Source organism: Rhipicephalus sanguineus, chromosome 2 (genome assembly GCF_013339695.2).
Source record: "Rhipicephalus sanguineus isolate Rsan-2018 chromosome 2, BIME_Rsan_1.4, whole genome shotgun sequence".
Taxonomy (NCBI): domain Eukaryota; kingdom Metazoa; phylum Arthropoda; class Arachnida; order Ixodida; family Ixodidae; genus Rhipicephalus; species Rhipicephalus sanguineus.
This window is the reverse complement of record NC_051177.1, coordinates 107,365,847-107,437,935: the sequence shown is the minus strand read 5'-3', so window position 1 is coordinate 107,437,935 and position 72,089 is coordinate 107,365,847. Positions and strand designations below refer to the sequence as shown.

Sequence of the window (72,089 nt, the reverse complement as noted above, 5' to 3'; positions counted from 1 at the left end):
AGCGCGTCTGACAGGCCGGCTAAGTTTTGGAAGTATGTGCGCAAACCGTCGAGCAAAAGTGGCGAGTCCTTCAGGATACTGGACCCAAATGGAGTAGCAGTTCAAGCCGTTGCTGACTGTTTTGCCATGGATTTCTCATGTGTTTATAAGTCTCCAGCCTCTGTAGCTAGTAACGGTCGACAGGTTAAGGCAGTTGGCACAGCTGATGCTGTGTCACTAGATGAAGATTCCATTTCAGAATGCATTAAGCGCCTGAAACCACCTTTTTCAGCTGCCCCAGCAGGCATCCCCTCTGCCATACTAAAAGCCTAAGGCAGTATACCTGTACCAGTATTGACTACCATATTTAATAAGCGTCTGCATGCTTCAACTTTCCCTAGCAGGTGGAAAACTGCTCCTGTTTTCCCAGTGTTTAAGTCTGGCTGTAAAAGTGACGTCTCGAACTACCGCCCTATTTCCCTTCTTTGCGCCGCATCCAAAATCTTTGAGCTTGCTCTTAACAAAATATTGTCTTTTGATGTAAAAAATTCATTGATTGTGAATCAGCATGGGTTTTTCGCTGGCCGCTCAACTGTCACTAATCTTGCCAGTTTCATGATGCAAGTCTCCACGCCTATTTCGCAGAGAGGACAGGTTGACGCTATTTACCTTAGCAAAGCTTTTGATGTTGTCAGCCATTCGCTGCTTGTGGATAAACTTGCACACTTTGATGTTGATTCTTCAATTGTGAATCTCCTCCATAGCTATTTTCTTGATAGATCATGTTATGTTGCCGTTAATGGCCAAACGTCCTCTTTGTAAAAAGCTACTAGTGGGGTTCCTCAAGGGTCGGTACTGGGCCCACTCCTCTTTTCAATTTATGTTAATGATGTTTCTTCTGTCATTCGGAATTCTTCTTTCCTTTTGTATGCCGATGACTTAAAGACATTTAAGGAAATTAATTCAGTTATCGATTGTCGCTTACTGCAATCAGATTTGTGTACTTTTTCTGAATGGTGCAGGAGCAATAACCTCTCCCTAACTATTTCAAAAAAAACAAGGTAATGAGTTTCACTTGTGTGCCATTTTTGTATTCTGTCAATTCTGTGTCATTGTGTAAGGTATGTGAGATCAATGATCTAGGTGTTCTTTTTGATAGCACCTTACACTTTTCTGCTCACGCTAAGCGTGTTGCTTTGCGGGGTCTTCGCACCCTAGGCTGCGTTTGCAGAATGTCTAGAGAATTCCGTTCTCCTGTGCCCTTCCGAAAATTGTACACCGCGCTGTCTTCCTCAACTTGAGTATGCATCTGTGATCTGGAATGGCATTCCTAATTCCAGCAGCAACGCCATTGAGCGAGTCCAGAAAAGATTCTTAAGCATTTACAACCATCGTTTCGCTAGAAATGACTTTGGATCTCGTTCTAACGCTGCTGGATTATTATCATTGCCATCACTTTGCTGCCGACGAAATCGCGCTGATCTGTTATTTCTTTACAGGCTTGTGCATGGTATCATATCCTGCCCTGTACTGCTCAACTGTCTTACTTTCCGAATTCCACGTAAGCTGACCAGAGAGAATAGACCTTTTCATATAACCGCCTGCCTCTGTGAACATTCGACCATTGGCAGGATACAACGTCTTTACAATGCTTACTTTTTGGAGCTCGATGTTTTTCACAGCTCCCAGTCGATGTTCTGCTCCGAGCTTTGCACTGTACTTACATAGCCTCGTACACTGTTGACATTTTTTTATTATTTTTTTCTTTCGACCATTGGCAGGATACAACGTCTTTACAATGCCCACTTTATGGAGCTCGATGTTTTTCACAGCTCCCAGTCGTTGTTCTGCTCCGACCTTTGCACTGTACTTACATAGCCTCGTACACTGTTGACTTTTTTTTCCTGCGCATAGTTGTATATGTGCAATTTTCTAACGTTTTTTATCTCTGATATTTTATTATGAATGTTGGCCTTTGTTTGTTTTTTGTTGTTTATTTTTTGTTTTTTTTCGTGCGCCAGTACAAAGACCTTACGGTTGCTCCTGGGCACGTTAAATAAACGTGTGATTTGATTTGATTTGATTTGATTATTATTATATGTTTCCAGATATACCCAGCTTATCATTCGCGCTGATTCGACGCAAGCTACCCACGATATAGGTAGAGTATATTGGTCTACATGACTCGGATAGCATTCACCATGCTGCTGCATCCACAACTGTACAGATACGCATACGGTGGGTGCCTCGGGCCGCCTTGCCGAACCTTGTCGAAGCTGATTTGGCAACCCATAGACAAGTTTTACCTGCGCCCCCTTCCACAAGTTCCTGAATATGAGCACGGACAGATTATCCGGGAAAAAGAAAGCCTCCGACGTACCACACGAGTTCTTATGCCTCCGTGCGGGTCAGACTGCCCGGTTGTTTAATCCATCGAGAGGAGGTTACCTTGCGGAGGCTTCGTGTCATTGTTACGCTTACCCCATCTGTGACCACCCAGCGGGCGCCATGTTACCGCGGCCCATATGGTGCATTGTGCCCTCTTTCTGACACCCCAATCCGCACGGTGTCTGCGGCGTACTTGTAGTGCCCTTGCACAGGCCCGCGTTTAAGTTGTCGTTGCCACATCCGTGTAACAGGCCTGGCGCTTGCCCGACCACACAAACTTCATCGCTAGATTCAGGGACCGTTTCACCATTCACTGTTATGCTTCATACACGAAGGAAATTAGTATGAGTATTTTGGACACCCGTATTTTTGTGCCTTGGGGCCTACTTTCGAAATAAAAAAAAAAGTGTCAGCTCGACCTCACGTTTTCATCAGAAGATAGCTACAGAATTCTTGTCTCTAAAGTCACCTCTTATCACCGACTAGTATCGTCATGATTTGAATCTGCGATCGCATTTCTTTAAATAACATCATTATGTGGTCGCTTTAGACGCTACAATACTGTCTGTAAGAAATAGACGCCTTGAATGTCCGTGAGTTTTGTCGTAAAATTCATTTTCATGGGCATAAACTCAATTATAATGTTGTACCAGTGTAACAAAGCCTGGTAGTTCACCGCGTTGCAGCCGCACTCGGGGTTTTCCGCAATATTCGTGACATTCAAGTTGGGACCATGGATGTCTTTTGTTTACTCCCTCCCTCCCACTCCTGTAAAAACCCTGCAAAGGGTTAACAGTATGTGAAAATAAAATAAAAAATAAATAAAAAAATAATAGTCGTTACAAATGAGAAACGAAGCTAACCCTGCGCTTTGGCTTGTACACTGCCAATGACTCATGCTAATTAAAATTTCCTGGGCGTTCTTTTCTTTCTTTTTCAATTTGTTATTATACTAAGTGCCTATTGCAATATTGATTCCCTTAACCTGTACAGTCGCCCAAATCTTTAACTAGAGTGCGCGAGCGGCAATTTTTTCTGTGTGTCATTGCCCTATGACTGAATTAGTTTCCAAAAAGGGTGAGTGCAAGTGCATGTCGACATAGCACATGCCCTCAAAACGCAACTCCGTTCCATCATGTGGCGCTGATACAAAGAAAAGTCGCTGCTGCGCACGCTAGTTAAAAACTTGGCCGGCTGCAAGTAGCCTTTATTGTGTCCAGTCCGCGTTAATGCCTGTAATTTTATACCCCTGTCGAACTATATCCCGCTAACGAGCTTGACATGCGGCGGAATTTTTTCCTTTAGGCATCTGTTCAATGTAGAGTAAAATAAAGATACACATTAATTGATTTATAGTAATCTAACAAGAATACACGACAACACGACTTGAAGAACTTGTACCTCAAAGTAAATGGTTTGATGCTTGGCAAATACATGAATATTGTGCACGCTCGTTCTGATTTATCATGAACTTAATGATCGCTTTTTATACAGAAGGTATCAAAAAAGAGTGGCCCAACGCTATTTATAACATACAGCTTTTCAAAAACGTATAAAAAATAAAAAAAAATTTTGCGCATCAGATATTCATGCTCTGTTTGTTATTTTACTGTTTAACTACGCAAGAAAAGTATTGTCAATCAGCTCATCAGTATAGAAAACTCAGATGTGAACGCACATAATCCTCGCGTATACTGCTACTTAACGTGACTTTTAGTCCTCCGTTGAGTTGTCGGCTAGCACACAGCCAGGCTACAATCTAGAAACTAGCGAATAAGGCGAAGAACACTACCGTATTCAAATATTCGTACCTCAATGAACGCCATGTAAAAGCCGGCAGTCATACGACTCTAAAATTTTACATGGTATGCATTTTGTGGGTACCTGTCCCTCCTTGTCGCATCAAGCCTAGCCAGGCTTAATGATGGTCGTACGGATGTTTTAACGTCAAAAGAAGTGATTCTCTTTCTCTTCTGCGTTTGGGGGCGTCATTTCCATGTCATCGCAGACTCAAGCCAGGGCGCTGACCTTTGAGGCTATTTCAATAGCCCAATCAAACGCTTTTGTTTTTTGCACAGAAGGACCATTGTAGGCAGGTTTAGTAACACTGCCTGTCATGAGACGGTGTGTTCACTTTTCAGGCTCATGTATGTCTAAGAGTATGCTGAAGGGAACAAGCTATGTTGAAGAGTATGCTCAAGGGAACAAGACCGAACGTGTGGTTTAAACACGGAACACCTGTGAGTTTTGCCCCTGCATCTCTGACTGGTCGGCAACTTTTTTTTTTCTTATACTGCGGTGGCTTGTGAGTATTGCAGTTGCTTGAAATAGAGCGTCAAATGTAAGGCATCCTCAGCGAAAAACATTTCGCAGACCGATATCGCATTTTCTGTAGAGGCGACATACACTACACTCTAAGCCAAAAGAGAGCAACGGGGGTATATGGGTTCCTCCTTTGAGGGAGCAAGTGCTTTGCCACTCCCATTACTCTCCTAAAAGGAGCAACGGCAAGGGGAGGAACCGTTGCTCTCCTTGAGGACCAACTGTTACTCCTTCCTGATGCTCCTCAAGGGAGCAACGGATGCTCCTTCCCGTTACTCCTTAGTTTCTGCTTGGGTCGAAAAAAAAATTCGTTTTTGATTGACTTCTAGAGCACATTGAGGTTTATACACATATTTGTTTGGATGTACAAATGATACACAGACATCTCGTTCAGAAAGAAATTTCAGAAAATTTGCAACAAACACACAGGTTTCGAACTCGCGACCACTTAATCACCATGCACGCACGCTAACCACTGCGCCACCAAACGCTGCGGCGCCGTCTGAAAGGAAACGGGGTTATGTAGGTACCGACGGGTCGTTGCGCGTTCTGACATGTTAGTGAAATGAGTATAGGCGTGCAGAACCAGTGGTGATGTTCGAAAGAGAATAGAAGGTAACAATGTATACATCTGAAAACGTCAAGACAATGAGTCTCTCGCGAAAACACAGGCTTTGCCGTGCTCCCTTTGCGCTAGCTAAAAGGCCAGTTTTTTTCTTTTTTTTCTTTTTTGCCCGGAGGTGTGTTTTCTTCTTCTTTATTATCATTGTTATTATTAATATCAATATTAATAATATTATTTTTTGCGGAAGAGTCGCCTCCCCTTTGAAAAGACAACACCGCCCGAGCTGATAACGTCCGTTTGCTCTGAGATTAAATACAAATTCAAACTACCGGACGCGATTGCGATAACTGTCCTCCCGCCAAAATCAGCCAGTGACAAGGTAGAGATGAGGGGGTAGGGGAGGCAGCGGCGTTAGCTCGCTGTCAGTCTCGTTGTCAGCATAAAACCGCAAATGTAAAGTCTATCAATTGTGTACTTCTCTCAACCGCTTGTTTGTCGCGAAGTATACATGGAGTCTCGCGAAGCTTCGCATTTTATTGCCACACTCTCAGGCTATATATTAATGCCAAATGTTATACGCAAACACGCCATTTGACTTGCGACGACAACAGCTTCAGGTGCTGGCGTTCTAGTGCAACCATGCCTTTTATTGGGCGATTTTACCTTGTATTGAGGGCTTTTAGCTTTACGTTACCGTGTTACGAGTTGCCGGAACGAATTTGCGCATACGCGGGCCTTTACGGAACGTGAACTACTCTCCGGATTGGCTTTACGTTTACGGCCCTATCTCGAAAATCCACATTCGTTCGCGGCTACTCGCGATACCCGCTTTGCCGAGGCTCCAGCCGCCGAGTGAAAAAAAGCCGAAGTGCGAGCGGTAATTGCGATCACTTTGTTTCAGCGGCTAGAGTCACTAGAGTGACCTAGAATTAGAATACCGAAGCGGTAAAAACGTGAGAAGCCTTGACATAAATACCCCGACAGGCTGGATAGGTGACGCCATCTAGCGGGAACAAGATGAAGCAGGCAAGCAAAAAATTGGTATTTCAGAAACATCGTACGTTCCACTTCTGGTGTAAATGCCTTGCCGCGGCATTATTACGAATGAGTTACCTTTTCAATAATTTTTTTTCCTCTAAAACACTAGGCGAAAACAAACGTGTCCACGACTATGGTTGCACGAAGCGTCACAAGATGGCGACACCATCGTCGGATAACCCGGTATTCTACGCTAAAAACCCCTCGAGATATTTCTGCAGCGGCTATACAATCTTATATAAATCAAATATAATTTAAATGCCGTTATCATCAACATTTCATGGTTTATTCAAACGTAAAGGTATCCGTTTACGTACGGGGAGGTAAAACCTTTCTCAAACATGTGTTCCGGTAACACGGGAGCATTAAAAAGTTTACGTACAAGCCAAATGTCCTGATTAGCGTGTGTATCTCTCTGTTCAGTTTACAAAAACTAGTTTCCTTATGCCAGCCCGCAAGAAAATGTGGCCCATGCATCGACCGATACAGGGTGCGTCCTGCAGGAGAGCAGCGGTTGCGCGCCGAGAGAAACTGTTACCGTTCGTCCTTCTGTTGCTCCCTTCCAACCTAACCCTAAACGCTTACTCCCCCAACTTGAGCCATGTCAGCCATCTTGTTCCAGTTGGTCTTTTGGGGGAGTAACAGTTGGTCTTTAGGACTAAAACCGGCAGTTACTCTCGTTTTTTCCATTTTTGGCTTAGAGTGTACCACATAAAATATTTGTTCTATGCAAATAAATTAGTTCTGACCGGCACCTACAAGTTGGTATCTTGAGAATAATTGGTCGACAGCTATATGCAGTTCCTCTGGGAATGGCGCACTTTCCAGATACACTAGAAAAAACTGAGTTAACGCGCTCTTCAGTGCGTTGAGCCAACCACGTCAGGCAAAGCGTATACATGCTTTGCCTGACGTGGTGGGTTTTCACGGTTGCCTGACAGCTGGTGACGCAGAAGTGATGTTGGTATGGCACTAGAATTATTGACCAATAAATAGCGTTGCATCGGGCTGCAGCAGCGTAGCTCATGGCTTGCGGCTGAGGCAGTGGTGGTTCATGCTTGCCCAGTGACTGCTGGATTTCTGATCGAACGACATCTGCGATCGAGTCCAGTTGCGGCTGTTGTGAGGGTAACAGCTTGCGCAGTTCCTCCCGCACGATCGCTAGGATCGTTTCGCGCAGGTCGTTGGAGCCGAGGGCACGTTCCGTTCCAGGTACGTTCATGTTCCGGACGCCCCCGTCAAGCCGTGAACCCAGCCCCGTTCATGAAGAAGACACCGACACCATCAGGGACAGTCGAGCAAGCCGTAGATTGAAAGGACTACACCAACTACACCGCACCTACACCAGATGTCACGGGGTCGTGACGTCGACGATGGCAGCAGCCGGCGTGTCGAAGATGAAAGTCTTTATTTGGCCGAACTTGTGGCCGGGAAACGGAAAGTCAAATTACAGCAATACACACTGTACACTGATAGCGGCGAACAGAGCGTCGGCCGTCGATAAAATTATCATGGCTGGGACGCGCCGTCTTTTATAGATCACGCATCGTACTTTCCAGCCTTATCACTGGTGGTTGCGCAAGAATGATCTACTACAGTCTCGAATGTTCCCAGACATTCTGGCGCGGCCCGGGCAAGACAGCGATCACACGTGCAACGGACCAGGTACAAAAACATAGCAAACGAAGCGCGCGTGGCAATATTTTGGGAGAACTTAACAATGAATTTCGAGTCGACAGGCGGCTAGACGATAACCTGTTTGTTTGATAACCAGACGATAACAGAAATATCTAAAATTGAAAATAGGCCCTTTGGTACGTGGCTTTTCTAGACATAGCTCGGGCGGACGACAATGCTAATCAGGAAACTCTTTTCTAGTCTCGTCCTCGTTTTTGTCGCGCTAGTATTCGTTCAAGATGGAAATACACCTACTCGCCCAATTGTCAGTTCTGATGAAACTTTGTGGAATATATTGAAGGGAATGGGCATATGCGACGACTGTATACAGCCTTTAGGGCGATATATCGAGAAAATAGAGTTTGGATAGAATGGGAAGGCATATGTAGCAAAGAGAACGTTGATATTAGCAAGGGGTGGAGACAGCGATGTCCTTTTCCTCTCTGTTATTCATGCTGTACATGGTGAGTATGGAAAAGCGCTAGGAGGTAGCGACATTGGTTTTATTCTGTCGCAAAAACAGGGCGGCGGGATGATTGAGCAGAAGCTTCCAGGTTTTTTTTTTTTAGGCGGACGATATTATCTTGTTTGCGGACAGTCTAGGTGATATACAGTGGCTGGCGGATATATGCGGAAGGGAAGTCAAAGCTCTTGGACTAGGATTTAGAGCAACGAATTGGAGATTGATGGTATTCAATGACCTCTGCGATCAGACGGTGTCAATACAAGGCCAAGAAATGCCGAGGGTAATCAAATACAAGTTTCTCGGGGTATGGGTAAATGAGAGTGATAGTTGCATGGAGGTACAGGAAAAAGCTTTGGCTGCAAAAGGAAAGAGGAATGCTGATAATGAAGCACAGAGCGTTGTGGGGATACAATAGATACGAGGTGCTTCGAGGTCTGGGGAAAGGTGTAATGGTTCCGGGGCTTACTTTTGTGAACTGAGTGGTGTGCATGAGGGTAGAGGGGCAATCAGGAATGGACGTAAATCAAAGGGCTGTGAGACACCTCGCGTTGGGTGCTCACGGGAAGACGACAAATGAGGCTGTAAATGGCAACATAGTATGCGCAGGTGTTGAGGCGAGGAAAGCTCAGAGCCAAATAAGGTTCGAAGAGAGGCTAAGGAATATGAAAGAGAGTAGATGGGCAGAGAAGGTGTTCCATTATTTGTATGTATAGAAAGAGCGTCGACACACAGTGGAGAAAAAGAAATAGGAGGCTCACCAGTAAATATATGGCTGGTAGTGTAAGCAATATGCCAACAGAGAGCGGTAAGCGAAACGTCAGAGAGGCAGAGAGGATTTACTGGACGGCAGCTATGGAGAAAACATGGCTGATCCCTCTGTCATAGGAATCGGTATAACACGAAAGTGAAACGTGTCTTCACAGACGTAGTTGAGCGTTTGTTGCGCATTCTTTTGCCCTTCGGGCGAAGGAATGAATGCTACAGCAACAAATTGTAATGTCGTGCGAAGAACGGCAAGCAGCTGGAAACTTGCAACGCGCTGCTCAAGCAGAAAGGACGCACGGAACGAACATACACAGGATGTGAGCGAACTGTCACATTTGTAACCTATTGTACCCCTTTGCAGGTGCAGTGTCCTCCTTCTCTCTCTCTATTCCTCTTTCTATTCCCCGTTCCTTATCCCCAGTGCAGGGTAGCGTCTAGTTAACCTCCCTGCCTTTCCTCTTCACTTTCTCTCTCTCTCTATTTCTGCGTGAGCACCGCGCTCCTTTCCCAAAAGCGGCCACTGCAATGAGCCATGTGGCCTTCGTGCTCTCAACGCGCGACGCACAAACCACCGCGATCACGAGATAAGCGCACGCACGACCGACGACGCCCTGTAGACGCGGGCGCTCGTCGGAACGGCGACGCCCTTTCAAGCGCGCTCTTCTACGCTCTTCGAGCCCTTCTCGCCATCTCGCCAGTGATAACGAAAACAAGCTGTAACACCGATCTCTGAGTACCGCCACCGGCAAATGGTGTATATAAATAGCTCACCGTTAACATTGTGACGAACATTTCGAATCAAGTTAACATTTCCGAATCATTTCGCGCTGCGAGCTGCGGAGCTAGGGGTCGTAAGTTCAATTCCCGGTGACGGAACTTTTTCTTCTGGTTTTTTCTTTGCCCACTGTTAGTCTTTATATTTTACAACGTCATTTCCGTGACGGAAATACGTCAGTGGAGCCGTGGTGGGCCCCGGCATAAAACACTTTCGTGGTAAAAAACCGGCTCTGAGTAACTACCGAAAGCGCAAAAATGAAATAAGGAGGGAGGCGTTTTATGATAATTCAAGGGGAAGCGCTTTAGTGTTCGAAGAGAGATCGGGTAGCCTTAGCGCACGCATTTATAAAGCAGATTCAGTAAAGAAGAAGAACAATGCACATGCTGTGGGGAAGCTAAGGAAACAGCGGAGTATGTTCTGATTGAATGTCGAGATATCCACTCAGGTGTACGTGTGGGCACGAGCCTACGGGTTTTAGGGACAGCCATGGAAAGATGAACACGCCCGCGATAGAAATAGGTAAGAGACGGTTAGAGTATCGGTGGCATTTAGTTAGAGAGAAAAGACAAAAATAGGTACTGGGAAAAATAAGGATATTCTGCTGCAAAGGGCAGAGAACTGGGCTGTGAATTTAGGTGTTTTTTTCTGTAGTAAGATGGATTTGATGGAAGTACACTCCAAGAAGAAATCGAGTATTTGGGGCGGATTTCTGCTACACAACAATAATCGTCATCTGGCTTGCTTTCTTGAAAACGCGGCTCTCGTCACTTTTCCTTTAAAATTGCAATGTCACGCTGATAACGCGCGCGCTGTTCATGACCGGGAAGTGCCGGGACCGCGGAGACAACGCGAGGAAAGTACGCGAGATGGATGACGATTTTGTTGTGTAGCAGAAATGCTCCCCAAATACTCGATTTTTTCTTATAGTGTAGAGGCATCAGGTCAACATAAAAAAAAGAAAAACGTGTTTTTATTTGTCGAGCCTGGTGGTACACTTATCTCCGCCCCGTTATAAAGGGGACGCTCAAAGCATCCATCCATCCATGTGTGTTATGTCCATATATGTGTCATGTTAAAGGGCAGAGAACGGGGCTTTTAATTTAGTTTCTTTTTTTCTGTAGTAAGATAGATTTATTCGAAGTAGAGGCGTTAGGCCAACATTCAAAAAAAGGAATTTTTTTTTGTTTGTCGAGCGTGGTGGCACACTTTTCACCACCTCGTTATAAAGTGGACGCTCATAGCATCCATTCATACATCCATAAAAGCTCCATATGAGATCAAAAGGTGCCAAGGCCAGCAACCCCTACGTCAGATATTGGTGTCAAAGAGCATTGACACCATTGTCACAAAAGCTGAGTATACGTTAACAGACTCACTCAGACCCACTCAAAATTAGATCGAGCCCGAGTCTTAGTCCGGGTGAGTAATATTTTAGTGAGTTTGAGTCCCAGTGAGCCCGGCCGAGAAAAATTTCAGCGAGTCTGAGTCCGAGTGAATCTGGTTCAGGAAAATTTTGGTGAGCCGGAGTCTGAATGAGGCCTAAGTGCAAAATACAATTCTTGAGGGAGTATGAGTAAGCTCGCCATTTTTTTTCTGCCAACCTATGCTGGAGACACATGTCACGGAGCAACTTGACAAAAATGAACGAGGTCGAAGTTAGGGTGAATTATTCCTATGCAATTCATTGCGTGAACAGTTTCAGCCTATCGTGCTTAACCACACAGGAACGAACAAATATAAGCGTACTGCAATATTAACCACTCAAAATTTAGGAATAAGCTCTATTCATGGGGTGTGTATGCGTCCTGTGCATACATGAGGCACCATGGCTCATTTCCTGCATGCCATCTGTCTTGCACCTGGCACGTTGTTACAAAGAGTTAAAAATTATTAGTACGAGGACACGTGTTTCACAGAAACTGAAGACTTTGCTCGAAACTTTATAGATTCATTTGTATCACGTACCTTATGTTCATGAAGATAACAGTTCATAAAAGTATAGCTTTCATAAACTATACTTTTTCCTACAGATCACTGCACCTATATTTCCAAGAATACCGGCACCTATTTACGGGCAACAAGGACACCGGCATATGTTGGCAAGGATACCAATCCATGTGGCAAGTTAAGTAACCACATGGGTCTGCCTCTAAGCAAGCCTATTGTACGCAAGCAATGATTACAAGTATGATGCCGCCAGATTCAAGTAGAAAGGCGAATAAAAAATCCTGAAAAAAATCAGCTATATGACTGTCGATGTAAACGATTAGTCAAACGCTTCTTGAAAGCAAAACAATTTATTGGATAAATGGTATGTGATTGAAGGCATTGCTTCTTGCACAGATTTTTTGTTTTTAATTTGTTCAGTAACTTGGTAACGAATGAAAAGATTAGCCAGTGACTCTGCAATTGTTGCATACGCGGCCGTACATGTAAGTCAATTTGCCATTTTAATTTCCATTGCAGGTGCTCGGGTTAGGCGCTTCGTATTAGACTGCCACCTTCGTCTGTCACAGCTGAGGAAAGGAGGACTGGAGAGAGAGAAACGTTTTAAAGAAAACATGGAGGTGTTTGAATAGCTATTCGCCTGACATGCTACTCCTTGTGCTGGGTGACGATTACGATATATACACTGATGAACACATAACACATACAGCCACACACACATAGACTACACTGTTTACAAAATTCAGTTCAGGCTCATGGCCCGCAAGAAAGTAAACAGCGCTTTCGTGGCGCGTAGCGCACAGGTGCTGCTGTGCCATGGGCGCCGAATATGTGGCAGCTCTAAGTAAAAGCCTGTTGAAAATGTAAGGCACTCTATCACCGCTAATGTGAACTTTTGGGCTATGTCAAAATCCTCAAAGGTCAACACGTGCATCTGAAGACGCTAGTACAATGAATATGCAAATATCACGTACTTTCCATCGGCGTATTTACATGAGTGCAGAAAGACGTGGCAAGCAGGGGAAACATAAAATAAACTCACTTTAAAAAACCAGAAAATGGAACGTCCGTTTAATGGCACCTTCAGAGCATGTGAAACGATTCATTGTGCTACAACAAGGTTGTAGTCGGCACAGGATTACTGGGGCGCGCACATTTATCTACATTATTTACGCGTGCGATGTTATATCTCTTCTGATACCATATATTTAAGGAGTGATGACACTGAATTTTTGAACCTCAGTTTTTTAATGGGTGTGCGACTATTAGCATGATAATAAGGCTCAAGGCTAATAAGGCTGAAGATGAAAATTAAAATAAAGTCTATTGACAACTTCAGATATTCCAGTCGAATAGTTCGGCATTTAATTCTATTCTCAAGACACTTTTTCTCTCCTATTAAAAATATTCGAAGACCACAGAAATTGTTAAGAAGTACTCAAATCTGCGCGAAAAATTGCATATCTGTGCTAACTTTCACCAAATTTGGGGCAAAAATCGACAACTTTGTTTCATTTGCCACACCACCGCCATGGCCTCCCCCGTCAAAACACACATACACCCCACCCTCTATTGCGCTTTTGTGCGTAGTGCCAGCACTGAAGTGTAGTGGCCAGAGCATGGTATTGTGTACGAGTCCAAGCACGTTGTTGCAATATAGTACCGAAATTATACTAAACAATACCAATGAAACAATCGAAAGCCTTTGCAATATTAAGAAATCTTTAAAAAAAAGGAACCCCCGCAATATTCTGGCTTATCTAAAGATAAAGCACCTGCAGTGCCGACCATGCCGATCAGATGTTATTGCTTTTCCCAATTGAGAAAGCATGCTTAGAGGAATAAACTATGATGACCGGATTAACAGATCAACTCTTGTGTGTCTAGTGAACTGCAGTTATTGCTTTCTTGAGGATGAGCGACACGCACAAATGTTTTGTTGAATCCCGAACGTAATAAGCAACTAGCCATCCTTCACGAAAACATTAACTGCATATGTGGTACTGTCAAGCAAAAGTGTTGTAGAAGGCATAACGTTGCTCTATATTGTTAGCTATACAAGAAGCTAGCATTTCTTGTCTCTGGTGAAAAAAAAATTTACAGTAGTGAGTAGTGGTACTATATTTCTCCAAAAATATTCGAAAAATATTCCACTCAATTCAAACTACGTTTTCATGATTACAGTTCGCTTCTCTGTTAAAAATTGTTTATTCGCACACCCTTAGCTTTTACTCCTAGTCAGTGGCTACTGACCCGTTAATCGCGGCAAAAAAACTGATTTGCTCCGTTGCGAGACGAATGTTTAGTTATATGGTTGTACGTTACGAAAGGTAGCAGTTTCAATTTCGAAGACCACTTGGCGTCATCACGCACTCATCATGTACGTATACAAATACTACGATGGCACCGCGAATACCATTGACGTCACTAGCCACCTTCTGCCATGTCGTCTGCGCTGCCCTTTCGTCTTCTGCTGCGTTGAGCGCTGCGAGCGCTTGTTTCTTCAATCTCTAAACCATGGTGCCTATCTAGTGCGGCGATAGCCGAAGGACCGGGGAAGAGTATAAATACCAGAAAAGCTTGATTCACTGCGCGAATCTTGCTGGAGGCTGCCAGTTCTTGTCGTCGTCGTCCAACAGAAAAGACTTCCAGGACCCTTTGAGCAGCCGCAGTAGTAGATGTCATGTACCATCTTCGCCTCGGTCATTTGTAAATCAGCATGCCGAGAAGTGGTGACTGAAGTAGTGACTCAAGTAGCTTCAGCCTCTGCGACTTTCTTATCAGAATTTGGAGGAAAGAGACTGTATAAATTATCACATTAAGATTCGTCAATTTCATCGGAGTTAGTGGCTATTTTAGGCAACTCAATTTATTTGCAATAATTCTGGAACAAGGCATTTGGTAGTATGAACGGATAGCAAATCTGCGCTTGAGGTAATCATGCATGCGAAATCACCTTTCGAAACTGGCGAAAGAGCCTAATGCATGGCATAATCTGTCGGATATGCGTCGGCGAAGCTTCATAAGATTGGCTTTCAGTGGATACCCAGCTATATTGTAATAAAACTCACAGGGTGTCTTATGCATTCACATAAAGCGACTCGAAGGTGAAAGGCATGTTCTTTTTCTTCTGAGTCGGTGTATTGATCCTGACCCTCACAGTTCAAAACCACGTTATGTGCAGAAAGCTGCAGAAACCACCTAACGGTGCAGTTAGGTGCAGAAACCACCAAACGTGGTTTTGAACTGTCTGCAAGATCTGAAGCACCTCCCCTAGTTTTGCATTGCCTCCATGATCAAACCACCTTTGACGAAGTTACGATGTCATGAAATGACGTCATCATGTGACGTTACGTCATGTGACGGCACAGTTACATCACGATGATGTCATCATGACATCACAAATGTTGGCGATTTGTGACGTCATTGCGACGCCATATGGTGAGGTCATCACGGGATGATGACTTTTTGCATCACTCGTCCCAGACGCCGACGGTGAAATTTTGCGTTTGGTGAGGCGTCTAAAGCTTTATACTTAATAAAGGGCAAATAAGAGGCATTCAGGTCAAGCGTTTCTTTATAATCATGACAGACTAATGAACAGTAAGAAGTAACGTAAGTGCTATTATTTACCTAAAGTTTTGTTTGTACTGCGGAGCTTATACCACAGATAGACGAGCTGTACAAAAACACTAAAATTAGTCAGCCGACGTTTGGAATAAGGGGCAATGAGAAGGGCGCTTACTCGTCATAAATCGTCTCAGAATGTGTGGCTTGGCCACAGTGTATTGTCACACTTCTTTGGAGAATTGCCACTGCTAAGAGCCACAACAACTAGTGGTCAAGGCGGCTGAGTGTCCTTCTGAATGATTTGACGTCGAGGGTCTGACCGCAAATTATGTCAGCGGTGTTGCTGTGGAGGTGCAATAATAACACTCACGTGCATAATTAATGATTGGATGGGCGTTGAAGATAGGATTGAAAAACTTAACACAGCTTTCCCGATAATGTGTGCTTTATTAGTGTTCGTGTGCGTTTAGCGATTTAATCACAACATGATATATCAGGCAGCAACTTCGGTAACTCTACCTGCGCCAAAACATCACGGTAAGGATGATAAAGCGTGTATTGTACCCTCTATAAACTAGGGAGGGTATTGCAGGAGTAAAAAAGCCGTGTTATTCTTCAGGGCGTTCTTTTACTCTCGCAAATAATAGGACGGAATGCAATGCATTGTTCACCCTGTATCAAAGGAGAGAGTGGAATGCCCATGCACCCGTCTGTCATGAGATAGTAAAACGTAGTTGTAGTCCTGTTCGTGATCTATATCGATGTGCCGGCATACCGCAAGTGATGACCACTCATTACTTAAGCACACCTAGATACAATAAAGATCACTTCATTTGTTTGTTGTGGCTCTGGAGACGATCGCTCAGAACGAAAAAAACAAAAAAACAAACGGTGTCTCCAGCGCCTCCCAGTGCTTTTCAATGTACTAGAAGGCACTGAGATAATGCCTAACATCCGCGTTTTAGCTTGGGATTTGTGAAGTTAAATGAGAAAATATGACCTCATTGAGTTGATCATGATCGAAGCTACATTCGAACAGTTAATATATTCTTCCTGTTTCAAAATTCACGTTTTTCGCTACGAAGGTCGCGCACAGAGTTTGCTGCCCTAAGCCTAGTGGTCGGTACGGCTAGAGTGAGCTATTACGGCTGTAGTCGCGGAGCGTGAACAAGAATGACCGATTCCAGATTGCGTTTTGCTCAGTTCTTCTAAGAATGACCGAAAATATGTCCAAGAGGGTCGCGAAACCTGAAGTGTTCAGTGTGCAGTTCTGATGCGCGATGTTTTCTACATAGATATTACTAACCGCTTATTGAGTCAATGCGAATACCGCACATAGTGTTACGATAATCTTGTTTACTGCAATACGTGAGGAGGTCGTGGGTTCGAATCTCGTTTCATCATTATTTTGGCATTTTTATATTGTAGTGCTCCTTATTTAGTCATCATTACGATCTGCGCATGATGAAAATTATCAAAAGCATTTTTTTCAGCCGAACTTCGGTCCGTGTTCTGATATTTTTTCTTGAAGTGTACTACTACTCCCTACGGAGGGGTCCTGCTACCCTGTTTCGGTAAGGGCTCTGTTACTCTGTTGCGGTGGAGTATTATAACCACGCCTGGGAGCATTACTATACTCTGCCCCAAAGAGGGGTGATTTACTCTGGAAAGCGGAGTTAAATATGGCACAAGAAAGTATACTCTCCCAAAGAGAGTTACCGGTACTATCTTAGTTTTAAGCGTTTGGAGTATTCATTCTAAAAAGACAGGGCGTGCAAACACGGACACAAGAAAGAAGTCAGGACACCAAAAACGGCGTTTGTGGTGTCCTGACTTCTTTCTTGTGTCCGTGTTTGCACGCCCTGTCTTTTTAGAATGAATACTTACCAACTAGCTCAGCTCTCTGTTATTCTAAGCGTTTGGAGTTGATGTTTCTAAGCTTCCACCTTGCACTTTCAAGCGCATTGCCTCGATTCATTTGGTTTTACTTGCAGTGTGTGATACATCGAAGTTTTATATAACCTCTTGTTCTTTGGCACACAAAAAGGCCGAATATGGCTATGTTCTTTACGTATGTGGGCTTTCTAGTAAGGCACGCGACTGGGATGTGTTAACGGCTAACATCGAGCATGACGCTATCTCAACATCACTCGCGCCCGACCGCGTCGTTCTCCATGACTGATGCAAGAAAAGTTTCCTATGACACGTATTTCTTAGTGGAAACAAGTTATGAATATCTCTTTTGCTAAGATACTTCTGTGGTAAGTGTGGTCTAGCATGGAGCAGAAAGACGTTGATTCCGCAGTAAATGTAGTGTAGTGTCAGCTGATAGGCATTTTTTTTTCATGTCTTCATCTCTAGTTGTTTCATTGAAGGCATTTGCAAGAAGCCACTTTTTTAGTACTACGATCCACAAAACATCAAAAATTTAGAGGAAATTTTCTTTATTATGGTACTCATGCGAGCACGAAGCACTGGACGAGAGAACAAAGACACACTACTGCGGCCTTGCTCTCTCGCGAGTTGTCTCGTGTTGGCACTCACTACCTTCATGAATGAGTATTTCCAACTTGCATAATTCGCAACTTGGTTTATAGAAGTCAGCACTTTCGACCAGTGCCAACTCGTTCAAGTATCGATTCTTCTGAGGTAACACTAGCATCCATTTGGCCAAAGCTAACAAACACCACGACGATAATTACCATAATTTAGCAAGCAATAGCCAGATTTTATAAGGTGCTGACCATTCGTGGAGTGCATGCGGTGGCCCAGGGAACCACCGCTCGCCTTTCTCAAACTGCGAGAACCGAGAGAGGGTACGCTGAAATATGCTTTCATAATTGAAACAAATTTTCTTTAAATGCGGCAGGAGTCGAACCGTTCACAGGAGTCGAACCCATGACCTCTCGGTCCGCGAAGACGACTGGCGGGCGTTTAGCCCACTGATCTACCGCCGAACAGATAATGGAGGCCACATGAACGTGCCTTTTATCTTTCACACTTTCCATTCACAGTGCTCTTGGATGGATGGATGGATTCTATGAGCGTCCCCTTTGTAACGGGGCGGTGATCTGTGTGTCACCAGGCTCGAAAAAAAGAAAAGGACGCGCCGTTGCTGCAACCGTCCCATTCGGCGTGTTTCCAATAGAAGTGTAATTTCGTCAACGCTTGAACACACCACAAGGTGGTTGCTTTAGCCCAAGCCTCGCTCATAGCATCCATCCATATCGAAAGATGGCTCTCCGACGCTCGCCTGGCTGTCGCACCTCGTCCCCCGCTCACCCTGTGAGAATTAAAGGCCAGGTTAGAGGGAAGACATGACGCACGTAGCGTTTTTCTTCGCGTTTCACAACGCTCTGAAGGAGTGCATACCGAGTATCGGTGTTTATTATGCCATTTTTGATGCCATCTTTGCGCGGGATTCACGATATGCTGTGTCTGTCCAGGTATATGTTAAGAACTTCAGCTGTCATGATCATGGGCGTTAGAGGTCGCGACGATGTGCGCGACGATGTGCCACTGGGCGTCAACGTGGGTGCATCCACGTCAAACGGTGCTATAACTGTCAAACATCAATCAACATTGTACAAGCTCTCACATATCAGTACACAATAAACAATAATACTTCTGTCAAGACAGGTTTCAATTTTGTGTTAAACCGATTCCTATGATGGAGGGATAAGGCATGTTTGTTTTTTTGTTTTAACGCTACAAAAGTAGAGAGCTCGTTTCGCAGAAATAATGGTGCCAGCGTCGGTATCGTTGGTTGTGAGCGAAAAATCATCATCTTGTCCGTGACAAAAAAAAATCGTGAAAGATGCAAATAAAATAAGTAAAAAAAAATATTCGGTTCCAGTGAGAATCGAAACCAGGACTTCTGTGCGGGAAGCACATGTTCTACCACAGAGCCGCGCTATTGCTTGAATCTGCTTCAGAAAAAAAAAATGCCAGGCCTGCGCGGAAAGCGCGGCGCAGTCACAGCGAAAGCTGGAAAAGCGGCATTTCTAGAGCCCGTTGTAATCTCTCTTGGGGCTACTAATAAAAGTACACTAGCAAGGTACCCACTAGACCATAAATCACAATATTTTTGAAATTGGGAAGCACCTACAACGCCATTATTCGTCATTGTGCGCAGAAGCGAGGTTCCAGCTAGACACATGTAAGGCATTATGTGCACTTTGTTTACGTGACGACTGATGACGATGAAGAATTGTGGCTCAGCCCTTTGAAATAGGTTGGAAGCTTTAAACGGCTCACCAGTTCGGTGATTCGCATTGTGTGACGCCCGGTCGCCATTTAACTCTCCCACCATGCAATATAACATTTGACGTGAGAAAGAGACAGAGAGAGGGGGAAGAACTTTATTGAGACCCTTAGGTAATGGATGATGGGCTCATGGGCTTCCTTGGCAACCAATGCAAGTGCACTTGCGAGGAACATACTACGCTGTAAATCATAATTTCTGTGAAGTAGGGAAGCAGCCATTATGCCATTTTTCGTCATTCAACGGAGAGCCGTGGTACCCGCTAAAAACATGTAAGGCATTATGCGCACTTTGTTGGTGTTGTGCCTGATGACGATGAAGAATTATTGCAGAGCCCCTTGTAGTGGGTTGGAAGCATCCAACAGCCCACTCGTTGCGCAATTCGCATTGTGTGACGCCTGGTTACAGAATTCTCGTTGTGTGGTGCGTGGTTGTTATTTCACTCTTCTACCACACTAAATTACATATGTTAATGGTGTTCCTTCTGGACATGAAGCCTGTATAGCGTCGTTTTGCAATGCAGTTCCAAGCACCGGCATGGCTTCGAGGTACAACGCTGGGCTCCCACGCAGAGGGCCCAGGTTCGAACCCCGTTCCATCCTGGAAATTTTTTCTTATTTAGTTTTTTTAACGCGATAGCGTTAAAGAGCTCGTATCGCAGAAATTGCGCCGTCGGCGTCGGGGCCGTTGGTTGTTGAGCGAAAAATCATCATCATGTCCGTGACCGAAAAATCGAAAAAGCTGCAAATAAAATAAATAATAAAAATGTTGGGTCCGAGCGAGAATCGAACCCAGTCCATCTGCGTGGCAAGCAGGTGTTCTACCACACAGCCACGCCTCTGCTTGGCGCTGCACTGAAAGTAACTTTCATGCTTCCCAAAAATACGCGTCCTGCATACAGGTGTCACAGTACGAGATGTAATATCGCAGTAATATTGCGTGGTACAAGTGTACATTGCCATAGGGCGTCACACCATGCCAATATCATAACGACTTCGTGGTTTAAAGACAGCCACCCATTACAAAAGGCGCACACATTAGTGCGCGTATTCCCTTAAGACCACGTAGTGGGTGCATCGCAACTTCGAAGAAGTTTCTCGCGCATAATTGCTCTTGGTTTAAAGCATGCTACCCATTACATAAGGCACACGCCTTAGTGGGCGCATTCTGTTAAACCCTCGTAGTGTTCGAACTGTGCACTAGGAACAGAATATCGCTATCGCGTTCAGCTCTTAAAGGCGAAGCTTAAGCGTCCCCCAATTTTTTCTTATTTCGAGCGATAGTGGTTACGGACACCGGCGGCGGCGGCGGCGGCGGACAACTACGCCACCAAAAAAAAACGCCAGGCCTGCGCGGAAAGCGCAGCACAGTCACAGCGAAAGCTGGAAGAGCGGCATTTCTGGAGCCCGTTATAAACTCTCGTGTGGCTACTAATACAGGTACATTAGCAACGTACCCACTACGCAACAAAGCGTAATTTTTGGGAAGTTGGGAAGCACCCAGCACGACATTATTCGTTGTTCTGCGGAGAAGCGAGGTACCATATGTAAGCGATTATGTGCAGTTTGTTGATGCGGCGGTTGATGACGATGAATAATTATGGTTGCGCCCTTTGTAATGGGTTGGAAGCTTTAAACGACCCACTAGTTACGTAATGCATATTGTGTGACGCCCGGTCGTTATTTAACTGTCCCACCACGCTTTATAACACACTTTAACCAGAGAAACGTAGAGCGAGAGAGAGAGAGAATTGACTTTATTGAGACCCTGAGGAAATGGATCATGGGAGCCTTATGGGCTTCCTTGGCAACCAACAGAAGTGCACTTGCGAGGAACCCACTACGCTATAAGTCATTGTAATTTTTGAGAAGTAGGGCAGTAGGCACTGTGCCATTTTCGTCATTCTACAGACAGCCGTGGTACCTGCTAAACGCATGTAAGGCATTATGCGCACTTTGTTGATGCTGTGCGTGATGACGATGAGGAATTATGGCAGAGCTCTTTGTAATGGGTTGGAAGCATTCAACAACCTACTCGTTGCGTAATTCGCATTGTGTGACGCCTGGTTACAGAATTCGCGTTGTGCGACGCTTGGTGCTTATTCTACTCTTTTACCACGCTATATTGCATATGCTAATGTGGTTCCTTCCCGACATGAAGCCTGTATAGGACCTTTTTGCAAAGCAGTTTCAAGCACCGGCATGGCTCAGAGGTTGAATACTGGGCTCCCACGCAGAGGGCCCAGGTTCGAACCTCGTTCCATCCTGGAATTTTTTTCTTATTTAGTTTTTTTCTTATTTCGAGCGATACTGGTTACGGACACCGGCGGCGGCGGCGGCGGCGGCGGCGGCGGACAACTACGGCACCAAAAACGGCCGGTGAAATGATCTCATAACAGCTTTCGCTGTAAAACGGCCGTTGAAATGATCTCATAACAGCTTTCGCTGTGAAACTCTATATGAATGACATGTAGGGAAAGAAGTCTCTTTAACGTATATAATACTATGTGGCAGAAGCGCAAGATCGCGCCAGGCGTCAAAATATGTGAATTGGGCAACGAGTTGGTGTTTTAAAGGATCACCCATTACACACCACTCAGACATATTTTATCATCATCAGCTGCAAAAGCGTCAACAAAGTGAGCAGCTGCGTAGGTTCGCGTGTTGCCTTGCGGACGTGTGGTGGGACCTTGGCTGATTCGCAAAAGGAAGAATTATGCCGTAGTGGGCACTTAAAAACTGTGCTTGTAGTATGCATTCTTGGATAGTTTGAGACGGCCAATATTACGTGCGCAGTCATTCATTTCCTTACGGCACGGTTGAGGCATGCACCGAGAACCGAAGAAAGGCCTGATTGCGCTAACGCGTTTTACTCTTGAAGGCGAAGCTCAAGTGTCCTACACATTTTTTACTTTGAGCCAAGCGTTACGAGGTGAAACGACGTCTTTGTGTAAACCTAGTAGTTGTTTGCAGATGGTCCGCTTACCAAGGAAGTCGACTACACTAGCGCGTAAAAGCTTAGCTTATGGTCCGACGTCACGTGAGCAGTCACCTTCGAGCACAGCCGTCAGTTTTATCGAAAAGATGTGCTCGCTACTTCGCTATGATGCGGATATCTTAAAAAGTGATCCTTGACTTATTACTCCAGGATCGATCAAATCTTTAGAGGTTGCTGACGCATAGCTGTACAAATGTAACGTTTGTTACATTGTCATAAATGCGGAATGTCAACACTGCAACCGCAGTTGACGTTGCCGCGACATGACGCCTGCATAGTGCTTTCTCCTAAGCAGTTTCAAGCACTGGCGTGACTCAGTAGTAGAATACTTGACTGCCACGCGGAATGCCTGGGTTCGATTGCGGCACTAAATTGACTGTTAATATTTATTTTTACAGCGAAAGCTGTTATGAGATCATTTCACCGGCCGTTTTTGGTGCCGTAGTTGTCCGCCGCCGCCGCCGCCGCCGCCGGTGTCCGTAACCAGTATCGCTCGAAATAAGAAAAAAAACTAAATAAGACAAAAATTCCAGGATGGAACGAGGTTCGAACCTGGGCCCTCTGCGTGGGAGCCCAGTATTCAACCTCTGAGCCATGCCGGTGCTTGAAACTGCTTTGCAAAAAGGTCCTATAGAGGCTTCATGTCGGGAAGGAACCACATTAGCATATGCAATATAGCGTGGTAAAAGAGTAGAATAAGCACCAAGCGTCGCACAACGCGAATTCTGTAACCAGGCGTCACACAATGCGAATTACGCAACGAGTAGGTGTTGAATGCTTCCAACCCATTACAAAGAGTTCTGCCATAATTCTTCATCGTCATCACGCACAGCATCAACAAAGTGCGCATAATGCCTTACATGCGTTTAGCAGGTACCACGGCTGTCTGTAGAATGACGAAAAATGGCACAGTGCCTACTGCCCTACTTCTCAAAAATTACAATGACTTATAGCGTAGTGGGTTCCTCGCAAGTGCACTTCTGTTGGTTGCCAAGGAAGCCCATAAGGCTCCCATGATCCATTTCCTCAGGGTCTCAATAAAGTAAATTCTCTCTCTCTCTCGCTCTACGTTTCTCTGGTTAAAGTGTGTTATAAAGCGTGGTGGGACAGTTAAATAACGGACCGGGCGTCACACAATATGCATTACGTAACTAGTGGGTCGTTTAAAGCTTCCAACCCATTACAAAGGGCGCAACCATAATTATTCATCGTCATCAACCGCCGCATCAACAAACTGCACATAATCGCTTACATATGGTACCTCGCTTCTCCGCAGAACAACGAATAATGTCGTGCTGGGTGCTTCCCAACTTCCCAAAAATTACGCTTTGTTGCGTAGTGGGTACGTTGCTAATGTACCTGTATTAGTAGCCACACGAGAGTTTATAACGGGCTCTAGAAATGCCGCTCTTCCAGCTTTCGCTGTGACTGTGCTGCGCTTTCCGCGCAGGCCTGGCGTTTTTTGCATCGGGGTTTTCAGCTCGCCAGCAACGCCGCCCACAAGGCCGCCGACGCTGGCTCTGGGTTTTCTGCAACACGGGCTAATGAACGCTATCGCGTTATGAATACCAAAATCTATTCTCGCTGTTTCTGGGTTGATACCGACAGTGAATCACCTGTGGTCCATACCCGCATTCCACGTGCCTTAGTTAGCGGGTATGCGCAAAGCGCTGTCATGGTGTGTCATGTTATTCATGTCATGGCCTATCAGACAGTTCGTCATTCAACCATACCCTCCTGTGCCAATTTGCTATATGTCAAATTAAGGACCCTCGACCACGAGAGCACCCAGACGTAGATAGATAGATAGATAGATAGATAGATAGATAGATAGATAGATAGATAGATAGATAGATAGATAGATAGATAGATAGATAGATAGATAGCCTCCATTTATTTCTGCAAGTCTGATGTTCACTGCTTGCTGTTTGCTTACGTGGAGCACCGTAGTGAAACGTGACGCAAATGCTCGCGTAAGCTCCACCTAAGTATTGAGGGATGAAAAATCACACCATCTCCGCTAAAGGGGACCATGAGGCGATGCGAAGCAGCGTTTCGGCATGTCGAGCCCGCGTTTCAGAGGTGAAGTGGAAAGGGGGAGTAGAGAGGGAGAGGGGAGGGGAGATGGAGAAAGTGGGAGAGGGGAAGGGAAGAGGGGGCGCGGTAGTGGAGAGGGAGAGAAAGGGTGATGGGAAGGGGAGAGGGAGAGAGGAAGTAGGAGAGAGGGGAAGTGGGAGAGGAGGTGTGTGGAGAGGGTTCGCGCATGCGCACTAGAGTTGGTCACGCCGCACACCACCACCGGATTGAACTACGCCATAAGATGCTTCGCATCTACAAGAGGATTATTTTTGCGCCTTGATACAGCGTGAATGAAACGGCTTGACCGAACGCCGAAACAAAGACCAGCGAAGTGACAAGTTTCATGGGAGGCCACAGTGAAAAATGCTATTTGCTACCAGGAGCTATTTCTAGTATCGTTGGGCGAAAAAAAAAACAAAAGAAAAAAATTGAACTTAAGGTGTTACTTTCGTGTTGAACTCATTAACTGCGACTAAAACAGGCACTCGTGCCGGACACCGTTGGTGACGGTAATACTCATAAAGTTAACTTATCATTAAGAATAAGCTATGCATTATAGTGCTTTCATAAACGGGGCGGAGAAAATTTTAAAATGGGAGATATTATCGAAAATAAATAAGATAAGCAGAAAAGAGTAAACTTTTTTTCTTATCTGTGTACTTGGCTAAGCGATCTCAATATGGCACACTTTAGAAACGTCGGCCAGCATCAACGCCTACAAACCCAGAAACTTCGTGTTGTGGAAACGAGACCTTTCGCATTCATTGCAACGCCAATTTATTAAAGCTTAAATATTCGTCTTCATTACCTTCTATTTTATTTAAAATATAAATTGTTATATAATAGTTATATAATTGTTATATTAATTTTCAATTTTTATATAATAGTTATATAATTGTTATATAAATTATCAATTGTTATAATTTTATGCCGACGACTCTGTTTTATACTCCGAAATAGATAGTCCTTGCGAACAAACATTACTAAATGATGCATTTCAGAAGGTTGTTGCGTGGTGCGAAGATTGGCAGATGTCGGTGAATTTTGAGAAAACGTTTTTTATGTGCATTACTCACAAAAAGAACGAGCACAGTTTGAATTACTCGGCTAACAATGTTTTTTTTTTATCTGAGGTGACAGAATAAAAGTACCTGGGCCTGTGGATAACTAAAAGCCTAAAATGGAATCTACATATTGATAAAGTAACCGTTAACGCCAGACGTAATTTTATTTTCTGAGGAGGGCGTTAAAACAGCCTGCATGTTTTGTACTCTCATTAGCATATAAAACAGTTATACTTCCAGTCCTTGACTATGCCGCCATTATTTGGGACCCCTATACGCCAACTAACATAAAAAAATTACACCATTTCCCGCTAAAGGGCACCATGAGGCGATGCGAAGCCGGAGCACTGGCACGATCGCGTTCCGTTGGCGTTAGTTCGTCATGCTACCGACCTCGCGTCGTGGAACGCGAAGAGGAACGCTACGCGCGTCGTGTCTTCCCTCTAGCCTGGCCGTTAATTCTCACAGGGCGATTGGACAACGCGGTCTACAGGCGCGCGAGAGGGGGGCGCAGCGTAGGAGAGGAGAGAGAGGGCGAGCGGACGAGCACGCGTTGGCGCTCATCTCGGCGTTGCGCAGGAGAGAATTTCGGCATGTCGAGCCCGCGTTTCAGAGGAGGAGTGGAGCGGGGGAGGGGAGAGGGGGGAGTGGAGAGGAGGTGTGAGGAGTGGGTTGCGCATGCGCACTAAGGGTGGTCACGCCGCACGCCACCCCCCTCCCCCACCACCACCACCGGTTTGAACTCCGCTATAAGATGCTTCGCATCTAAAAGTTACACCATCTCCCACTAAAGGGAACCATGTGGAGATGCGAAGCAGCGGATGGGTCGACTCAAAATTCAGTTCATCACGTGCACCTTGCCCGATGTTAACGCGTCCTTGCAAGTGGAGCGCACCATGAATTCACTGTAGTTGCTGTTGCTGTTCGCCATCACGTGATTCCTGAGAGAGTGCAGGGGGGAGAGGCCAGAGCGTCTTACACAGCCCCTTACACAGGCCCGAACGCGCTAGCGCGTGCCAGCGCGTTTTGACCAGGATACAACGCGTTGGTGCATTGCGCGTCTGCAGAATCTCGTTCTCCGACGCCATCACATGATTGCTGAGAGAGTGTAAGGGAGAGAGGCCACAGCGTCTTACCCAGCCCCTTACACAGGCCTGAACGCGCTAGCGCGTGCCAGCACACATGGTTTTGTCTGCGTTACACCATGTTAGGACAGCATACGGCCGCCCGGGAACCTAAAGCGCTCTGCACGTATCATCATCAAGGTGGTCGAAGAACAAGAGGAAGAAGACGTCTCCTTGGCGCAAGCGCGCACTCAGATGGCTATGTTAGGTGGGACGGTCGCCAATGGAACCACGGACACAGCCCAGTGCAAAAGCTGCTTCGCATCTAAAAACTAGAGCGGGTGCAGCGGAAGGCAGTTCGCTTCATTTACAATAACTAAACCCGTACCTCTGCAACTGAACTTCTAAAACAAGCCAACTTGCCTGCACTTACGGAACGCAATCGTGTTTCCCGACTAAAGTTCTTATTTCAACTTATCAATAAACATTAAAATATTAACATATCTGATATAATTACTTTTTCTTCTGCGTACGCCACCAGACAGATGCATCACCTAACAGTTACTCGATTCAGCTTAAAAAACGATGGTTTCAAATATTCCTTTTTTCCAAGGACTGTGACTGAATGGAATAACCTGACTAATACACAAGTTACTCAACCTTCACTGTCTTCAATTGGTGCAAAGATCTGTTAATTACTTTCCAATATGACCTCCTTAATAATATGTATTTCTTTTTGCCGAGTGTTTGTTTATTTAGTTGATGTTTTGTATAAGGGTTGTATATGTATGCGCAATAGCCTAAAACAGTGTATTCGTTCGCATAACACCAATTTGTTATTTTTACACTTTTGAAACAATGTATTCTACTACCCCACATTGTTTTGTTAATTGCCTAAAATGTTGTATTTCCATCCTGCTAAAATACCCTATGGGGATTGCAGTATGTGTAAATAAAATAAACAAATAAATACAATAATTCATTCCTCATTCATATTAACAATTATCCACGTTCATATTATATTAAGAAAATATGTAATGTAATGAAGAAAGAAACAGAGACAGTACCCGTTCGCTGGGCCGGCTGTTCTATTAACTGACTTCTTCTCTCTCCTCTTCCAGTAGCCTAGCGCGCGCTCGCGCCCTAGCGGCGCTGCCATCCTTACACTCGGCCACGACTGCGACGTAGCATGACGACCTGCCGAAATGTCTCTGGCGGGCGAAATTGACTGCTCCTTGGCGGTCTTTGTAGATATCGGTTCAGCTGTGAATGGGTATGTTGGAGTGCAGATGTTTCCGGCGGCCGGCACTGGCTATTGAGGGAAGGTCGTAGCTGCCGCTGTCGCTTCTCTCGTTGCATTTCTTGACGCACTGTAGGAGGTTCACGATGGACGGTGGATGACTGCACTGATGTGTTGTCACCGCAGAGAGACCGCCTGTTCTGTCGTTGCGCGCGTCGCTGCTGCTTTTCAGCTGACGGACGAAATCTCGTCGACGCTCTCCAACCACACGAGCGAGGTGGAACGTACCGCGCTATCGAGTAACGGGCGTCCACTGTTTTGAGGCTCCACATAGAGGGCAACTGAACATGCCCCCAAATTTTTGGTTTCCTTGTCTGAGGGAGGGGCATGTCAGGTACGAGAACATCCGGCCGCTCCATGTGCTCAAGCAATGGCGAGTTTGGAGGCGGCATCGCCAACTTCTGTGGCTTGCGGGTGGTCTTGTGTGGTGTGGGCAGTACCCACGTAGCCTCTCCCATCACTGGGAGAGAACCCTGCTCGCGGCCGGTCGTTGCTGCCGCGGGACATTCAGCGAAGCTTTCGTTGGGGTGTATGCTGCGGGTATCTTCAGCGCCGAGGTTATGCTCCTCAAGACCTTCGTCAGCGAGCAAAGCGATGGATGGCTTGTGCTCTTCCGGCGCCTTTACTGTAGCTGTGGCAAGCACGAGAGGAGCTGGTATCTGCATGTGCCCCATCGAAGGCGAATCTGGGGCCGGATCCTCCAACTGCGCTGGATGAGAGATGGTCTCAGCCTCTCTCAGTGATGTTATGGCGCCGGGTTCCGGCGCAGAGACTGAGAATAACAGCGGAGTTGAGCACGTGCGTGTGACGTCACTGGTAAGGCAGCCTGAGAAGCTTTCTGTCCAGGGGCTGGAGGGCTCCGATGAACCATCGAGCTGGTGCTCCACGTGAGCTCGCCCGAAAGAGGGCACGTTGGTGAAGGGCACAGCTACATCATAGAAGCGCTGTGCCTCGTGATCTCGGGCGGAGGGCAGGTTTGTGCACGCCCGAGCCGCGCCGTCGAAGTGGTGTGCCTCACAGCCCCCATGCACGGTCGAGAGTGGGTCTGGGGAGATAGGGTCACAGGCATGTGAAAGAGGACGAAAAATATTTGTGATTTTTGCACACCATGCCGACCAGGATGGCTGCCTGACGCCCTCGAAGGCATGCCATGCCTTAGCGGCATCGCGAAGGCTGTCGATGGCAATCATCCATTTTTGATGGTCCGTCCAGGCGTGGCGGGTGCCGAGCGAGTTGATGGTGTCAATCCAAAGGAAAACGTCGTCCTGGAAGCCACGGAATTCCGGTAGTTCGCAGGCAGCCGGTGATGGTGCTACGGTAGGCGAAACTCCGTGGCATGACGACGCCAACCAGTCGAGTTGGTATGAGAGCTCCGTGAGGGCACACCGCAGCTCTCTGCGGCTCTCGGGTGAGCTTTCTTCATGGTATCCCGAGGCGGCGGCGGCCAACGCGGCATTGAGCGAGTGCAGTGCTGGCAAGGCGGCAGGACACAGCACGGAGATTGACGCTGCCAAGGCGTTCACCGTGACTCGGAGTCGCGCGATGGTGGCGGAAAGCTCGGCGGCGCTCTCGGGCGAGCCGCGCGTGGAGCCAGTGGTGACGTCCGAGGAGTTGGACACAATCGGTGTACTCACAGAGGAGGGACCCTTGTCCGAGGGAGCTTGGACAGCACCCCTAAGCGGCTCGGGTGCCGATGGAGTAATGAGTAAGCCGTTGTCGCTGCGGGAAGCGTGGACGGCATTCCCTGGGTCCTGGCCGTTGGAAGCGTAAACCGCGTTCCGAGGTAACCGGTACCCGTGCGATGGCTTGTCGTGAACTGGTACTGCGGCGTCGATGAAGGAGGCTTGAGCCACCGAGGAGGCCTGGACGCCGTCCACGGACGGTGCCTGAAGCGCCGACAGATTGGCAGGTGGTGGCGAGGAGGCATGTATGCCGTCCCTGGGCGAGAGGAGCCCGTGTGCATTGTTGCCGCGAAGTAGCATGTCACCGGACAAGTAGTTCCCCGGAACCACAATGGAGGCCTGGACGCCGTCCGCTGGTGGTGGGATGGATGCTTGCCGCGGTGATCTACTTGCAGGTTCCATCAGCGAGGAAGCGTGACGGCGTTCCTCTGGAAGACGCGTTGCCTCAAGCTAACAGCTGGGGTTCGCCGAAGCCTTTCGACGGCTGCGCCATTGTAATGAAGAAACAGAGACAGTACCCGTTCGCTGGGCCGGCTGTTCTATTAACTGACTTCTTCTCTCTCCTCTTCCAGTAGCCTAGCGCGCGCTCGCGCCCTAGCGGCGCTGCCATCCTTACAGTAATTAGGAATGACTTAAGAATTATTTCTTTCAGATGCCAAATAATTATTTTAAGCAACAGCACACCTTATTCGAATAAATGACATTTACTGTTGCCGTAATGCTGCTTGTTATAAAGTTCATATCTGTTTTGGTATCTGGTGTTGCTTGTGCACTAATCAAACCTTTTTCTAAGAGTTTTTACCTAACAAATGCGGTGTTTACTTTCATGCAGTTGTTCGCTTTTATTTGGTAGATTGCCAATGAAATAAAGTTACCTACAGCATGACGGTATTTTTAATTATATTTTATTACCGATATGTTCCTCACAACTTTGAAATTTCGGACTCACTGAGTATTGTATAAACAAACGCACAGTGTATTTTTTTAATAACGTCTGCAAATCAACGTCTTCTGCCCAAAGCAAATGAGCGATATTATGGAACAAATCAAATGCCTTCAAGACTCATGCGCAGACTTTTTCAAATTACACCTGAAATCATCGACAGCGTTTTTCTATCTCATTTGTGGGTGCGTTTAACAAACCGTAGCTTCGTGTCCCTCAATTCTGATGACGGACCAAATGGCGTTATGATGATTGGCTTGTCGTCTTCGGGAAGTATGCGGAACTGTTGCAGCAGCGTGGTCAGGTATAGGTACATCTCAACCATGGCCATGTTTTCGCCTGGACACGCCCTCCGCCCTAAACGAAAAATGGGTTAAGAAAGACTAAGTTCGCCGCAGACCAAGCAGGTATTTTAGTCTCCGCTGCCGAGGAGATAATCATAATAGCGTACCGAACTATGGAATGAAGTATTAATTCGTGCAACCTCGTTCGCTTTCTTTAATATAATGGCTAGTTGTAGTGGTTCCCTTGTGAAAATAAACAGCAATAAACTGCTGCGCCAGGCAAGGTGGGCAATTACCATTGTGCATGTAGTTATGCTGCGAAGCAGTAGACTAGCGTGTTGCATGGTCAGAAGAACGCAGAAGTTCGTGTATATTAGGATTTTTTGTCCCTGTATTTAAGTCATACGCCTTCAATGGAAATGTTCTCTTTTTTTCAAGTGTAGGAGACCTCATTCAAATATCAGGGTGCTAATAGAAAATTTCTCTAATATAGCCGTTACATTTCCGCGAGAAGGGCAAGCAAAGAAAGCGCTTTTACGCTGAAAGCGAAGGTGATTCTTTTAAATATTTTTTTAAATTCAGAACTCCCGCATTTGTTTCCAATATAATTATTACTTTGAACAACAGATAAATAATTGTTGATGCCGTTCGGTCAGGCAATTTTACAGCGTAGCTGTATATAGCATAACTCTTTGATTTAATTATTGTGTCGCTGTCCGTATGCAAAAGGCCATAGTGCCCTCTGCGGCGCAGTGGAAAAACTACTGTAATGCATTAGTTCTTGCACTTGTATCTAAAGGGAACCAGGGGTTTTATCAATTCATGCTACAAATTTATATATGAATCGTTAAAGTAAAAAAAAAACCCGGTGCGAATTCGGTGGAAGAACTAATATAGTCAAGTGATAAATAGCAGCCAGTACGTGCCTCCACGTCAGTCGAGTCGAGGCGTCGAATAGGCGTTGCCTTACGAAGCCAGCATGGGGCGGCCACGCATTATGAGAACGCACAAGGAGCAGCGCGCTTACAGTGGCGTAGCCAGGGAAGGGGGGGGGATGCGGGCACACCGGGCCCATGCTCCCCCCACCGTAATTTTTTTCTTGCCTCATGGGATATAGAGCACAAAATGACACTCGACCCCACTTTTCTGTCCAGACCCAATGTCGGATCAAGGAGGTGCCCTCCCCCCTCCGAAAAAAAAATTCTGCCTACGCCACTGCACGCTTATGAAGAACGGCCATGACAGCAGAGAAGGGAGTACCCGCTCCTCGCATTTTCGTTGGTCACCCATCTTCACTGAGTGGAATGGTCTCATGTTTTTTATACATTATATCACAGTTTTCCAAAATGAAACACTGCTCGTTAGTAAACGCTTATCTTTATATTTGTGGTTAGGTTACTCTTGAAGTTCAATGCATATTTTCTTTTTTTTTGTTTTGCCAGACTTTTCCCCTGGAAGTTGCGAAATAGTAGGTATCCATTGGGCTGCATCAACTTACAATTTAAGAAGGCATGACAAGAGCACATGATAATACTACAACAATAATTAAAGCCCCATTTGGCTACATGCCTGCGGAATGTATCATCCAACAGCAAAAGCAACAGCTGCGTGCATAATAAACATTTTTACGAGGTCATTTTTTTCTGCGTAATGGCTTCATTCCTGTTCAGAATACGTTACCAGCGTCTGTCACTGCGCTTTAAGTGTTCATTGAAAATGTTGACCTCACCAAAGGAAAACGAAAGCAGACCGTCAGGTCTCGTTGTCCTGGCAGTGCCGTCGGGATTCAAGAACCGCGAAGGATCAAATTCGTCCGGATTCTCCCATAATTTATGGTCTCTGTGGGCTGTCATCAGATTTGGAGATATCACGGTGCCCTTCCTGACGTCGTAGCCACCGATGTTTGTATCTTTTTCCACACTGGAAAGCAAGAAAATGTACGACTTTTGCTTCTAACATATTTCTTTCTATTATTGTCTGCTTGAGCTGGCCGTTTTCTTTTCGTCCTGCGTGTTTCCTTAATATTTCTATTTTTAGTTCATAACTTGGAGCTTGAACAGCCCAACTAGAACTAGTACTAATTGGGTCATAACGAGAACAATGCCTGCAGTATGCTTCATGAATGCAACGCGGTATATCTTTAACGTACCTATTTGCAAATAATTAAAATTCTAGTATTCATAAGTTCGCGTTAAAGAAACACGGAGTGCAAATAAGGACACAAGAGAGAAGTCAAGACACCACAAACGCCGACTATCATTCGAAAAGGCGCACAACGGCGGAAAAGCAAGAAGGCACAAAAGCTTGCACGCCCTGGCTCTTTAACATGAATACTTACCAACTCACTCAGCTCTCTTTTATTCTAAGTCATAAGTTATTCCATGGATGTTGACGTGCGCACCTATATATTAGATATTCTTGTAAAACATTTATAATAGCGATCATGTATTCTGGGTGTGGAAGCTGCCAATTAGAAATAATTGTGGTTAATAGGCAACAGAGAGACTAACCACATCAATCTTAATCCCTGATGCAAATGAGAAACTTTACGGTCGATGCCGATCGGCAGTTATCTGCTATCATATCCCGAACAGTCAATACACCCTACAAAATTGACAATGTGAAAGAGGCCGGATTATTAAGAAATTATTGAAACTTGCCAAGGATACTGCCGCGTGGACGCGTTTAAATTTTGCTCCATGACGAGAAAGAAGTAATAAACAAATGTCTCCCAATGAACAGAAACACAAAAGAGACTTAGTTTAAAGCTAAATATTAGTAGCCTACATTTACCGTAAAATCCTGAGCAAGCAACCCTACCCGAGCAAGCGCCCCACTCCATTTTTCTGGGAATCGTAAATATCCGCCAGTAACCACGCAACCCCCCCTCCTCGCCTCCCGCAATTTTCACTGCTTCATTCAGTGCTTTTATTCGCTTGACGAGGACTAATAACGACAGCAGATGCATGCCGATTCAATAACGCATTCCACTGCAAGTGAACAGGCCATCGCCCAATATGCGGAAAGAATATTGCTGCGAAAGCTTTACATACGCGCGCGGTACGTTGAATGGTGTGGCCACCTTCCAGCGGAACATTTCCCAAATGGTGGCCATGGTGAGTGGCATCGATGTGTGGTCTTCCCAGCGTGGTGAGCGATCACTGCCTACAACGGCGTCAATCTCTCGTTGCAAAACAGCTTGTAGCGTGTCAGGGCGGCTGACTACGTTGAGCAGGTGCCAGTGTAGGTAATAGTTGCCGCTGGTGGCCGCACCCATCATAATGTCAACCATGTTTCCAACCAGTGTATCCACTGCGAGAAACATTCAGAATTTACTGCACTTATTCTTATATTGCTCCACTTGATAGGCTTATCGTGTAGGTCGTGTGCATTAGGTACTCATATCTACTCTCGCTATAAAAACTGCAAAATTTAATTTCATAAAGCAAGTTGAATTGAAATGCTACAGCTAATGCGGATATATTATTTTTAACAAACGTCTATGTTCGCAATAAAAAGTCTTGTTAGGAATGTGAGAGGCAGCCTGAAATAATTATAAACTTTTTTACGGATGGGCTTCGGTGCTGCCATGTAGGGCTGTTATAGCTGTTTCCTATCTTTAACTAAACGAACATTCATACGGTAAACGCGCACGCATGAAAACTGTTGGCTTGGTGCATTCGACGTTTCTTGACTATTATTTCCCGTCACGATATGCGAAATAACAAAACGTTCGTTTAACAGTCCAAGTTGGCTGCGCCCACACGTCTTACGTAAAATGCTCTATTGACTGTCCGGAACGCACCATCTTTTTTCACTTGCGAGGCTCTCTCTTCCGCATGGGTTTCAGTAAACGCTCTTCACATTGTGGCCGTGAAGGTGAATTTTGAGCCTATGCCTAACGGTACAGTAGGAAGAAACGCACAAACGAAGCGTTAGTTAGGGACAAAACATGTCTAGCCCTTTAAAAAAATCACCGTATCTCCACTAATGTAAATCATGACAAGTGGCGACGAAGCACTGGGTATCGTACCGGTATGTCACCGTACATCACCAGCGCGTTGCCATTGCGAATATAAATTGGGCAACATAAAGAGTGTATATATATATATATATATATATATATATATATATATATATATATATATATATATATATATATATATATATAGGATAACGAGAACTTCTTCTGGCTACCGTAATAAAAATTGTGAAAGACTTCATACTACAATATAGGAAACAAATATTTATTTTGCCCTGACAGTTTCGGCTGGAGGAAGTGAAATGAAACGGCCATTGCCGAACCCGCTGCACAAGGGCCGCCCACCCAGTTTCGGGGCCAGACAATACTTTCAAAAAAAAAAGAGAGAGAGAAAAAATAGAAAAAGGAAGCGAGAACTCACGAAGGAAGCAACAGTGACAAAACGAGGGAGGGAAAGAACAGCGGGAGGAGAGGCGGCGGGCTATGCCCGTCTTATCTTCGTACGGTAGATAAGAAGCGGCGTGAGCAAGGGGAAAGACAAATGTCGCTTCCACACATCACACACGCGGCGTACAAGTTCAGATGGCTCGGCGGTTCAGATGGCCCGCCGAGCCATCTGAACTTGTACGCCGCGTGTGGGATGTGTGGAAGCGACATTTGTCTTTTCCCCTTGCTCACGCCGCTTCTTATCTACCGTACGAAGATAAGACGGGCATAGCCCGCCGCCTCTCCTCCCGCTGTTCTTTACGTTCCTCCCGCTGTTCTACTGTACAAAGTAACCTGTATTTTTACGTGAGTGAGCTTGATACTGTGAGCCGGTACTAAAGGTTCTTCCCGAAACTTTTATTTTAAAAGTAAACTTGTCCATTTTTATAAAAGGCTAATTTTGCGAAGGTTACTAGATAACATGTATTTCATAGGTACACAAATTTGTGAAAATGTGCATCTTTAGTAGACGTTACCGTGCTAAGAGTATCAGCAGCCACGTTAGAGCACAGACGTCTGTGTTATCGAAACGAAGTGCACACTACTTTGCGGTGATGTGAATATCATACGTAACTTTCGTTAGCGTACTCCTCCGGAGTCGAGCAACGCTTGAATATAGCTTGCGAAGTCATGGAAATACAAATGTAATGTTTGCTAGACTGCTAGACTGCTAGACTACCGGCACAGCAACCACAATTGACGTTGCACCGACCATAGCCTCCTATATTTAGAGGAGGCTATGCACCGACATTACGACTCTATAGGTTCATCTTATAACGATTTCTATTTAAATTACCAATGTCTGTTCTCGCCGTTCCTGCGCAGATATCAACTTCGATAGATAGATAGATAGATAGATAGATAGATAGATAGATAGATAGATAGATAGATAGATAGATAGATAGATAGATAGATAGATAGATAGATAGATAGATAGATAGATAGATAGATAGATAGATAGATAGATAGATAGATAGATGAAACGCTCAAAGTGCCTTGGGTTCGCTAAGAAATGCTTCCCATTTATTACTAACACTTAAAATGAAATTTACACTGCTGGTCTCTTCATTGATCTTTCACTCAGCGAAAATATCGCAACTACCTTATAACTTCGTCTCCGTGTGGCTGGTCCACATAGTTTCATTGCTTGCGCTTTGTATGCGATGCGCATTATAGTTACAACAAAAGTTGAAGTTTTTCAAAGGCAGCTATTGTTAATTCAACATACTTAAACCATAAAGTATACGCCGACGCGACGATCTAGAGTGCCAAAGACCTTACAAAGTACCGTAGTGCTAACTGACATTGAATACATGCTGTAAAAATTGTTTCCTATATTGTCTGTTGTAAATGACGTACCTGTGAAATACCCTTCGTGGTGATTCTCCGCTTCGCGAATCTTTTCCATGTACAGGTCGATATAGCTTTTCGTCCGCCCACTGTTCTTGGTCGCCTCGTTTTTCTCCACTAATTCTCTATAAACACAAGAAGCAGCTTCTGTAGTAAATTTTCTGCGCTTCGTTGAAGAACAGTAAAAACACTGCATGCAAAATGTCTTGCCTCCTATGCATTTTGTTGTGTGATGACTGCGAGGCGCAAATAGAACGAATAATTTTTCTAAGAATCCGGCGTTAAGTCTCTGTAAGACTAAATTACATTATGCATGAAACAATGGAATATTGTGGGAACATGCGGTGTCGCCGGAGCTAACATTTCAATAAGCGGTATTGTTTTTATCATGGCTGCAATTGAGTATTTTCACCTTTTTGAATATTCCGTCGTTCACCCGGCGCCTAACTCAAATCATTTATTGCGCAAAAACAAATGTTCAACTATCTGAGCATCATACAGTACAGTGCAAGATAATATATGTCAGCATATCTTGCAAAAAGCGGCATCCGCTTTCAAATAAACCATGCTCTTTCAAAGTGTTACCGATTTACATTTCATCATTGAGAAATAAGTTTAATCTTGTCGCATTACGTCGCGTAAATTACGAGCCAGAAAACATGTCTAACACTGAATAGGAGAATGGAGTAGATAAAAATTCTGACAGCCTGTGCAGTGACATTGACTTTGAAATACGTATTCAATAACTATATCCATCTAATCATTCCGTCAGGGTCACCTAAACTGAGACCTCATTTTTCCATTGTGCGGTAATTGAACTTATTGCTACTAGTGCCTCCAAAAACTGTTGTATTTGTCTCTATAATGGCTGTCTCATTTTATATAGACTATGCGGGAAATATTTGGATTATTTTTGCGAGTCCAATGGGCATGTAAGAGCTTCGGCACTTCAAGAAACTTAATGTATCATCTGGTTACCTTAATTATTCTTGAAATTATGACCACGCGAGCCTTGGCCACTCACAGATTGATGCATTTATGATTTCCTTAGTAAGAATTCCATCACATGCTTTTCAGAAAACGCGAGAAACTTACTGCAGGTATCAATCGACGTATAAACTGATATATTTCTTAATTAGATCTCATGCCAAAAACCTAAATACAAAGAAAATATTTCGGCGTCATGTGTCTTTTGTCCGGCTCTCCTGTACGTGTTCCTTTTGACCACCTGCAGCGCGATTCGTAGCTGTTCCTGACCTCAGAGCTCACTTACTGTTATTTTTTTTTCTCTGGCGTGCGCTCATTGCAACAGTATTTCAAGGGTGCATTTTAGTGAGACGCCCAATTTTATTACACTGATAAGGTATTACTACAGAACTCTATTTTCGTTAAGTTGGCGACATAGGCTCGCTATTGGAATAAAAAAAAAATCACAGCATATCCACGGAGTGAATGATGATGAGTGGGCGAAGCTGCGGAGGTTCATCGGTAAACCGTGAATCTTCCGTGAATTCTGCCCAGTACATCATCACCGACGTGAGATCGGGCGCGTTTATACTAAAGGTTCGATGAGTTATGACGACTTGCAGCTCACTTTAATTTTACATGTACGCTGTGAATTTTCATTGTTTAGAAAAGCATTGCTTTAGAAAACATCTGGCGTCTTTCGTTAAGCAGCTGGCGCCTTTTCGTTTTGCTTTAGAAACATCTGGCGTTCTTTCGTTTTGCTTTTACAGAACATCTGGCGTCTTTCGTTGGTTTATTTCATCAATCAACGGCGTTTTGAACAAAATTTTTATTGTTTAATCACGCACAGGAGAAATCTCACCAGGCACAACCTTGGAGGTAAAGAATGGCTGCTAATGGGAATGAGAGACAGAAGAAGTCGGCTTTTAGCTAACGCTGCGAATTTTTTATTGTTCAACAACGCACAGGAAAAATCTCCCACCGGCACCACCTTGGAGGTCAAAGCGTAAGACTGGTTACTCACTACGACTACGACTACGAGGGACGAACGGGTGCCGCCTTAAGGAGCTTCGCCCCTAAAAACATTCTTCTATTTCGCACCCACTCGACAGCACGTGAATGGCAGTGTGGCGTCGCGGAGTTAGGTAGGTTTATTGCTATAGCAATGATATGAACACTCTCGAAGGGTTTTTGTCGTTGGCGTCTCCGTCGCCATCGCCGTCCTTTTCCGTATAATGTCTAAATTGACAGCATCACCCCGTGCATCGTATGTTCCACCGGCGAGTGAAGCGGCCAAAGCGGAGATGAAACGAGGTGGCCGCCCATGGCACGGGGGACGCATGCAATAACAACACCCTGCATGCGAGGCCTGCCGTCGATTGCTCATCAAGCATAGCGGAAACGCCCAGCCCGTATTTCGTAAGGAACATGTAGGGACGCTAGGGGAGGGGAGGGGGCTGCGTCGCTCGAAGGGCACCCTCGCTGGCGCGCGCACTATCTCGCCAGGCATCAGGAGACGGCTCGTAAACTTGCTGTGCTCTGTGCGCAAACTTCGCGTTTATAGAACTGACAGTATGAAAAGCGCTTCGGTCCCTGGAGCAGCCGTGTTCCCTTAAACCAGCGTTTTGTTGAGTTACGTGTGATCGGTCCAAAAGAGTGGGCTGCTAGCCTTACTTCGTATAACATTACAATTTGGCGCTATCGCATTCATTGTTTACCTTTAAGCGAAACCGTGATTTTTTTCGTGTTCCAGCCCCATTCGCCTAAAAGATATCATACAGTTGGCCGCCATCCGGCATGACTGTACTGTATTGCATGACGCCAGCAACACCAGCATAAAATATATCATCTTTCGACAGCTGCGTTAGGCCATTCTATCTTCGACATCGCTCTGCAGAAACGGTTGTGCACTTTCAAACACTCGTTGTTTGTCGTCTAAGAAGGTCAAACGCTTGGAAACGTAACCATATCCCTCATAGTACCTGAGCACGGCGTTGAGTTTGGATATCTTATGTCGGCGCTTTGCGCTGACTGAGCTGGGCCAGAGAGGTTCTATCAGCGTACGTCGCAACCAAGCCGCTCGGTGCTCGACAGGTGCAGCCGCTGTCTGCAGTGTAAAGCTGGACATAGCTTCCTGCAGCGGGGCGAACCGCGGATCATCCAAATTATAACGGTATCCCAGCAGGAACTGGCAAATAGAGTTGATGTGGCTTCTATGCCCGTACACGAAGCTCGCCACTGGACGACCATGGTGCGAAGCCAAAGTGTCTGCTAGATGGCTGGCTTCAAACTGAAACATTGCAGTAAAAAAGAAATGGTAAAACTCAAAAGAGCCTTCAAATGATACAAGTCAAGACATGCAAGTAGCATCTGACAGATACATAGACAATGGAGAACAATCAAATCAGCTGGTATCACTACCATCCTTGCGTCTACAGCTTGTAGCTTCGTATGCGCATGTCTGCGCAAGAGGAATCTATACAGTAGAATTCTGTAATTTTGGCTTCTGCATGTCGTTTCCATATTTCTAATAAGTTCGAGCAGCACCCTGTCCGGCTCGAGTTTATTCCATTCCATGCCTGCATTTCCTTCACCCCACCTAACCTCTTGCCTTTCGCGGCCGCACTTCTATCTCTTGGTATCCACTCAGGGTCGCCAACCGGAGATTTCCCATGCCTTTTCTCTACGTTTCTCTCTCTGACACTCACCATCAGTTATTTGTCCATTTCATGCCCTCGCCTGCCCACGTCAATTTGTTTTCTCTCTAGTCAACTAGTATATTCTCTCTCCTGTTCCTTCCTTCCTTCTCTGATCCACTCTGCTGTCAGGCCAATTATATTCTGTTCTGTCGCACGTTGTGCGTTCAACTTGGCTCGAGTTTCGTTGTTATTGTGCAAGTTTCTTCCTCACATATAGAAATTGGCGAAATACATGGATGTGCAATTTTTCACTTTAGTGACAGTAGTAAGCTGCCGGTCATAAGTCACGAGTGCCCAGCATATGCACACCACCGAATCCTTATCCTTCGGAGGAGTTCTTTTGTATGAGTAGCTTCCCCTGTTGGTATTATACCTATCAACATACCCTTCTACTGCTCACGGGTCAGGTTGTCAATATCGAAATCTCGGTATTTCACCGGACCACCTAGCATTACCTCTGTCTTTTTCAGGTTCACGTTCAAGCTCAATAAATGCTTTCCTGCTCTAAGTCTTGAATCGTTTTAAGAGCAGAGCTCTTTATGCGTTTCGTTGCGCCGACTAGAGCGAACAGGAATTGTCGTCATCATGAGCCGGTACGCGCTTGCTTCGTCCTTTTAAACTTCTGCTTCACTGCCACAACACGTGCGCTGATTTTTGCGGCGTGCAATACAAGAACTATGATCGCCGAGTCTGTTACATGTCTAAAACTCGCGTAACACCACGTAATTACTACTCACGCGACTGAAATCTATCTATCTATCTATCTATCTATCTATCTATCTATCTATCTATCTATCTATCTATCTATCTATCTATCTATCTATCTATCTATCTATCTATCTATCTATCTATCTATCTATCTATCTATCTATCTATCTATCTATCTAGCCGCCTACGACTTTGTGCTCTCCTGGCCGTTTCGTTAATGGGATGTATACCAAAATTAATGTAGCATAACATGACTGTATCACGAACATAAATCACAGGTCATAACATGGAAATCATGACATGCATGCCATGAAAGCCATGATTTACATTCCACGGCGTTGTGCACTTGCGGCCGTTTCGTCAACTTCATATATACCAAAATTGGTATGGCGTGACAAGAGTGTATGACAAACATAAGTGACGGGTCCTATCGTGCAAATATTGAAGCCCATGTCATGTACAGCATGGTTTATATGACATGGTCTCAGCGCGTTCGCGGCCCTTTAATTAGATGAATATACACCAGCATTAGTACGAGTCGACATTTATGTATGGCGAACATAAGATGAAAATCATGACATACACATCATGTATGCATGGCATACATGCCCCACTCATGGTGCGCTTGCGGCCGTTTCGCTATCTTGACATGTACCAAATTTTGCATTGAATGACGTGACTGTATGAAGAACGCAAATCACACAGGTAATGCCTTGTCGAAGCGTTGACTACCAACATTTCTACTTTGGTGACTCCTCATCACAGACACGTTAGACTGTCTACAATCGCTGCTTTAGGAAAACACAATTTATCGAACATCACTACTTTGGTTGTTCTCTAATGCGTAGATTTTGGTTACGATGAAAACTAACATTAAATTACTTGCGATATGAAAACACGCTGGATCATTATGAGCGCTGAAGAATTTGGCATGCTTATTAATGCGGCCAGGGGGTGCGTTCATATCAGAAGCAGTTGTTGTCAAACTTTTCACTCGTGCATTAACTATCTTCTCATGAACTACTCACAAACCGCTCTCAATACATAACCCCAAACCTGTATGTGCTTCCGCATGATCTCACTTCCGAATCCAATCTTCGCCAATGCTCGCATTGTGAAATCCCTGTTTTCTTTCCATTGCGGTCCACTGAAGGTCGAGAAACCTGCAAAATAAGCCCTGAAGACTTTAGAACGTAATTCAACGGCAGTATGATTAATCTCAATGTCATAGGAACTAGTACGCCATTTTAACGCAGTAGCATATGGTGAAGGGATAGGTGTAGTCAAATAGGGAATCATAATAATATATGGGGTTTAACGTTCCAAAACCACGATATGATTATGACAGACGCCGTAGTAGCGGGCTCCGTAAATTTCGACCACCTGAGGTCTAAATCTAAATCTAAGTACACGGGCCTCGAACACTTTCGCTTCCATCGAAAATTCAGCCGCTGCGGCGGGGATTCGATCCCGCAACCTTCAGATCAGCAGTCGTGTGCCATAACCACTAGCCACCGTGGCGGGACGCCAAATAGAGAAGGAAGGGCGGGGTTGCCTCCGATGTTTATGAGATTTCATGTGCATATGCAAACACACGCATGCACATTAATGAATCGACTAAGAGGTTATGCCTAAGACGTTATGAACGTCTTAGGCCCGTATCCACAAACGAAACTTATCCTTAACTTATAACTTAAGTATCCCATCGGCGCTTAACGCGTTTCACAGAGCAATCTTCTACTTGAGAGAAACTTATATTGGCACTTAACTACCGGAAAGTAGTGCTCCTACCTACCTTAAGGGAGACTTTCGCTGTTTTCTTGTCAAACAAAATGGCCGACTACGGCGGCAATCTCTCCGATATCGCTAATTTTGTTGGCCGTGTGGAAGAGATTTCACAAATTGAAGCCTGTCGTTATGCGCCGCCGTTTGGCCCAGTTCTCAGGGATCGGCAGAATTCTATAGAGGCGTATAACGGCGCGGCGTATAACCGCTTTTCTATGCGAGCGGTGCAGCGCCTGTTGGAAATGCTGCCGCTGGGTCCAAAGGTCAACTAACGAGGTTCCGCCACTGTATGCCGAATACATGCGTCAAATATATTTTAGAGGTGAGGTTCTTTCGCTTGCTTCATTAAACAGCTTTAGTCAGGCGTCCGCAGGAGCTCGGCAGACGCAGGCTTTTATTAGAAATGGCTGGCAGCACGCGTCCATAGAGCTGCTGCGGGCGCCCAACTACAGCTATTGGCAGACTGTGTCTGCAGAACAGCTGTGGCAAAAGGGGCTTTGGCTGTGGGCGCCCGAATAGACTGTGTAACGGAGCAAGTGAAAGACAGTAACCTATAAAGCAGTTTTTTAGATGCGAAGTATCTCTTGTTCGGGGGTATGTCACGCGGCGTGGTAATCCGCACGCGGCGTAGTAGTCCGCACTCACACTACGCATGCGCAACTCTCCTCCTTCCCTCTCTCCAACAGCTGCGCGTTACTCTCTCCAATTCTCTACCAGCACCTGCTTGCGCTTCTTCTGCGTTCTCGCTTCTGCTCTCATTGCGCATACGCTACTGTCCTCCTCTAGTCTCCTCTCCTGCAAATGGTAGAGCGCTGCGCGCTTTCAGTCCAGCGCTTGCCTCGGTTGGCTCCTCTGAAATGCGGGCTCGACATGCCGAAATTCTCATTTGCGTAGCGCCGCGGTGAGGGACAGCGCATGCGCGACCACTCCCCCTCTCTCTCCTCTCGTACGCTGCCTCTCTCTCGCGCGCCTGTCGACCGCGTTCCCCACACGCCCTGTGAGAATTAACGGCCAGGCTAGAGGAAAGACGCGACGCGCGTAGTGTTCCACTTTGCGTTCCACGACGCGAGGTCGGTACCATACCCAGCGAACGCCAACGGAACACGATCGTGCAAGTGCTCCGGCTTCGCATCGCATCATGGTCCCCTTTACCGGGAGATGGTGTAATTTTTTTATTATTGTTGGTTTCCTTCATATGGTAACACTCCCATGATTAAAGGCTCATTCACACCGGCGACTAGCAATGGTCGCGCGACCGTTTGCGACTGGAAGTCAAAAAGCGACTCAAAGCGACCGATGTTCACACCTGCGTGCGACTTATAGCCGTCGCCATATAGAATTCACGTCTGCTCGTATACAGCTTGCATTGCCGTTGCCCCGTAAAATAGGCTGACGTCCTGTTTCTGCGCATCTGATTGGTTCAGAGGTTTGCGACTGCAGTCGCGCGACTGAAAAATCGAGCAGCGAGCGACTGAGCCAAAGCAGTCGCTTTGCGACCAAAACGGCCATTTGCGACCGTTTGCGACCAGTCGCTTTGCGACTAACTTAGTCGCGCGACCGTTGGTAGTCGCCGGTGTGAACGAGCCTTAAGAAAAAGTACACCATCTCCCACTAAAGGGAACACTGTGGGGATGCGAAGCAGCGCTGGGTGTTAACTTGTGTTTCCCTTGTTTTGTATGTCTCCGTGTATATTTCATTTGTGTGTGGAGTTGTGTATATGTTGTGTACCGCTTGTTACCCCCCAGCTCGATGTTTCCGTTGCGCTTCGGCTCCGCGTTGCCTCGCAGCTTCGAGATTCGCTTGCCGGCGTTGCCGTTTACGTTCAGCTTCGCGAGCGTTCATAGGGCCGTTGCGAAGGAGAGTGCAACGGGAGCGAGCACGCGCCGCATTAAATACGAGCCCACAGCTATGGCGGAGAGAGAAAAACGGAAGAGGAGAAACAAAGCGGAGGCAGCGCTCACACCCCCTACTCCACCCCATCTCCATCCACCTCCTCGCGTGAGCGCGAGGAGATGGGGGAGAGTTGGTGCATGCGCAGTAGGGAGCGTACGCGTGAGGGAAGGACGGACAAAGCCCCGAGCAAAAGCTTCGTCGCATGCAAAAAACTAGCACTTGTTCCGTGTACCAATACAACCGATCACCGAAGCATGAGACGCTAATGACTATGCTCCTGATCTCGCTGCTGGCTTTCATGAAGGCGGTAGTGTGGGGAGCGGGTGGGTAGAGCGTCTGCTGCGCTCTGTGGCGGGAACGACGGAGCGAGTGAGTGTGAGGTGCGCGCAGCGCAGGAAGAGGGTGACAGGTGCGAGGGGGGTGCGAGCGGTAATGTGGCGTAGACATTTGACGGCAGCGACGGAACGCGACCCGCAGCGTTTCATTGTCTTTTTGCACCGGCGCCGCGTGGGGAGACCGTCTGCTACTACCTTCGACAAAAGCACGCGTAGTGCGCTAGAATGATTGTTGTCATTTCACAATCCACGATATAGATGGTGAAAGTGAAGACGACCATTAAAACCAGTTGTGAACAGAGCTTATTTCTTCTAACCTCGAATTTTCGGTGCGGTAGAACTAAACCGCTCAATGCCTAAACATTTCCTCTTAAATCATCGGCCACTGCAAGCTAAAGCGATGCTTAAGAGAAGGGAGCTTCGACAACGCGGAGGAGTGTGGGCCAAAGGAGCTTCGCTCCTAAAAAAGAGAATGCACACAGGCGCTTCGGAAGTAAAAGAAGTTAGGAAACTACACGAAACACTGAACAGCAGAAAAGGAATACAAGGAGCGAAATGCACGTTAGATTACGAAAGAACCGCTCGTATTGCACACGATATCTCACCACAGTGACAAATACACTTGAAGACGACAAAATAACCACGAGTTCTGACCGCCACATTATAGCGGCGGCTGCTGAGTGGCGGCTGCTTTTCGTGGCCAGCCGAAGGCTTGAAAAACGACAAAAGCAAGAAATTTTTATTTCGCCTCTTACAAAATGTACCTTGATAAAGACTAGAACATTTACGGCCAGGGTGCCACGAGAGTTACAGTAATTTATTTGTTCTTTATTTCGTGACACAAGCATGAAAACTTCGATAGCCTCGTTCCTAGGAGCCTTACGTACCCAGAAAAGTGGTACTGTCATACGTGAACCTTATGTGAAATCTCACACGTATAATTTCCTTGTACTTTCATAAGTCAACTTTGCGCAACGCTCAAGTTCTGTTCTTGAATACGGGCCTTAGTGTTTGTTCACTGAACCACTCTTATCTCATATGGTCACGTGGTCGTGACGTCGACGAAGGCAGCAGTCGGCACGTCAGAGATGAAACTCTTTATTTCGCCGAACTTGTGGCCGGGAAACTGAAAGTCAAACTACATCTATACACTGCTAGCGGCGAACAGAGCGTCGACCGTCGATCAACTGACAAGGGTCAAGCGCGTCGGCTTTTATACAGGCGCTATCAAACTTTCCAGCAATATCGCTGGTGGCGGCGTTATCTCTCGACAAAGCTGGAACATTCGCATGCGGGGCGCAGTCTTAACAAAACGATCTACTACACTCGCGAAGCTTCTCGAACACTGCTTCGCTGACAGCGTCGAGCGTTGATAACCGTCCCTGCCGGTCAAACCCGAATACATCAAAACAAGACAAGAAGTGGGCGTGGCATTATTGTTCCTTGACGTCGCCACTGCAATGTTCTTTGCCATGACCGGTTGCCTCGTGCTCAATTTCACTTATACTCTTTTCGGAAGCTTCTACGCTTCTGCCCCAAAGGTAAGTACCAGTAAGACGTAGCTGCTAATATCCAGGAATACTGGTAAATTGCTGTTCATTACCTGAGAATGCTTGCGAAATAAACTCAACTCCATACGTATTTTTCTAGTTAATTTATACGAATGGTTAGTATCTACGGTCACTATTTGCCTCTAGGAGGCGTATTCTCTTGCCACTTCCAGTGGCCCGCTACCTATTCCAAGCCGCTGTTGTATTCCGAGGTTGTAGAATGTTATTTATTTAAACTTTGCTTCATAACAAATGTAGGCCTACTATTCTGATTTGCCTGTCCAATTCGGTAATTGTGCTTTGCAATTCGTCCCTTGAGTTACTCAGCAAGGAAATATCATCAGCGAATCCCATTACCTCGTATCCCCAACTGCTCGCAGGGGAAGGTTCTAAAAATCTCGAGTAAACATGCGGTGGATAGTATTGAGGACAGTCGTATCGCCCTGCCTTATAATGCTCCTTGTTAGGCTTTCTTGCTTTCCTTATATAGGACTATAGAGGCTGTGAGCCGCTGTAGATATCGTCATGTATGTCCATGCATGAATCGTCCAGACTAGGATTCCTAAATGCCTCCATGGCTGCTGAGAATTCAACTGAAGCAGATGCTGTTTCGCAATCTATGAAAGTTATAATAGGTGTTGGTTATATTGCACTACCTTCTATAAAAATACCTGCATCATCTTAATCCGCAAGAAAACGGATGTCAAGTACTAGAAAAATTACAGACCGGTCAGCTTACTGGTTATGGCCTATAAGGTACTTAAATAATAATTCGCTAGTAGAGTTGCAGTTGAAACTCGACCTAACAAAAACCCATTTTACGAAGATCTCCACATAACGAAGCCACTGTCTATTCCCGGCCGGTGTCTACATGGTTCAATATTGTCATCAAACCAAATTAACGATACAAATTTAGCACAAAACCCGATTTACGAAATTTTGCCTTAAGATAACGAGAAAAAAGCAGTGATTTCTTTCTGATTTCCACACATACGGGTTTTTCGTCAAGCGTGTGCACTACTATTGCGTTAAAATATATCGTCCTCCTATTCACGACTCTATATTTATTATGGACGAGACCGCGGCTGCGCCGATGCACGGAACAATGGACTCAGCGATAGCACGTGCCAGATTTCTCTAGCGGCCGTTGTGATTTATTCTCCCTGTAAGTCCTCCCACAGGGGCGCTACGATGGCTTCCATCATTATTTCATGGTTTAAGCGACAGATGGCGCAGATTGCCGCCTTGCAACTTTATATAAAAATAATTGTAGGGGTTGAACTTCCCAAAACCACAATATGATTATGAGAGACGCCGTAGTGGAGGGTTTCGGAAATTTCGACCACCTGGGGTTTTAACGTGCACCTAAATCTAAGCACACGCGCCTCAAGCATTTTCCCCTCCAGGGAAAATGCTGCCGCCGCGGCCGGGATTCGCTCCCGCGGCCTGCGGGTCAGCAGTCGAGCACCATAACCACTAGACCACCGTGACGGGTCGCCTTGCAACTTTATTTCCCCACCTGCTCGCACGATTACTGCTTTCATTCTCCTCATCTTTGCATACCACAAGCCTTTCATAGCTTTACGTGACTGCCTACCTGGTGCACATCGCCCGGACATGAAGCCTCCCGTGTCCGGGCCACCCTGACGGCCTTTTCAAAACGCGCAGGTGTGGTTTAGCGGCAAATACAACGCTGCGGTACCTTTTGGAGATCGCTTTTTATTAGTTTATATCGCGGAGTAGGAAAAAATTTCTTTTCTCGATTTTGCGAACTTCCCGATTTAACCAAATGATTCGAGCATCATCATCACTTCGTTAAATCGAAGTTCAACTGTTCTACCGCCTTAGAATTCAATTAACCAAGGGGCATGTAGGGAATGGTGTTTTATCTCCACTAACGTGAACCCGGGGAGGGGCGAAACATGCAGTGTGCGCTGGTGTTTCCCAGAGCAAAACGCGCGCCGTTTGCTCTATCTCGGCACACGGCGAGCGATGAGGCGGTGGCACCCTCTCTTGCGCTGGACCGGTTTTAATCATGAGATGGACCGTCACTGCAGCAGACGACACACGCCGTACAGCAGACGAGACAAGCCGAGACTTTAAGGGACTTCTCCCCTAAAACTGGGGACTCCGATTAGACACAGAGGCCCCCGCAGTCCGCTTTTAGTTAACGCGGACGCTGCGAATGTCTATTGTTCAACTACGCACAAGAGAAATCTGCAACCGGCACTACATTGCAGGACAAGCTCCAGTGCCTATATATATGGGTTAGCCGGTGAACGATTGTGCAGCGTGAGCAGTCGTATTTTAATCACGAAACTCGCTATCAGACGCTGCCTGCGTCGGCGTTGTCTCTCGCGGGCGATGGCGCGTTCTCGTTCCTTGCGAGCTGGTAATTCTGCGTTCATCGCAGAAAGAGTGTTTTCATAGTCAACGCGCGCCGTTGGCTCTCTCCCAGCACACGCCAAGCGCTGAGGTGGTGGCGCCCTCTCTTACGCTCATGCAAATTAACCAACGACGATGCGCGCCGACACGCCGAGACCCCAAGGCGCTTCAGCCCTAAAAAAACGCCAGGCCTGCGCGGAAAGCGCAGCACAGTCACAGCGAAAGCTCGAAGAGCGGCATTTCTGGAGCCGGGTTTAAACTCTCTTGTGGCTATTAATACCAGTACTCTAGCAAGTACACTACCCACTACGCCACAAATCATAATTTTTGTGAAGTACGGAAGCAGCCACTGTGCAATTTTTCGTCATTCTGCGGAAAACCGTGGTACCTTCTAAACACATGCAAGGCATTATGTGCACTTTGTTGATGCTGTGGCTCATGACGATGAAGAACTATGGCAGAGCCCTTTGTAATGGGCTGGAAGCATTCAACAACCCACTCGTTGCGCAATTAGCATTGTGTGACGCCTGGACAGAATTCGCGTTGTGTGACGCTTGGTTGCTATTTTACTCTTCTACCACGCTACGTTACCCATGTTAATGGTATAGGATCTTTTTGCAAAGCAGTTCCAAGCACCGGCATGGCTCTGAGGTAGAATGCTGGGCTCCCACGCAGAGGGCCCAGGCTGGAACCTCATCCCATCCTGGAAATTTTTCTTATTTCGTTTTTTTCTTAGTTCGAGCGATAGTAGTTACGGACACTGGTGGCGGCGGCGGCGGCGGACAACTACGGCGCTGAAAACGGCCCTTGTTGTGATCTCATAACAGCTTTCGCTGTAAAACTGTGGTGTGCCTGACCTTTTTGGGCAGAGCTGAGACCCCAGTTGGTTGGTCGATCCTGGAGCTCCGGCCTTGAGAAAATGTCCTTAATCTGCTGATTATCACTGAGGATCACGATGTCGACAGAACCTCGTTTCAGTCTTCGTTTCCCATGTGGGCCACACAGTAGAACGTGATAAAAGGAAGATATAACGACCATATAATAATCAATATAAATTTAAGACTTTCACAGTAGTCTGAAAATATCTACAGTAGGACTAACAGGGGACAAATGGAAATCTGCAATCATAGGGGGTATAGAAGGTTTTAGGCACGCTTAAACTGAAAGCATTTTGATTTGAACATATATGTGCAAACAGATTCAAGGTGTCAATAAACACCATTAATGTTCTTAAGAAAACTGATCTTACTGGAAACCACAGTTTGCTAAAAGAATATCTAAAATATTTTACTGAAACACAACCTGGACTATTTTGTGCGAGTTTTCGAGCCACTATGTAAATTACCTTCGTGATTTGGGTGTTTTAGTTTCATTACTGACTGTAATTTCACTAAATATAATATCTCAGAAGAAGAGTTGTTAGCGATAAATAAGATACAGACACACAATATAAATCCCGCTTTCGTGTGATGCAGCTTCGCGGCTTTTCAAGTATGAAATGCAGCGTGCCTATAAAGCCATGGCTCAGGAATGTCTAGCGGTGGAGATACAGATAGCGATCGTGCATTTTTTATTATATTATATCGTAGTAAATACGTGCGACTGCCTTCCATTTCACCATTGAAGTTCTTTTTGAAAGCACAAATAATTTGGAAATGATAACGCCATGTTAGATTTATAGATTTGTACTGCCTGAATTATATTTCACTGATATTATTTTTGCGCACTTTACAGATTCCTGCTTTGTGAACACATTTGAACACCAATCGAGTACGCTTGTTTGTCTGGGCTAGGAAACACGAATGCATCCCCATTACTATGAGCCTATGTTGTTACTTAATTTACGAGCGTTTGCAGCATTCTCTCTAAGAATTCTTCCAGTAGGCTTTGGGAACGAGCACGTGCAAACAAATTCACGCTGCAGAAACGGAATGAGTCCTTTGTTTATTTCAACCTGCCAGGGATTTCGATTGCACCATATTTTTGCTCGAAGAAGAAAGTCAGACCATCACCTTCAATGCCTCAAAGCCTTCAAGGGACCCACAATACCTTCAAGGCATCAACAACGATGATCCACAATCGCACACCCGTGGTATACAAAGAAGTGGGGAAAGCTGTTGGATGGAATGACTCTATGCAACCTATCAAACACGCTAACTGCCTTCGTGCGCACGGCAATCAAGGCTCTTCTCTATGGCCATTTGATTTCAAACCCTTCCACAGCCAAACGCAACCGAAGCTTTGCAACCATGCTAAATTTATGATAGAATGGTGCGATTTTTCTGTGTAGCAGTGACGGGCTCCCTAGGTGGGCGTAGATGGAAGGCAGGGGGGCCGAGGAAGCGGCCACGCCTTCTCCCCTTCCTCCGACCCTGCTTACTCAGCTAATGGGGCGATAAGTCTACCGCATCCTTTACTGAGTCGGTCCTGTTCTGTCTTTGCTTAACGTTACGGGTGATGTCAACGCAGGTTTTGACAATAACAGCGGCCGGGGACCCCTGATGTTACCTCCAATAACTGTTTACTTCCCAGCTTTCCTCCCCGAAAGCCTAGGACAAAATTTAGGTCATTATGAGAATCATGTCATTATCAGAACCACGGATGTGCATTCATTGCAAGGTTTTTCATCTCTTTTAAACTCGACCACCAGGGGGATGGGGGGAGAGGAGGGCTGCCTCCTCAACCACGTCCCTCCCAATTAGTGGACAACTCTGCGCACACCTATAATGGCCTCGCTTTTAGCCTCCAGCCGCACGTACCTACGCAGAAGTACTACATTGCAGTTTAACACCTACAGCTTGTACTTACAGTTAAGAGACTTCAAGCGCCTTCCGCGTGAGCACCGCTTCTCTTTTTTAGCACGAATGTGTTTTATGCCGGGGTCCACCAAGACTTTCATGACGTATTTCCGTCACGGAAGTAGGTCAGCAAAATGAATGCCATCAGATGACACAGGAAAAAAACTAAGAAAAACTTCCGATAACGGGAATCGAACCCATGACCTCTCGGTCCGCGACGATGGCTGGCGGGCGTTTAGCCCACTGAGCTACCGCCAAACACATTACGGAGGCGGCATGAACGTGCCTTTTATCTTTCACACTTGCGTCTGGCAGTGATCATGGATGGATGGATGCTATGAGCGTCCCCTTTATAACGGGGCGGTGACATCTGTGCCACCAGGCTCGAAAAAAAAACGCACTGTTGCAACGACCGTCCCACTCGGCGCATTTAATTTCGTCAACGCTTTAACACACCGTGTGGTGGCGGTTTTAGCGCAAGCCTCGCTCATAGCATCCATCCATATCGACAAATAGCTCTCCGATGCTCGCCTGGCTGTCGCTTCGCGTTCCCTGCGCGCCCTGTGAGAAGTAACGTGCAGGCTAGAGGGAAGACACGACGCGCGTAGCGTTTCTCTTCGCATTTCGCGACGCTTTGAAGGAGTGCATATCGAGCATTAGTGTTTATTGTGTGCTTGTTGATGCCATCTTTGCGCGGGATTCATCATATGCGGAGTACACGTATACGTTAAGAACTTCAGCTACCACAAGTGTTAAATCAGGATCACGGGCGTTTGCCGTCGTTACGGAGATGTGCCACTAGGCGTCAACGTGAGTGGGATGCGTCCACATCAACCGGTGCTATATCTGCCAAACAACAGTAGACATTGTACAAGCTCTCATATACCAATGCACTATAAATAATAAACTACTTCTGTGACGACACGTTTCACTTTCGTGTTATACCGATTCCTATGACGGAGGGATCAACCAACCATTTTTATGCTCATTTCTATCTCGCCTTTCCGAGCTGTTTAAAACCAGCGCTTAATAATTTCACCACTCTCATGCCGATTGATCGATTTGAGAGGTAAACATCAAAATGACAAGCCTCCCATGGCGACTTCAATACGATCGCATTTGGGCTAGTTGCTAGGCTAACCTGTGTAGTGGAGCACGAAAGGCTGATACAAGACTCATTTTTGCGAATGATGCGCTCGCGAGTATGCTTTGGTGATTCCGTACCTGGTTATAAATTGGGATAAAAGCGGTCGCCCTCTGCTCTGAATTTCTCTGTATTCGTCTTTTAGCGCTGCACAAAACACCTTACTGACTGACGTAGCCTACTGGCAAGAGTAAATGGGTTCCTGCAAGCAGCAGTAATTGTAGCTCGATGTTTATCCTCATTGGCATCGACATGAAAGAACTGCTGAATTGTCGAGAATGGGAAACTTCTTGTCAAACATTGAATGTCCGAATATCGGTTTCAAAATTTTTAACGCACGTAGCCAGGTGGGAGACAGTTAACACACATTTATACTTGGGGTGGAAAATCTCGTGTAAGCGTTAGCACGGCCGCTTGAGTGGCGTTACTATTCGAGTGACATGAAGTGATGCCGTCTTTATAAGCTGTGGCACGACCGCTGGTTAAAAAGGAAAAATGTGGCCTGTTGCGTCCAGCAGAAACACATCGGCACAAGCGGGAATGCTGTGTAGACAGCTTTGTCCGCGTTGGCGCTAGTAGATGTAGAGGCACGCACCTTTAGAACAAAAACGAGGATTGAATTGCGCGCGAGACGATGTATCCCGCCAGCAACCTCCGCGTTTCGGAGGGGGGGGGTGTCTCTGATCGACAAGAAAGAATGTCAATGTCGGTGACCCCGCATTTTCGTCTGGCACTGAATGGTCGAAAGGATGAAATGAGGTATCTTTCTTTCCGTAGAAAATAACGCATACAGAGAAGTGTTGATGACCTCATCACCAATAATATTTTGCGAGAGTTCGAGGCTCCACGAGGAAGCCCGGAACACAAGTATACTCGTGTGTTGCATTAAATAACCTTGGTGGAAGCCGTCTTGTGGCACCGCAGCTGTAACCTGCTCAACTATAGACGGCTCACGCGGCTTTCGAGGCACGCAACAGGCCGCAGTTTTTTTTATCGAGCGGCCATGGCTGTAGCTCTAAAAAATTAAGGCGGATGTGGGCTTCTCGGTTAATCCATACCGTCATCTTGACTGTTGTATGTGGGATGAACGCAAGAATCTAAGAAAGGTTATACGTAATCCTCGAACTCTGACCAACAAGACAGCCTGAGTAAGCCCATGTGCGTTCTTTGTAACAAACATTCCTTCCAAAGTAAAACCTGATTTCAATATTGTTATCTCATTTGTATTATAAATGTACACTTATTTTTCATTGGAGTGGCGCCAAATATTGAATAACACATTGTTTGAATCTTTTCGCAGAATAAATCTGCAGTCGCGGTTCTTTGCGTGTGCTCGTATTATCACTAACTTCCCTCAACAAGGGCTACACATAGTTTTCGCCCTGTTGGCCTAGCTGTGTGACGTTTAACACCAAGCGTATAGTTTGTGAGTGGTACAGTTTGGATACTGCTGCGCATTGCATTCGCTGGAAGTAATGAAGAGTAAAATGCGAGTGTAAGTAAGGCAGGCACCGGGACAAATTTTTGTCGTTCATTCAAGATCTTTTATCTTTCTGAAGCAAAATCAACATTCTATTTGATTCATACTGTACCTTACAACGGGACCGTATTTTTTCGACCACTCAACAGATTCCTTCAGGGGAATGCGGTAAGATGAGAAGCTCAATTTTCCGAGTAAAGGCCAAGATGGCGGTCCGGGAGGTGTCTTGGGAGAGCGGTTCTTTTCCGCAGGACGCAGCAACTTTGCTAGAAATGTGGCTAGCAGTCCCGTGATAACGATGGTGAATAGCGAACTGGCACATACCGGTAGCACGTCCTAAAGAGAAAGCAACAATAATTTCTATGTTTTGCCACTCCAAGTGGAGAGAGCATGACACACACGCCCATGTGTGCACACGCACCTTCATGCATGTAACATTTATTAAGATAAAGGCAAAGCGGCAGTGTGGGCGTTTGTTCTGCAGCTGTTGCATGTTTGTGCTACGATGGCACAAAGACCGCTGGTAAAAATCGTCATATCTTGCTCCGATCGCTGGGCGGAATGCAAGAACTGATATTCGTAACTATTGTATGAGGTCCTTGGTATTTCTTTAAAAAATGGGGGCCAATATTGAAAAAAAAACACTCCAACAACAAATAGTTTTGTAATCAAAGGATGATGGTTCGCTTACCATGACTTGAAATGATGACTGTGTGCGTTAGATCATCGCGCTCTACCTCAATCCGAACACACCGCGTTGTGGAATTTTGTAGGACTGAGCTGTAAGTGCAACTATAATTTGCCTGAGCGAAAGTGCGCAGATGCACAACCATCTACAACATCCGGTGTCATAAAAACGCACATGCGCAGAACACGTGATTTCGTGTGCGTGTATGCCTATTTCAAATGCCGACTGAACGGGAAAACTGTTCCTCCATCTGTATCTCTCTCTGTACGTGTAACCCTCTGTCACCTTGGACTACCACTACTCTAAATAAATAAATGCGTACAAAAATCGCAGTCTCGCTTCAGAGTGAAGCAACGAATGCGATAGCAACAAATTGTAAGGCTGCACGAAGTACGGCTAGCAGCGAACTCTTTTGTATTGGATCTCGCGTAACTCAACATAACCGCTGCTCCAACGACCGAAGCGGTTGTCGTGCTGTAAGTTCTCTGAACGCCAACTAAGCGTTGAGAGCACAGCAAGTTTGCGAACCGTCTACTGATGCTTGTGGAGATAGCCAGCGACCGCGCCCTCGAGAGACGCAGCTCCCCCCACTGTCCCCTTCCTTTCGTTCATGCTCCTTACGAAAGCCCGACGGGGCTTTTCCTCTCTGCTTGATGAGCATTCGATGACAGGGCTCGCACGCGGGTTGTGTTATCGAATTCGAACTCCGCGCGACGGAGACGGCCGGCTCCTTTCATCTCCGCTTCAGCCGCGTTCGTCGCCAGCGCTCTCGATCTTTTACTTGCGGGTAGAAGATACGATGCGCGTTGTGATGCTTTCAATCATGACATTGTACCGAAAATGACGGCGATGGCGAAAACTTGTAGACAGTGTCCCTATAATTTCTATCGCAATAAAAAAAAATTTCATTGACGCTGCTTGGTTACGCAATCAGGTTTCCACGATATCGAGGCGAGTGTCTTAATCACTCGGTTAAACACCCTTTTTCTTTCTTTATTGCCTGGGCTATGCACCCATGCTTGCAGAATATGAATATATCTCAGCCATACGATAATGTTGTGCTCGCAGTGCAAAACGAAAAACGCTTTCTATAAAGGCTTCGTTGGAGCTCGACGTGGTGAGGTAAAAGCCCCTTCTAGGAAATGATGTAAAAACGATGTTGAATTTCGTACACATCCGGAACATCCAATCTTTGCGAAACTTTTACTGCCAAGTCGCGTTTCGGTTATGTACCTTTTATGGGGCCGGTTAAAACGCTGACGAACGCTTGGAAGCAGATGAAAGACGCCATGCCGATGTCACCCGAAAACACCGTTCTATGGAAGGCCAAGAGCTGCAGAAAAACTATAAGATTAAGTTTCACTTCTACGAGATCACGCCGCACCTAGATTGCGTATCGCATATATTCTGCGTGAACTTTTCTTGATGCTACCGTCGCCACGTTCGCGGAGAAATACAACTCCTAGCAGATCGGCACGTCTGAAGAAATTTAGCACAATGTTCCTGATCATACTTAGTGCTTGTTTCTCAAACATTTCTACTTTTCGTGCCGGTGATAACAGCCGGTCTACGTCACTACTTTTTCTCATTTACAAGGCCAAACTCACAGTTTATTCGTTACCGGAACGCTAGTTTCCGATTTAAAAAGAGACCAAGCGGCATGTACGTCCGTAAGAAACCTCACAAAGCTAACACTCGACTGGGTATACATGCAGCCTCATCTGAAACTACCACCGTAGGTAATAGGGCTGCTTGCTCCCTAGACGGCTACACAGGGAGGTGACCCACCGTGTCTATTGGTCCATACTGCAACAAATATACGTTATAGAAAGCACAATATTTCATAATGCTTTTATACTACAATTGATAATGAAAGAGCGGATTATTACAGCACTGTCTCTAGCATCGGTCTCCTTTTGCGGCCACGTCAAATAACAGCCCCCGAACCGATAAAAGTGTGTCTGCATAGGCTACCACACATCGTCGGATCGTAGAAAGGTAACACAGGATGTTTTACTCCGTCTACAAACTTTGCCATTTCTACAAGGACGCATGCGCCTCATCCACTGAACACACTCGTCGCATATAGGGTCTAATCGCCCTACAACAATTACAACTACATGCTACCCTTGAAAATTAAATTATAGCAATTTGCTTGTTCAAACTACAATATTATGAGGCACCTTGTAACGAGGCACTCCGCAAAAATTCGTACTGTGTGCGGTTATTTACGTTAAGCTCAGTATGTGGGAATTCTTGCATTTTGGCCCCATCACAACGTGGCCGCCATGGTCTATATACCACTTTAAGCTTCCCACATAAAATCTGGCTCATTAGCAATGAAAGCAAGAATTGTCTTGTCAAGGATCTATGCGGCAAACTAAGTTGTTTACAAGACCAGAGAAATGACACGCACCAGGTTGCCTATTCGGGCACATACCCAGAATTAGAGAGCGAGAGAGAGAGGATTCTGATAACAGAAATTCAGATAATTCGGCCGCCTTATATAAGGCACCTACATGCTACTCTGTAAGGGGAAGGGGATTAGCCAGTAGGGCATGTTTCTGGTCGGCAACGTGGCAACCAGCATGTCCGAAGTGACTCAAGCTAGTAGATAGCTTGAGTTAATTGTTGAGTCACGCGTAGAAACATACCGTGACGACGTAAAATGTAACTGTGGAGAAATTTGTGAGAAAGTTGCCGTCAATATGACTGAAAAGCGACCAGATTTGAGCGAGGTCAAGATGACATCGCCGCGCTCTTTAACATGCTGGCAAGAGGGTGTGTTTATAAGATACATTTATAGCAGAAAATAATTTCGCCACAGCTCAGTAATTTCTACGCGAATTGGTATTAAATGCGAAGTATTTCTTAGCGAACCGTTGCACTTTCAGCGTTTTTGTCGGCATATTTATCTATCTATCTAGTCGCCTTAGTCCGGGTGCTCTCATGATCGCCTCCTTCACTTATTGTCGACCAAAACAGGCATGCGAGGGTAACAGGATTCGACGGATATGACTGTCGGGTCATGACATGGATGAAAATCTTGTCACGTACGTCGTCAAACCTTTTCATCCAGAAACGTGTGGCACACAGCCGTTTACCAACGGCCGCGGTGTACGGGTATGCACCACAGGTGACTGACACTTTATACCTACCCAGGAACGGCGAGAACAGACATAGGTAATTTAAATGCGAGGGCGTTAGGAAAAAGCCGTCATCGGCAGCGTTGACCCGACGAAATAATAAAAATTAGGATCCCAGCAGGAATCGAATCCAAGCATTCTTCGTGGCAATCGGGCATTGTACCACAGAGCCACGCCAAATCTATAAACTGGTTTGGAAAAACAGCCTATGCAGGCGTAATGTTGGTGCAACGTAAATTGTGGTTGCGGTGCTGGCTGTCTAATTTTGCAAGAAATAATAAACCCTACATATGTACTCCTAAGGAGACAGGGGTAATTTAGGGTTAACGTAATGTGCGGTTCCAGTGTTGGCTTCCCTTTTATAGCAGTATAATAAGCATTACACTTGTATTCATGATTCAGCAAGGCACCGCCACAGTGGTTTGGTGGTTATGGCGCTCGAATGCAGACCCGAAGGTCGCGGGATCGAATCCCGGCTGCAGCGGCTGCACTTTCGATGGAGGTGAAAATGTTTGAGGCCCGTGTACTTAGATTTAGGTGCACGTTAAAGAACCCCAGGTGGTCGAAATTTCCGGAGCCCTCCACTACGGCGTCTCTCATAATCATATCGTGGTTTTGGGACGTTAAGCCCCAGATAATTATTAATAAATTATTCAGCAAGCTATATTGAAGCGTTGCTGGGCCCTGGAGGAATACATTAACGAAAGGTACGTATGATATTCACATATTTCTACCAGGAAGGGCGCTTAGTTTGTATGTATGTGCTCTAATGTGAAGGCTGAAGTTATCTCGACCCATAGGTTACCCTTTAAACGCCAGTGTTGTCGACGTGCCTGGTAAGTCGACGATGTGCACACAGCTACAACACTTACAAATACAGGTCGATCCGCCACGTAACGCTTGGCTCAAAACATAAAAAAACAGCATAGAAGTACTCCCTGACTGCTTCGCAGGAAACCGATTCCCACAATGCGTGAGATCTGCCGATTGTTTTAAAATTTCCATTGTATAATTATTGCGCAATCAGTGTGAGAGCAGTGTTGCTGTTGCTGACTATCTGGCGCCAAATCGGCTACTTTTCGATCCCGCCTAGCGACAAAAATTTCAGGGTGCCTCCATGGCTATTTTATGGCTACCTTCAACGTCTGTTTTGGCCTATGCAGCAGTCATTTTCCGTATTATGAGCACACCAAATAAATTGTTTCTAAGCTTTGCTGTCGTGCCAGCCGATGAGCGCTCGTGTCTTATATGACCCCCCCCCCCCCGCCCCGTCAGCAGGCGCTATATCTACCCACCCCTATGCTTGCTAACGTTTCTAGAATCAAGTGGTTGTAGAAACACGGATCCATCCTATAATGTGAACTTTATAAAACAGCGACCGGCAAAAATTTAAGGCTGCAGTGTTCATCATCAGCAATGTTTCACAACTTGAAGCTGTATGGTTGCTATTATGGTGTCTCTCATACTCAATTTAAGTCTGTCGTTTCAATGAAAAATTGATTCGACGGTTAGTATTGCTACCGACCTATTGGCTGGAATGTTAAAATTTGCTGTGTCTTTTGCAACGATTATTTTGAATAAACTCTATGCAGGCGCACCGAACGTACAATAATTGGAGTATTCGAGCATCAACTATAGCCCAAACCTTCACGGTAGTAAATAATTTATTTATTTATTCAGTGGCTTACCTGTGTCTTAAATACATAGCAAGATGGAAAGAAATTGTGCTCATTTTATGTTTTCTCCCTTTAAAATAATGTTACTTATTGACCAGTAATCAGAAGACTATTCATATTACCCCTTCTGGTCGATTTCGCTACAAACATGGCTACAGAATTAAAGTGCATGGCCACTTTTGTCTACCTTCAGCTTGAGTTCTAGCTCTCTTATAAATCTACCCAACTGAAGCTATGTGTGGCTGAACGAAACTCCCTATATGTGTTTCACTAGGATCATATATGACGACTATGAGTCAGACTGATTATAACCAGCCACAATTGTCGAACTGTGGTAAGATGGCTTTGTGAATGACACTGACAAATAATTGAGCTATTCGCACAAATCTTACGTGCCCGCACTCAATGTTTTCATTCTCTGGTTCCTTGGTTTTTTTCCCACAGATATCGCTTTTTATGTGTCAATTAACGAGTATGCATATTGTATGTCATGCGAATAATGTGCACGTGCTGCCGTCGAATCACGTTATGTCATTGACAGCGCCTCTACGTGTCCCTCGTATTATGGACCCTTGCCTATATCGGTTGCAGGTGCAACTTCCGTTTCCGGAAGCTTTCCTTGTCCTTCTCTTCACCTTTTCGTGATGTACGCGCGGGTCACGTCGTAGCCGATGGGGTGTTCAGCCGCTGTTTCTGCTATTGCAGAGGGAGTGAGAGAATAAAATTTAATTGCACACGTAGAACTTGTCTTACTCCTGACGGCAGGGCGTTGCCAAGGGTCGGGGCCCCTTAGTGCAGGGTTTTCGCTGGCCCTTGCCGTCCTCTCTGCCCTTTGGATAAGCATAAGATGTCTTCAAGGGCCGGACTTGACAGCAGTGGCTCCCATTGTTTCATGTGTATTGTTCAAGGCTGTGATGTTCTTCGCTATGTGTCATTTCATGTCAAGTGCTCCAGACGTGGCGCTCGCACATCGCAGACTTTGCTGATATATAGTGTTGCAGCAAAATATGTCTTCACGAAAAAACATTTTGATGACCGTGGTGCCCTCTCAAAGTTCGCTAGCTTTTCTAAAACTGCGCCTAATGTAAAAATGTATATAAATCTGTTTTTGCGCGCTGATCTTGGACACTGCGCTTTCGTTACTACAGAGGTCCTGTTTAGCTGTACTATCTAATAATAGCGAAATATTTTTGTTTCACTGCCAGCTGCGTATTTTCAAAAACAACGAAAATCTTCAATTTTCGAGATTTTTTTACACGCTAACTCACACACTCTCTAAGATATCTTAATATTAGTATGGTTTTGAAGGTGGGTTATTTTCGTACAAATATGTATAGGGGTTAAATACACTTGAAATCTTTCAAAAAAGTTGTGAAATCACATGGAAATATGTGATTTGTCGCATATTTGACCGTATTTTCCACACTGATGCGATGCAAGTAAAAATCCTCGTTACACAAGAAAAATATACAGAAGAAAAATTGCATACAATGTGCGTTATTTCTTTCGGTATGTGCATACTAGTTGTTCAGACGGCCCTGTAGCACAATGTGACAACGATTCCGTAAGCCGCTCTCCGGCGTCCGTGCTTCCCATTGTGCCCGCTGAGCAAGGTCACATTCTAACGCGAATTCATTACTTGCAAACCTGACAACAAGGCGAGAAGATTTACGAGCAACCACGAGCCGTCGCCATACATCTCGCATCTTGCCGCCGCCTTTGCCAAGTGTCAGCTACAAAGGCAACCACGTGCTTTGCGGCGAAGTGGCAACAAAAAGAAATGCAGGGTGTGCTCGGAGGGCCAAATTCAAAAATTATTTTCTTTTTTAAAACAAAAAATCAGTTTATTATACTTTCTTCATTATTTAGCAATGAAGTCTTCTATCAAACGCTGCATACGAGGATTTTTATTTGCATCGCATCAGCACAAAAAATATGGTCAAATATGCGACCAATCACATATTTCCTGTGATTTCACAATTTTTTCGGAAATATTTCAAATGTATTTCACCCCTCAATATATTTGTGCAAAAATAAAACACCTTGAAAACCGTACTAATATTCAGATTTGTTAGGGAGAGTGCGAGTTGGCGTACGAAATACCCCGAACTTTGAAGATTTTCGTTGTTTTGAAAATACGCAGCTGGCTTTGAAACACAATAATCTCGCTATTATTAAATAGGACAGCTAGACAGAACCTCTGTAGTAACGAAAGCGCAGTTTCGAAGATCAACGCACAAAAACAGATTTTTTTCTACATTTTTTCGATTATGCAGAGTTTAACAAAAGCAAGCGAACTTTCACAGGGCGCCGCGGATCGTGAAAACTTTTTTTCGAGCAAAAATGTTTCGCCATATTACTCCATGTCATTGCAGGAAAAAAACAAATTTTATCAGCAATACCTGCGATGTGCGAGCGCCACGTCTAGGGACACTTGGCATGAAATAACCCCTAGATGGAATAGGACACTCCCACGTGATGTGGAAGGCAGTTGGTGTGGCCCCCACCACGGGCATGTATCTTTGCATGTTATGGGTTAGAATACATGTAGCCTGTGTACATTTGTGTATTCCTCTATCTTGAATCTGCGTAGCGCTGAAGATTCCATTCTTATGTGGCGGCGGAGACTATTGAAGAAAATTGTACCTTTCTAAAGGATCGTTGCACCACTGCGACCCCCACTGCGTTCAACCTGAGCCCCACAGCCGACATACGGGCGCGATAAACCGGATGGAGCCATATGTGTTTCGGCGTTACTCGTGGCAGCCACAGCTGTATGAAATTCGCCGACAGCATGGCAACATCCCTGCGCTAGTACACGTGGGCGACCGGCAGCATTTCTATCCAGCTATGGACACAACATCTACGTTACGACTACCTCCCATCATTTGCTGTTCTTTAAAACGTACAAAACATAATTTTACGCTGTGGAAACATGCAGATATTATTGAAAACTGTTGTCTTTTTAATCCTTCTGTGTGTGTGTGGGGTCGGAAGAACGACTGACGCTATAATAACCATAATTTCAACTGGTACACCTCTATTTGAAAACTTAATTCCCATTTACACACCACGAAACAACTACTGATAAAGGCGCTAACCTGATCGAATAGAAGAAAAGTCCCAGCTGTAATTTACATCAATATTGAAGGTTGCTCAGACATTCGCATTGAAATGGGAACCAGAAACCTAAGTTCATCAGCTGGAAATTTTTCTGTCAGACGCTATCTTCTGGTGACCACATAGATTCCAGTGGCAATCTGGCCAAGCTTGTTGCCATGCGTGACGAATTGGCCGCGCAGCTTCAGGGTCGTCATGTTTCTTGATAAGCCGCCGTTCTAGCTTAGCACGTAGGGTGTCACGCTGCTAAGCTTGAGGGCTCAGGTTTGATTCCCGGCCACGGCGGCCGTGTTTTGATGGCGGCGAAATGCAAACAAAATCCGTGTACATACATTTAGATGCAAGTTAAAGAACCGCATACGGTCAAAATTTCCGGAGCCCACAACTACGGCGTCTCTGATAACCATATCGTAGTTTCTGGAGTGTAAACGCCCAACATTATTGTTATTATTATTATTATTATTATTATTATTATTATTATTATTATTATTATTATTATTATTATTATTATTTGGAAGTATGTACGTAAACGGTCTAGCAAAAGCGGAGAGTCCTTCAGACTACTGGACTCAAACGGGGTAGAAGTGCATGCCGTCGCTGACTCTTTTGCCCCGCACTTCTCATCCGTTTATAAGGCCTCAGACTCTAGCACTGATATCAGACAACAGCCCAAGGCAGTTAGCTCATCCAGTGCTTTGTCGCTGGATGAAAATCTTATCTGCGAATGCATCAAGCGCTTAAAACCATCCTTATCATGTGGCCCAGATGGCATTTCCTCCGCCATACTAAAAGCTCATGGTAGTATATTTGTCCCAGTACTGACTACGATATTTATTAACTGCCTGGACACTTCCACATTTCCTAGCATGTGGAAAACTGCTCGTGTTTTCACAGGATGTAAGTCGGGCTCTAAAACACATGTTTGTAATTATCGCCCGATTTCTGTACTATGTGCCACATCAAAGATCTTCGAACTGGCTCTTCAAAAAATATTGTCCTTTAGTGTGAAAAACTCATTGATTCCCAATCAACATGGTTTTCTTGCTGGCCGCTCAACCGCCACAAACATGGTAGTTTCATGACGCAGATCTCCACACCTATTTCTCAGAGAGGGCAGCTTGACGTAATCTACTGTGACCTGAGCAAGGCTTTTGACGTAGTCAGCCACACACTGATTATGATTAAACTGGCAGACTTTGACGTTGACTTGTCGAATGTGAATCTCTTGCACATCTATCTGCTCAATAGATCTTGTTATGTTGCCGTAAATGGACAAACCTTTTCTTTGTATAAATGGACCAGTGGGGTCTCTCAGGGGTCGGTATTAGGCCCACGCCTATTTTTAATTTACGTTAATGATGTTTCTTCTGCCATTCATAATTCTTCTTTCCTCTTGTATGCCGATGACATCAAGATATTTAAGGAAATTCATTCAGTTAACGACTGTCGCTTGCTACAGTCAGATTTGTGTTCTTTTTCCAAATGGTGCAACGGCAATAACCTTTCTCTGAATACCTCGAAGACAAAATTAATGTCTATCACTCGCAAAACATCGAGCGTGTCATTTCAATACTCTCTCAATTCTGTGTCGTTATGCAAGGTTTATGAAATAAGTGATCTTGGTGCTGTTGATAGCACGTTAAAGTTTTTCTGCTCACGTTAAGCGTGCTGCTATGCGGGGCCTTCGTTCTCTCGGATGTGTTTGCAGAATATCTCGAGAATTCAGTTTTCCTATAGCCCTCCACTAATTGTACACCGCAATATGTCTTCCCCAACTTGTGTATGGGTCCGTAATATGGAATGGTATTGCTCAATCCAGCGGTAACACCATTGAACGGGTCCCGAAAAAATTCCTCAGCATATATAGCCATCGCTTTGCTTGACATCACTGTGGATCTCGTTCAAATACTGCTGGATTATTATCATTGCCATGACTTCATTGCCGACGAAATCGTTCTGATCTGTTATTTCTTTACAAGCTATTTCATGGTATCATATTTCATTTCATGGTATCATATGCTCTGTACTTCTCAATTGTGTTAATTTTCGAATTCCGCGTAAGTTAACTAGAGATAATATACCGTTTCATGTACCCGCCTGCTTCATTCAGCACTCTACCGTTGACAGAATACAAAGTCTCGATAATGTTAATTTTCCTGATCTTGACGTTTTTCATAGTCCACAGTCATTGTTTTTATCCGAGCTTTGCACTGTCCTGACAGTATGGCACGAAGTACAGTCTTTGCTTCTCCGTCTTTCCGCATAGTTGTATATATGCAATCTAATTTTTCATTCCCCTTCAATATTTATCGTGTTGTCTTATTTTACTCCTCCCCTTTTGTGTTTATTTCTCTTTCTCTACGCGTTCTTGCTCTTGTTATTTCTGGCTGTCTGTATTGTATTGTTTATTTTTATTCTTTTATTTTTACATGCGCCTGCACGAAGACCTTACGGTTGTTCCTGAGCACGTTAAATAAATGATTGATATATTATTATTATTATTATTATTATTATTATTATTATTATTATTATTATTATTATTGTTATTATTATTATTATTATTATTATTATTATTATAGGTTTCTAGATATTCCCATCTTATCATTCGCGCTGAGTCGACGCAAGCTCGACGGATACGCGCACAGTGGGTGCCTCGGGCCGCCTTTCCGAACCTTGTCAAAGCTGATTTGGCAACCCACCCACAAGTTTTTCCGCACCCCCTTCCACAATTTCCTGAATATGAGCACGGACAGATTATACGGGAAAAAGAAAGCCTCCGACGTACCACGCGAGCTCTTATGCCTCCGTGCGGGTCAGACTGCACGGTTGTTTAACCCATTGAAAGGAGGTTACGTTGCGGAGGCTTCGTGTCGTTGTTACGCTTACCCCATCTGTGACCACCCTGCGGGCGCCATGTTACCGCGGCCCATATGGTGCATTGTGCCCATTTTCTGGCACCCCAATCCACATGGTGTCTGCGACGCACTTGTAGTGCACTTTTGCGGGCCCTCGTTTAAGCTGTCTTTGCCACCTGCCTGTAACAGGCCTGGCCCTTACCGGACCACACAACTTTCATCACCGGATTCACAGGCCCTTCCAGAATTCACTGTTATGCTTCATACAATGAAGAAAATTTACATGAGTATTTTTGACACCGCGTATTTCTAGGCCTCCGGGCCGACTTTCGAAATAAAAAAAAGTGTCAGCTTGACCCCACGCGTTCATCTGAAGATAGCTACAGAACTATTGTCCCTCAAGTCCCCTCTTATCACCGACTAGTATCGTCATGATTTGAATCTGCGATCGCATTTCTTTAACTAACACCATTATATGGACAATGTAGGCGCTACAATATTGTCTGTAAGCAATAGACTCATTGAATTTTCGTGTGTTTTGTCCTAAAATTCATTTTCTTGTGCATAAGCACAAAGATAATATTGTAAGGTTATAACAAAGCCTGGTAGTTTACCACGTTATAGCCATACCCGGGAGTTTTCCGCAATATTCGTGGCCTTCAAGTTCGAGACCATGGATGTCTTTCGTTTACAATATATAATCTCTACAAATGAGAAATGGAGCTAACCATGCAATATGGTTTGTACACTGCCAATGGCTCATGCTTATTAAAAATTCCTGCGCGTTCTTTTTTCTTTCTAAATTTGTTAATATACTAAGTGCCTATCGAAAAATTGATTTCCTTACCCTGTACAGTGGTCCAAATCTTTAACTAGCGCGCGAAAGCGGCAATTTTTTTCTGTGTGTCTGCCATATGACTGAATTAGGTTCAAAAAGGGTGTGCGAAAGTGCACGTCCACATAGCACATGCCCTCAAAACAAAATTTTGCAACTTCGTTCCATCATGTAGCGCTGATACACAGAAACCTCACTGCTGCGCACGCTAGTTAAAGATTTGGCCGGCTGCACGTAGCCTTTAATGTGTCCAGTCCGCGTTCATGCCTGTAATTTTGTGCCCTTGTAGAACTATATCGCGCTAACGAGCTTGGCATGGGTCGGCAGTTTCTCCTTTCGCTACATTGTAGAGTTGTAAAGTTTGTTCAATGTAGAGGAAAATAGAGATGCACATTAATTGTTTTATACTAATTTAACAAGACTACACGACAACACGTCTTGAAGAACTTGTACCTCAAAGTAAATGGTTTGACGCTTGGCAAATACATGAATATTGCGCACGGTCGTTCTGATTTATCATTAACTTTATGCTTGCTCTTCATAGAAAAAAAGCTATGAAAAACGAGCGGAGCAACGCTATTTCTGACATACAGCCTCTGAGAAATGTATAAAAATATTAAAATAAATTTTGCGCGTCAAATATTCATGCTCTGCCATTTTAGTGTTTAACTGTGCAAGAAAAGTGTTGTCAACCAGCTCGTCCGTATAGAAAGCTCAGACGCGAACGCACATAATTCTCGCGTATACCGCTTACCTTGCGTGACTTTTAGTCCTCTGTTGGGTTTTGGGCTAGCACACAGGCAGGCGACAATCCAGAAGCTAGTGAAAGAGGCGAAGAACGCTAGCGTATTCGAATATTGGTACCCCACCTGAAGCCATGTAAAAGCCGGCTGTCATACGACTCTGAAATTTTAAATGCTACGCATTCGTTGGCTACCTGTCTGTCCTTTTCGCATCAAACCTAGCCAGGCTTTTGGTTAACTGCAACAATGAGACCTAATGATGTTCTTACGAATGTTTTAACGTAAAAAGAAGTGATTCTCTTTCTGTCCTGTGTTTGGAGGCGTCAATTCCATGTCACGGCAGACTCAAGCAAGGGCGGTGACCTTTGAAGCTGTTTGAATAGCTCAATAAAACGCTCTTCTTGGTTATACAAAAGAACCATTGCAGGCAGGTTTAGTAAAACTGCCTGCTATGAGACGTTGTGATTACTTTTCAGGCTTATGTATGCCGAACAGTACGTGGAAGGGAACAGGGTGCTTGCTAGACTGAATGTGCGGTTTAAACACAGAACACCTGTGAGTGTTACCTGCATCTCTGACTGGTCCGCATCTTTTATGCTTATGTTGTGGTGGCTTGTGAGTATTGCGGTAGCTTGAAATAGAGCGTCAAATGTAAGGCATCCTAAGCGAAAAAAAATTCGCAGACCGATGTCTCATTTTGTGCCGAGGCGACATTATACTACCACATAAACTGTTTTATTCTGTGCAAATAAATGCGTTCTCACCGGCACCTACAAGTTGGTAGCCTGACAATAATCGGTCCACAGCTGTATTTAGGGCTCCGTGTTTTGGGAGTTTATTTTTCTTGAAATTCGGAGGGTGTTTTTGGGACTTCATCATTTTGGGGGAAATTCGGCGTTTATCAGGGTTTATTTCACGAAAATCTCCACTTCTCCGAAATTCCATGTTTAATTTTGCACGATACCTATTTGTAGTGTGTTCGTATTAATTTTATTATCAATAAAAATATGTTTCATTGTTGCTGATAGTCCTGTTCCTCCATCCTCTAATTTTTTTCTCACTTCCTGTTCATTTACCTTGTTCATAAGGCTGTGATGGGCACGGTTGTAAACACGGCAAAGTGTACTTTGGAGAAGCTGCTTCTCAGCTTTTTCTCCCAGCCTGTCTCATTTTCTTGATGAAAAATAAAGGACCTGTTATATTATTATGATGAATATTATTATTATTATTATTATTATTATTATTATTATTATTATTATTATTATTATTATTATTATTATTATTATTATGCAATGTTACAGAGAATGATATCTGAACACGAAAACATTCGAACACACTAAGTGTATTTTAGATCTCTGGATGGTTTGAACGCAGAAACACATATACATAAACGCACAAATAAATAAATACAAATCACCTACGTTTGTTTGTATTACAATCTTAAACCTTGTTGTAATAGACGCAAGCATATTTTACGAAGTTGCTGCCGCTGATGGATGTAAGCTCCTTTCGACTGATGATTCTCAGCTTTGAAAATGCCCTTTGAACGTTCAAAATGCCCTTGCCACATCGGAGCTTATCGGATAAATCCGAATTGTCAAAATTTTTACCGGTGAGTATTTACTGGATTTTTTCGGATTTATCCGGAAAGACGGAATGGGGCACTTTTTTAGATAAACCAGAAAAAAGATCAGTTTTGTAATGCATCTTAACGCGCTCTTCAATGCATACACGCCTTGCCTGACGGAGTGGGTTTTCACGGTTACCTGACGCCTGGTGACGCACGAGGAATGTTGGTATGGCACGAGAATTATTCACCGGTAGCAAAGGCTCATGGCAGGAAAAGGCATGGAATCGTAAATACTTTATTCATTGGTTTCACATAGTGATGCATAATGAGTCTGCACACGTACAGACGGGTCCCCTGCTAAAGGGAAGACTTGCGTTTCGGGTATGTCTGGATTTTGCTCTCCTACAAAAGCATAGTCACTTACATTTGCATAACACTACTAGTGGTTGACAGCTCCGAACCCTTACGATATACTAGTAACGTGCACAAACAATCTTTCCACGTCCACTAGCTGTTAGGGGGCCAACAAAATGAAAGTTGCTCTTTCGAGTGTTCCCTTTAACAGTGGACCATACTGTACTTTAAAATGGCGTGGTTTTGCCGTTTTCCTTACATCGCACGACTAGCAAGCGCAGCTAGCAGGACCCGAAAGATATCAGTAAATGACGAGGAGCAATCGGGAGACTGGGACAAGAAGGAAATCGAATAGTTTATGTTGCACCATCATAGATTAAGGTAAACAGAGCGAGGAATGACACAGCATATCTACATATTGTGCATATTGTGTAATTTAGTGCAGAAATTGTTTGGCAAACTTATGCACATTCCAGAAACCTGTTTGTGTGCATCCAATTTCTTTTCAAACCTCCTTCAGCCTATCACGCCACATATATGTGGCGTGATAATATTATAATAATAATAATATCTGTGGTTTAACGTCCCAAAACCACGATATGATTATGAGAGACGCCGTAGTGGAGGGCTCCGGAAATTTTGACCACCTGGGGTTCTTTAACGTGTACCTAAATCTAAGTGCACGGGCCTCAAACATTTTCGCCTCCATCGAAAATGCAACCGCCGCGGCCGGGATGTGTGGCGTGATAGGCTGAAGCTTCTGTGTATAGGCTGATAGGCTGAAGCTTCTGTGCGGCTTCTGTGTATCACGCCACATATATGTGGCGTGATACACAAAAGTAAAAATTTGCGCAGCTTGCACTGAGCCGCGCCAGGCTGGCTCACGTCAGAGCTGGTGGGCACCCAGCTGGTCCTGACTTGGCTAGGCTTTTACCATCTCACTTGTCTCTTTCCCACACCTTACTATACATTTCTATGCTTCCTCTCTTTTTTCTTTTTAGTCTCCGTATATGTTCATTTCTTTCTGTCTACTTATTTCTCTCTTTGATGTTATCTATTTCTCTTTTTCTTTCTGTTTCTGTCTTTCCTCCTTTTCTTTCTCCCGTGTTCTCTCTTTCTCTTTCTTCCTGTGCTCTGCTTTTCTGTCTCCACTTTCCTTTCCCTTTTCCCCACTCTCACATCTCTCCTCCTCACTTCCCTTTCTCATTTCTCACCCTCTTGCTATAATATACCATGCAAGGCTATACTATGCTCTGCTATCGTGCCTGGGTAGCCTAGTGGTTACGACGCTCGCCACGTGCGTATGCGGATTGGAATCTTGCTTCGCCAAAAAAGTGGCGTTTTTTTTCTAAAAAAGTCAAGTCCACTTCAAGTAAAAGTAAAAAACGCAGTTTTTTTTACTGAGAATGTGGTTGGGTGTGCTGCAACAGTTTTTTCCACCGTGCTCATGTCACCGAAATACCTCAAATCTATAATGCAGCTAAAATGCGGCCATAGTGAGCTATTGCCCACTATTTCCGGTATTCGGAAGTAAAATTTGGATTTGACTCTTTAGATTGAAACAATTCAATTGGGCTTAAATTGCCTCGTAAAAGAAGTCTGAATAGGAGCGAATGAACGATATGGCAATAATTTGCGAAAAAATAACACCATCCTTGCGCTTCCGTCGGTGCCGTGCTTTACTCAATGGACGTAATCGCAGTCACTAGACTTGTATAGCTGGTGGTCCTTCCAGGCAAAAGGCTCACCATTCTGGGCTGTCGGCAGCGTTTTTTTGTTCTTGGCATGTATTGAATGCCTTCAAAAAAGTTGATGTTAATTGCTGAACCTTCCTGTGGTCAACCTGTCTCTTCATGCAGCATCATTACGTATGTACTCTCATACTCGTATCTACCAGTTTAAGTATCCAGCTCGTAAAATAATGTTGCTTGCAGTTCATTACACTTGAGCGGAATCCACCAGTAGGTGAAAAAGTTTGCGAAACGAGTTGGTGCCCTATCGATGCGGATGCCGTTTATTGCGCGGACCGTGTTGTTGAGGACCGTGTTGTTGACTGTCGAAACAGACCAGAACGGTAATTTTAACCCACGAACGTCAGTTTTGCACAATAGTGATATCAATAGTGCTTCACTATAGTTCAGTTTACCGTTTGCTACGTGGCGGTAGATCGGACCAGCTCTTCATGTGAATGAGGGTGCGATATATAATCACTGACGGCTGTTGAGAGCAAACCAGTACATGCTCCAAGTACCAATACCTCAGCATTTCCGTAAGCGCCATGTGACTGGCATTGTAAGTTTGTTTAATTTCTTGAAATAACGTCAGTGATTTTTTGTAAAAAAAGATAGTTGATCCCTCTATCATAGGAA

General features: G+C 45.1%; 1 protein-coding gene across 1 annotated transcript; it reads right to left on the bottom strand.

Moving 5' to 3' along the window:
• Positions 1 to 30,604: 30,604 nt before the first annotated feature.
• LOC119383506 (cytochrome P450 2C31) lies at positions 30,605 to 55,041 on the bottom strand. Its single transcript, XM_037651677.2, has 8 exons — positions 54,846 to 55,041; positions 50,169 to 50,290; positions 42,420 to 42,526; positions 39,939 to 40,246; positions 37,000 to 37,115; positions 34,226 to 34,484; positions 32,902 to 33,092; positions 30,605 to 31,245 (listed from the first exon to the last, which is right to left on the bottom strand). The coding sequence occupies exons 3-8, from the start codon at positions 42,474 to 42,476 to the stop codon at positions 31,064 to 31,066; spliced, it is 1,113 nt and encodes a 370-aa protein (XP_037507605.2). The 5' UTR covers positions 42,477 to 42,526; positions 50,169 to 50,290; positions 54,846 to 55,041; the 3' UTR covers positions 30,605 to 31,063.
• Between the last annotated feature and the right edge of the window lie 17,048 nt (positions 55,042 to 72,089).

Coding starts and splice junctions, on each gene's coding strand:
- LOC119383506 (XM_037651677.2), bottom strand. CDS start 42,476: ATGCGAGCATTGGCGAAGATTGGATTCGGAAGTGAGATCATGCGGAAG. Junction 40,247..42,419: donor TCATGCGGAAGCACATACAG/GTTTGGGGTTAT, acceptor GCAATGTTTCAG/TTTGAAGCCAGCCATCTAGC. Junction 34,485..36,999: donor CCACGAAGGGTATTTCACAG/GTACGTCATTTA, acceptor TGTTTCTCGCAG/TGGATACACTGGTTGGAAAC.